The 72,089-nt window shown below is 39.3% G+C and overlaps 1 protein-coding gene and 1 non-coding gene across 2 annotated transcripts; one reads left to right on the forward strand and one right to left on the reverse strand.

The window, feature by feature from the left end:
- Window positions 1–36,624: 36,624 nt before the first annotated feature.
- On the forward strand, window positions 36,625–39,330 carry LOC133814727 (uncharacterized). Its single transcript, XM_062247651.1, has one exon. It carries the CDS (start codon window positions 36,625–36,627, stop codon window positions 39,328–39,330), a length of 2,706 nt encoding a protein of 901 aa, XP_062103635.1.
- Window positions 37,168–37,274, reverse strand: LOC133820098 (small nucleolar RNA R71). The gene has a single exon (XR_009886532.1). It is a non-coding gene; the product is annotated as a small nucleolar RNA R71 (small nucleolar RNA).
- Window positions 39,331–72,089: the final 32,759 nt, after the last annotated feature.

The following is a 72,089-nucleotide window of genomic DNA, read 5'->3' on the forward strand; positions in this document are numbered from 1 at the left end:
ATAGTCATAACGACGACATGTAACTGCTAACCTGTCGCCGCTAATATTTCGACGCTAATGTTGATTATTAGTGGTGACAAAAAATTCGCCCCTAATATATTGAATGTCGCTTCTAATAATCGTGATTATCAGATCATATTTCGCCCTAGATAATAAAAAGTAGTCCCTAATAATATAATATTAGCGGCGACCCACATATTATTAGCAACGACAAATGTTGCCCCTAATACTTTTATATAATTAAAAAAAATATTTAAATAATATTTTTTAATTCATAATATCAAAATAAATATGCATAAAAATAATAATATTAAAATTAAATATGGATAAAATTAATAATTTATTCAAATTACACAACTAATACAATATTATCCAAATTAAATATGCATACAATAATATATTAATTGAAAGTTATTGTTTAATACAATAATATATAAAATATCTCAACCCTCAGTGTCCTCTGTATTGTCCCCTTCTTCTGGTGCTTGTGGTGGCTGCAGTGCATGTGGTTTGTGTGAAGGCATCGACCATGGATACTGTGGAGGTAACGATGATCCTTTAGGTCCATACATGTATGGATAAGGATAGGGCGGAGGTTGAGACACCGGTCCACTCATATGAGGAGGCAGAGGTTGGGACGATGGTCCACTCATATGAGGATGATAAGCCTGAGGGTACGGAGGCATCGACCATTGATACATATATGGTTGGGTCGAAGGTTGGGATGGTTGGTGCATGCATGTTGGGATGGCTTGATGAAGGCTGAGAAGCTGAAGCTTGAGACATGTGCTGTGTTTGAGGTTCAAAAGACGAACCTACATACTTCTCGAAAAACCACTCACATGTATTATGCATCTCCACGTTTGTTGCTGAAAGTTTTTCAGGTGGAAGCTGCTGATACACGTACTAAAGTTGCTCATTCATGGTCTTCACAATATCAACCAATTCACGTATATCCTCAGTCGACTGGTGAGATGGTGCCTAAGACTGAGTGTTTTGAGAGGGACGGGTTAATGCTTTACCCTTTAATTTATAGTCAACCCCTCGCTGGTGGCCCTACCTTTCACCAAGAACTTAACTTAGTATCTTCATTTGATCGACCGAGGAAGAATCATCAGCACTAGATTCAACTGTCTGCTCAGTCTCAGCTTCAAGAGTTGTCTTCAACTTAACTTGTTTTTAAAATATATTAAAATAAAAAAGAAAAATATAATTGTTTGAATTGATAATAAATTTAAACTTATACAAACTCGTTCATCATCCTCGTTGACAATATTCTTGTTCTTTTTTGTCCACTGGTACTCTTTCCATTCCTCAATGAGGTTTGGGTTCAACTAATAAAGAAAATGAGAATGTTAGAGAACTTATAAATCCATACACCTTAACTAAGACAATATTTTCACTTACTTTTTCGTGACTAGTGGTCGCTAATGATTCTGTGCCTTGTGTTGTAAGGTACTTCATTTGGTCTTAGTTTATTTTGTTCTTCACTGAGCGCGCAATAAACTCTGGACTCCTGAAAACTCACAAATTTTTTTCCGCTCATCGGCGTTGACATCTTTGGGTGGATTCTTTAGGACATCGTCTCAATCATCTAGTGCTTTGTAGAACTTTTTGAAGTTGGTGTGTCGCTTAGTTTTCGTATCTCGGTATCCCTTAGCCATCTCAACATCAATACCGTCAATGAGAGTGGTATAATATGGCTGTCCATGTATTTCATATATGTGCTACAATCAAGAGAAAACATTTTAATCGTGCTGGAATTATAATACAATTATTATTAAAGTAAATTCTAAAAATTCTACCTTCACTCTACTAATGACATTGTCCTTATACCGTTTTGGGACACTTGTCCAATCCTTGTATTATCCTGGAACCCCTGATGTGACTTGGGTGCCCAAAAGGCGAACAAAAGCAGTATGTTCCGTTTCCACCACCTTGTACATGATAGAGTCAACCACTATGGGGAGTGGATGTCCAACTTCTCGCCTTCTGTCATCTAAATTTTTCTCAACGGTAGGCCCACGTCCTTTTCTCTTTGGTAGTGCGAGTGTATTATTTTAAATAAGTGCATCATATAATTTAGTATGTTGTATAATAATGTCTAATTAGAAATAGATAAAGAATAAATTTTAAAATACCTGACTCACAACTGGATGGGATCGCAGTAGGATCTGATGGATCTTTACCACCACCATCTCCGCCATGGTATGAAGCTACATCTGCTCACATCTTTAAACTAAATATGACCAAATTTGTTTGTTAGTATGAATATCATATATATATTATTTATGAATATATAGTTGTAATGACCACATCAAATTTAAAAACATCCACAACATAACATATCCATAAATCGTTCAACATTTTTTATATATAATTATTTAAATATAATGTTTTTCTTACACAGATACAAGAATTAAGTACAATAGTCACTGTCATCACTTATAAAATTAACATCTATTGGTGAAACATGATTGATGTTATCATCATCACTAAGGTCAACAAGTAAATCATCCTCGCCATCTGCTTTTTCTACGTCTTCAACTTCTTCTTCATCATCATTAATAAAATCATCGGTAATTTGAGCAATCGAATAAGGTCGAGCGACGGTGCCTATGAATGTTGCTGGTTAATTAGATTGTTGAACAACCAACTCCCCGAGCTCAACAGTCAATATGAAATTTGATGAGTTTGTGTCATGTACAACATCAATATCAGAAATCTAATCAAAACCTTCAAGAATATCCCAAGCTTGCCTATGATTCACTTCTTCAACAACTTTCCAAGTTCGACTTCTAAGTATATCATCGAGATAGAAAACATATTCAGCTTGGCTAGCAAGTATGTACAGTTCATCTTTATACCATTCACCGCTCACTTTTATACTTGTGACATTAATTTCAATAATTTTTTTCTTTTATCTTTGGGTCTGTGTTGAACCATTTACATTGAAACAATACCACTGAATATACACCAGTATAAGATACCTCCAATATATCTTCAAGTTGTCCATAATAGTTAAAACATTCTGTCCCCGCAACACAAACTCAACTATTTTGTGTAATACAATTTTGATCTTGATTGTGCGTAACATATCGAACCCCATTCACTATACATGCTTGATAGGAGTACACCAAAAGATCAGACCCATATGCTAAAGCTAGCAACTCATCCCCATTCTCTAATGACCCAAGCTAGTGCAAGTCATATATCTAAATATAGCAAAACATAATATAATAAGAAACTTATACTTCAATCTAACAACAAAGTGCTGGGAAACTTAAACATGATATTTATTTATTTTCATGTAGATCTAATATTAAACAAATTAATATGAGATAACCTAGAACATGTTTCTAAAATAGAATTCAAAGAGAAACAATGATAAGTATACTTACAGTATACGCAGCGGAATGAATGAGTCCTTCCTTTAGTTTCTCTAACCCTTGTATCATTTCTGTCGCAGAGTATAGCCAAGAAACTGAACCGATCTTCTATAATCTTCATAGTCTTCCAAAGTATCCTTAGAATCACCTAGACTAGAGTGGGAAATTCTCAACACATGGGATAGATACAGAGAGAAGAAGAGAAAATAACAAAGAGGCTTAGAAAAGGACTTGTGTTTAGAGAGAATCTAAAAACTATCAGAAAACCAGTGTTTGTCGTCTTGTGACTTATGTGACTTCTCTCACTTAGCACTCTTTTTATAGACTCAATTAGGACATTTAATTTAATTAAAAAATCAATAAAATAATAGCCAATTAGCAGCCCTAGGTCAAAATTATCATGGGCTTTAGGCTCGTGAAATTTCCCATTTGATTATAACCCCATTGGACTTAAAATCAAGGCTTGCATTATTTTCTATTGATTTAATTAATTAAATAATTATTTAAATCATTTATCAAATTAATTATTTATAATTTGAACCTTGATTTAAACTTATTTATTAATTTAGATACCAATTTATCTTAATTAATAAATCTGCCCTAATTTCTCTTTTCTTCACAAAAGTACATAACTCTGTGAAACTATCCAAAATTGACCTGGTCAACTTTGATAATTCTAATTGATAATTAAATTAATTAATTGAGACTATCTAGATGATTCTATCCAAGGTACAGTGGGGACCATGGGCCTATGAAATCAAGCTCCAATAATTTATCATAAATCTAACAAACAAATTTACTAACTTATTAATGCCTGATGACTCCACTAAAGACTTAGAATTGCACTCTTGAATTCATTAAACGCTCTATAACAAATATAGATACGCTATTAATTATCCATTGTTACAACAATAATTGTCACTCAATCCTCCATAGACAGTCCACAATGAGATGGGACAAAAATACCGTTTTACCCCTCATTGTATTTTATCCTTAAAACACTTAGTTCCTTGTAAATGATATTTGAGTAAACTAATATTAATTACTGAAATGATATCTCTATCATTTAGAACCTTGAACCAAACTAAAAGGAAACCATCATTTCACTTCTTCATCAGAAGCTATAGATGTTCATATCTATGATTAACACTCCCACTCAATTATACTACCAAGTTCCCAAGACGTAAGTATGGGCTAGTCCGCATGGTAAGTTTGTAACGAACAAGTCAAAGAAATCAAATAATACAATCAGTTAGAATAATAACCACTCAGAATTGAGATTGAATTGACCTATGGTCAACTATCTGATATGACTAGAATGGATAATAACGATATGTTTACTTATCCTATCAACTGTCAATATCGGTCCAGTCCAATGTAACAAATACATCCGATCTTATCTACTTTGCTAATGTTCTGGAAAGAACATAACACCACAATGTGTAAGTAGATCATATCGTAGATTGGTAAGTCAGTGTAATTCCTGTCATTGACTAATCTTAGGACTAACTTATTTTGAACATATAATCATATTTATATTCCACTGTGATTACGTCACTATAAATAAGTTTAACTATATGCTCGAGATTTAATAGAAGTTTATATTAAACAAATAATCATGAAAATAAAACATGTGAGAAAAGTGATTGACCAAGTCAAAAAAATAACTTCTATTCTTTTATTGATAATAAATGAGATTACAAAGAAATTGAGATTTAATTAGGGCATAAAACCTAACAAACTCCCACTTGCACTAATTGAAACTAATGCCTTAATTTTACTAATCCCATTTCCTTGATATGCTTATTAAATGTAGCTTCTGGTAGTGTCTTTGCAAACAGATCTGCAAGATTGTCTTCAGATACAATCTTCATAACCTTCACATCTCCTCTGGCCACATATTCTCGAATAATGTGATACTTCCTTTCTATATGCTTACTCCTCTTGTGACTACGAGGTTCTTTCGAGTTGGCTATCGCCCCTGTATTGTCACAAAACAACACAAGCGGTTTATCCATTTTTGGAATAACACCAAGATCCGAATAGAACTTCTTTAGCCAGACTATTTCCTTAGCTATTTCTGACGTGGCTATGTACTCAGCCTCCATGGTGGAATTTGAGATTGCAGACTGCTTTACACTTCTCCATATCACAGCTCCACCCCCAAGAGTAAACACCATTCCAGAAGTAGACTTCCTGTCATCGACATCAGTCTAAAAATCTGAATCAGTGTAGCCTATAGGGTTCAGAACACCACCATTGAAGACTAACATATAATCCCTAGTCCTCCTTAAATACTTCAGGATATGCTTAACTGCTATCCAATGTTCCGGTCCTGGGTTTGACTGATACTTGCTCACTACTCCCACTGCATAACAGATATCTGGTCTAGCACACAATAGGGCATACATCAGACTTCCAATTATAGATGCGTAAGGAACTTTTCTCATTTCATCTTTCTCTTCAGGAGTCTGGGGAGACTGCTTCTTTGAAAGATGAATTCCATGGCGGGACGGTAAGTGTCCTTTCTTGGAATTTTTCATTGAGAAACTTTCAAGCACTTTATCTATGTAAGCTGCTTGAGATAGAGCTAAGACTCTGTTTTTTTTTTATCCCTAACGATCTAGATACCTAGAACATAACTTGCTTCACCCAAATCCTTCATCTGGAATTGAGTGCTCACCCAATTCTTCACATCTGATAATTTCTTAACATTGTTTCCAATGAGTAAGATATCGTCTACATAAAGAACTAGGAATACCATTATTTGATTTGCCTTTAGTTGGTAAACACAAGGCTCATCAATATTTTTTTCAAAGCCATAGGTTTTGATTATTTCATAAAACCTAAGATTCCTGGAACAAGAAGCTTGCTTAAATCCATAAATAGACCTATTCAACTTGCAAACTTTTCCTTCTTGTCCAGCTACTTTAAATCCTTCTGGTTGATCCATATAAATTACTTCGTCAAGCTTTCCATTAAGAAAAGCTTTCTTGACATCCATTTGCCAGATCTCATAGTCGAGAGCGGCTACTATTGATAGAAGGATGCGAATGGACTTGAGCATGGCTACCAGACTAAAAGTTTCCTCATAGTCCACGCCTTCTCTTTGGGTATAACCCTTTGCCACTAATCGAGCTTTATAAGTCTCAATATTTCCATCAACACCTCGTTTCTTCTTGTAGATCCACTTGGACTCAATGGCCCTAAAGTCACTAGGTGCTTCCACAAGATCCCAGGCAGAATTTGAGTACATGGACTCCATTTCTTGTTTCATGGCTTCGAGCCATAGTTCCTTTTTCAGGGCTAGCCATTGCCTGCTTGAAAGACAACAGATCATAATCACTAGTGTCACCAACAACCATATTGGTTTCACCATCCATACCATAGCGAACTGGGTTCCAAGAAACCCTCCCACTATGACGAGGCTATGTGAGTGTTTGCTCAGGAACAATGGTACTTTCTTCATTTAAATCGACTTGCGTCAGTTGGACATGAAGAGTGGGAATTTCATCATCAACTCGCGTTGATGACGATGGAACATTGGTTGGAGTCAATTCTTTAACCATCTCCTCTAAAACTACTTTGTTGCGCGGTTTGAAGTTTTGGACATAGTCGTTTTCAAAAAAAGTAGCATTCGTAGAAGCAACACACTTTCTTTTCTGAATGACTATAGAAAATTCCACCCCGAGTACCTTTAGGATAGCCAACAAATATGCAAACTTCATTTCACGATTCTAGCTTTCCTTCCTTTTTCCTCAGGACGTGGGCGGGACACCCCAAGATTCTATAATTGCGTAAACTAGGTTCACGACCATTCCAGCGTTCTAAAGGTTGGGGATTGATTTAGATGGCATGACATTGAGAATGTCGTTCACGGATTCAATTGCATGTCCCCAGAATAAAGTTGGTAGAGTTGAGTAACTAAGCATGCATCTAACCATTTCCAATAAAGTTCTGTTCCGGTGTTCCACTACACCATTTTGTTGCAGAATACCTGGGGCAGTAAGTTGTGATAAAATCCTAAGTTCAGTTAAATGATCTTGGAACTGCATATCCAAATATTCTCCACCCCTACCAGATTGCAAGAAATTTAACATTTTACTTAATTTGTTCTGAGCCATCGCTAGGAATTCTTGAAACTTTGAAAATGTTTCTAATTTTCTATGCATTAGGTAAGGACATGAGTATCTAGAGTAATCGTCAATGAAAAAGACGAAATACTCAAAACCATCCCTGGCTTGTACATTCAAAGGTCCACAAACATCTGAATGAACAAGTCCAAGTGGTTCTTTGGCCCTATCACCCTTTGCAGAGAATGGACGCTTGGTCAGTTTGCCTTCTAGACAAGATTCACAGATAGGTAATTCACATAAGGTGAGTTCCCTCAAAGGCCCATCCTTTGTAAGTCTTTGAATTCTATCATAGCTAATGTGACCTAGTCTCAAGTGCCATAAATACGTTATATTATCGCTATTGGTCTTTTGACGTTTATTGATCCTAGGTTTAGCTACTTTGAATAAATCATTGTTAAGAGCGAGGGGTTCGTTAGGTCGTAGTATATAAAGCTTGTTTTCCAAACATGCAATACACAATTGTGATCCATTGAAAGAAATAGATATATTTGAACTTGTGAAAGTCATGACAAATTGTTCTAATTGCAACATGGAAACTGAAATTAAATTTCTACTAGTGTGATTCCATAGCATCTCTTCCGTTGTATGCCTTGAACTATACAATCTTTTTAATCAAGGAATCAACAGAAAATAACACATCACCTTAAGTGGAACATTTTTCCCTTTATTCTTCTCATTTATCCACCTGCTACTCCTGCACACTGGACATGAATGTTTAGATGCATGATTATTATAAAATAAGCAGCAATCATTTCTACACACATGTATTGATTGGTATCCCAACCCTAATTTACTCAGTTTTTTTAGCCTCGTAGTGGGATGCTGGAATTTTGTTTTCCTTTGGAAATGCAAACTTTAATAACTTCAACAATTCATCAAATGTGTTGTTCGGTATCTCCCCCCCCCCCCCCCACACACACACTTTCAAGTGCATCAACTTAGCTAAAAAGTTAAGCGATGATATCCAATCACAACCAGATACAACTTAGCTTCAATCTCATCGAATAACTCGTCATAGTACAGACCCATTCCACTATTAGCTTCTTCAGCATTGTTCGGTAAAAGGAAATCATAAACGACGTCTCGCATCTCATCTACAAGCTCATTCTCATCCACCCCTTCATCAACAACATCTTCCTTGACTTCCCCATGGTAAATCCAAAGTTTGCAATCTAAGATTCATGCATCTGACACATCGACATCTTATTCTCCCGTCACAATCTTTGTGTTGTGGCGCCATATTCATGAAATTTTGGAGACCATTCCAATAAGCATCACTGGCATAATTTCTCAATTTTGTCCAACTCTTATCAATCGCCATCTACGGTAAATATAAGAACATACAATTTTAAAGTATTTTTTATGCCAATTGGTTCACTAGTTCGGTGAGCATGTTTACCAATTTTATTTTCTTTTATAAAAAAAAAGTAAAAATGAAATAACCTAAAATTATCAACAAAATTATATCTAATACTCCTATCCCGACCTAGTGGATCCCTTGGAGATAGTAAGCAGACATCTAGTACTCCCCAATTTTTCAAGATATTTGAAGAAATGTATTGAAAAAATAAGGAATACTAGATGAATACATTGACTCATATTACTATCCCCAAGGCATCCACTAGGTCTATGTCTATGACTTTTTGTTATTAAAAATAATAACATTTTTTTTTGTTATTAGAAATAATAACCATCATATCCTATCCTGACACCGACCCCCGACCCTATAAAGACCCCATCTCGACTCCCAACCCTATAAAGACCATATCCCGAGCCCTGACCCTATAAGGACCATATCCCGACCCTACAAAGACCCTATCCTAACCCCCGACCCTATCCTGATCCTATGAACCCTATCCTAACCATATCCCGACCCTATAAGGACCCTATCTCGACCCCCACCCTATCCTGACCGTATGAACCCTATCCGACCCTATAAAGACCCTATCCCAACCCCGACCCTATAAAGACCATATCTTATCCCGACCCCCACCCTATCTCGACCCTATAAAGACCATATCTCGACCCCCGACCCTATAAGGACCCTATCCCAACCCCCAACCCTATAAAGACCCTTTCTCAACCCCTGACCTTATCCCGACCCTATGAACCCTATCTAGGCCCTATAAAGACCTTATCTTGACCCTCGACCATATCCCAACCCTATGAACCCTATCCAGATCCCTGACCCTATCCCGACCCTATGAACCCTATCCCAGCCCTATAAAGACCATATCCCGACCCCCGACCCTATTAGGACCCTATCCTGACCCTTGACACTATAAAGACCCTATCCTGACCCCCGACCCTATAAAGACCCTATCCTGACCCTAGACACTATAAAGACAATATCTGGACCCTCGATCCTATCCTAACCCTATAAAGACACTATCCCAACCCCGACCCTATCTTGACCCTATAAAGACACTATCCTGACCCTCGAACCCCGACCCTGTGAACCCTATCAAGACCATACCCCGACCCCCGACCCTATGAACCCTATCCCGACCCCCGACCCTATGAACCTTATACCGACCCTGTAAATACCTTATTCCGAGCCCCGACCCTATAAAGACTCTATCTCGACCCTCGACCCTATTTTGACCCTATAAATTTACAAAAAAATTGGGCAACATCTCCCCTATACTAATGACCTAGCCATTTATAAACAGTTAAAAAAACAATTCAAAAAACACACTATGAGTTTCTTCCTTATATCTCCGTAGCACACAAAAATTTCACAGAACCTACTTCACTAATACATGCAAGTTCATAACCACCCTTATCACCATAGCGGACAATGTGTATCTCTGAACCTACTTCACTATGGATTAATATTTAGGATATTCGAACTCATCTAACAATAGTAAATAATAATAATGATGATAATAATAATAATAATAATAAATCAAGAAATAAGAGACACATACAAATTAATAAAATGACCCAAAAGAAAAGGTTCAAAAAATTACACCAATTTATTTTTTCCTAAATAGAATACAAAGTTACTAAAACAAAAAAAAATTATAACACATATAAAATAAATACATAAAACATATATATATATATATACCCCACACACATATAAATATACACAACACACACCCACACACATGTATATCTATATACTTATATATACACACATACATATATATACACACATATATATAAACACACACATGCGCATACACACAGTCACACACACATATAGCCTATACATATATAGATAAGCATGCATTTACACATATACACACGATCACACATATATATAGTCTATACATACATATATATACACATAAATATAAATATACACATTTATATATATATAGTTATACACATATATATAACACAAAACTAAAATAACTAAAAACATAAAATAAAATAAAATCAGATTATAAAATTATACATATATACACATTCACTATACACATATATACACATTCACTATACACATATATACACACACACATATACATAGGGACACATATATATATAACTATAAACTAAAAAATAAAACATAAATCAAAACATAAAAAAAATACACATATATATATTTATATCTACCTATATATATAAATAATGGTGGTGGCATTGGCGTGGTGGAGGAGGAGATGGACCCAGCGAGAGAGAGAGGGACAGAGGCAGGGGGCGTGACTCTGGGAAGGGGCGGAGGGGCAGAGTCTGAAAGAGGAGAGAGAGAGAGAGAGAGGGGGGATGGGGGCGAAGGTGCACGAATCTGAGGAGGATGGAGTCCCGACGAGAGAGAGAGAGACGCTGGCGGAGGAGTGCAACTCAGTGGAGGGGCGCAGTTCTGGAGCGGGGCGACTCCGAGGAGGGGCGCAGTTCTAGAGCAGGGCGGAGGGGCAGACGGTGGGCTCGGGAAGAAGGTGGGTGGGCTCGGGGAGAGGAAACGGATGGCTGGGGAGATAGAAAGGGGATGGCTTGGAGAAAAATTCAAAATGGGGGAGGGGGGAGAAGTTGAGGTAGGGGCTGATATCATGGTCACTATTAGTGGTGACACGTGTCACCGCTAATAATCACCGGTGGTATTAGTTTAATTGACGGGGTGACTATTAGTGGCAACACGTGTCCCCACTAATAGTCTTATATATTCAATATTTTATAATTTTCGTCGCTAATATTAGAAATGTCACCGCTAATGATATTTTTAATTAAAATAATTTATCCGAGGTGATATCAGTGGCGAAAATGCTTTGTCTCCACTAATAATGTTATTATTAGCAGAGACGTGACGTTGCCACTAATATTGTCGCCACTAAAAATTATTTTTCGTGTAGTGATTATACAATCCCCCATGATTGAAGACGACATCATCACAGTCTACGATACCAATGCCATTATCGATTCTGAGAAGAACACCTACTTTCCATTAAGGTCGAATCAGCTCTAATGCTTGGCGGTGGAGTAATTCTCGAAGTCACCCCAACATCGACCAAGCTAAGCTCACCGAAGATACTGCTGCAAACTCAATTATTGTATCAGAACTAGTCGTCCACTAAGGCATTTCCCAAAGGGCCAACTCGTCTCTTCTTAAGGAGATTAATTGAGTTCTGTCGATCCCTGCTATGGTGAGATCAAAAGTTGGGCATTTCATGAAAGCCCATATATTAGAAGCCATCGACGTCGATTACATCGACAATAGCGAAGCCTTGACTTTGGCATACGAAGAGAATTTCATTAACAAAAACATTTTTCAAATCTTGTTTCTATGTGGGTGTTGAAATCTCGGGGAGGCAAGGGTGAGGGAAGGCACTGCTATGGTAAGGACTGAAGGGGACTCCACCGTAAAAAAGAAGAAAAAAAAATTGACGCAGTATAAATTAAAAAAAAAAATCTGCCTCACCATAAAAATGAAATAATTTGTGGAAAAATAGTGTTTCGTGTAAATTTCCCTTAAATAATAGACATGTTTTTTATATTTCTTCTATATAAAAGGAGTGTAGATAACGAAAATTCTTGGTTTTAACGGGTTGTTTTGTTAACATTAATGGAATATTCTAAATATTTAACAGAATATTCCTTTAAAACTAACTAAAATATATATTTATCAATTATATTAATATAAATCCAAATTTTATAAAATATCATTATTATAATAATATTTAATATAAGTCTACATATATAATAATTACATTAATATAAATTCAAATTCTATAAAATATCATTATTATAGTAATATATTGCTGACTGCCTTTTTTGTTGTCAACTTAATTTGAGAGATTAAAGAAAGAATAAGGATAGAACACGGGGTTTTACGTGGTTCAAGCTATAAAAGATCCCTAGTCCACGAGTCTCTATTATTTAGTGAGTTTAAAGCTTGTAGTGGCAAGCTTTTATGGTGATTCTGAGATAGCGTATATATTGCACTGAGTACAGAGTTTCTCTCGCTAAAAAATGAACCCCTTACAAGGAGATATCCCAGCCTTATTTATAGGGGCTGGGGTCATTAATAATAATCATGTCTTATTAATCTCAGGGTATTAATGTTTAGTTAATACACAAAGGGTTTTTGTTAAATAAAGACTGTGGCCCACACGGATTCTACGGGGGCCATTGTAGAAAGTCACACCCCAACTTTATGGGGAACATATCTGCGACAACCAGGGTGTGAGGCACGTTCGCCTATGTCAGGCAGTGTTGTGAGAAATGCCAATTGTCGAGTATACGAGCTCGACACCACTAATCGAGGATTTCCAAAAGTGATCAAATGATTCTCTTGAGGGCCACACCTGTAGTGATTGGCACCAGGCATCAATTTCAGGCCTAAGTACCAGAGGCCTAGACTTGGAGAATGGCCAAGTGAGAGGGCCCCTCGGGGCGCGACCTCACCCGGAGACATCCTCTCCCCAAGGGGATGACCTCGGGGCATGGCCTCACTTGGAGGTATCCTTGCTTCGGAAACTGGCTCGGAACGTGGTCTCACTTGGAGGCATCCTCACCTGAGAAAAGACCTCGGGGTGTGCCCTCACCAGGAGACATCTTCGACTCGGCCGGAATGGACTACATGGAGAAACTAGCACCCCGAGGACTTCATGGCCTGTCGCTAATTACTCCTAATTGCCACATGTCGGATGACCAAAACACGAACAATTTATATGATACAAGACTAGATATTTAATAATTATATTAATATAAATTTAAATGTTATAAAATATTATTATGATAATAATATATAATCCTAATTTTTTTACTAATTATAATAATATGAATTCAAATATTATAAATTATTATTATAATAATATTTAACACAAGACTATATATATTTAATACTTATATTAATATAAATTTAAATATTATAAAAAATTATCATGTATGTTTAAAAAGGTTATCATTTATATATATTTAAAAATAAATCATAAACAATGTTTTGGTTTAATTTTTTATTTTATATATTTATGTCATTCTTTTTAAATATAATATTGTTTATTTATGAAATTTATACGACAATGATACAAATTTAATAAATATAATTAAAAAATTCTATAAATAAAACTAAGCAAAGAACTTACCTATAGTATATAGTAGAATATATATATACATGTTTACCCAAAAAAATACTTAGTTACTGACGTGGCAAAATTAGTACGCACGTGAGTTGGATGTGACTACGTAGTGATTACATCCAAGTTGACCAGCGACCAGAAGAGACATTGCTCAATGAATTTAAGAAAGATGCTGAACAATACAGCAGAAAATGTGCTGACATATGCGACCAGTTCTGGTCGTGGTAACGAAGCCAGAGTTCAAATGCAGTTGTAAGTCAGATATTTCTAAGATATATGACCCTATTTTTATGTAAAGATTATGATTTCTATTATTAGTTTAATATGCTTGAATCAAAATGTAGATACGGACCATTGGCCCATATGTGTATCCTTGAGTCTATAAATAGGACTCAAGGGACTCATTGAAAGGGGGAATAATTTGTATTCAGAGAGAATCGGTGTTTTCTATACACAAACTTTTGTATCCTTTTTTTGGTGCTTGTGAAACTCAGTATACCCCAGTTTGTTGATCGCAGGTTTCATAATACATCAATAAAAACACTAAGTGGAAGTAGGTTATTACCAATATCTGGGGTCGAACCACTATAAATCCTGGTGTCGTTTAGTTCTTACATTCAGCTTACAAATCTTTATCATTTTGGTGACTCTATGTCGTTGGCTAAATCATCAGTCAACATTTTGGTGCTTTCATTGAGAGCTGAACTCAAGACCTTCAAGAAAATCAAAGGCGAAAACAACCAGGAAAGTGGGGCAGACTTCTGGAAATATGCCAAATCAACCTCCTTCAAAAGATGTAGCGAAGGATGAGCCACACGTGGAACTGGAAGAGGAGGAGATGGATGCTGAAACCTTGCGAACAAATTTGATTGTATCTTAAGAGGAATCAGCAAATATGAGAGCTAATCAAGAGAATGTGGCTGAGACAATGGTGATGCAGCAAAGGGAGATTGACCAGCAGCAACAAGCTGACATGGATCACCGACAGAGAAATGCCACTGTGGCCTTAGAAGCAGCCATTCAATTGGCACGAGGACAACCTGCACCTGCCGCCCAACCGGATCAGCCACCCAACACTCACCTTTAACAAAATCCACATTCAGAGCATCCCAGTATCACCACAATCCACCACAACCAAGGAATCCTCAAGGACCAAAGCAACATCCCGCTACTCAATAGGAGGAACCAGTCCAAAATCCTGAGCAACAACCACCCTCTCGAGCTGGTCGAGATAACGCTCAGCAACAAAGGCAGAATAGGGCCGAGTAGCATCCCAGAAGCCCTAGACGCCAAACAGCTGGGGACCAAAATCCTCCTAGCAGGGGACAACGTCCCTCAGGAGACAGAAGATAGGTGGATTCAGGCTCTGCAATCAGAGGTCCCCCATGACATAGTAATGTCAGAGGACCTACCGACCAAAGCAGGCCTCCCCCTGTCTATCGAGACATACCAATAAGGAAAGAGGGAAACAGTGCGAACAACAAGTCGCACACTCATAGGTCACAATTCAGAGATGGCCATGATTATAATGAGGCGGACTCTGGCAGGAGGAACATTGGATGACAGCAGGAAGAGAGGGGCGAACGACAAAATCCTTTGCCAATGGAGAACCGACCGATAAGCCAAACCACTGGGGGCAGTCTAAACAGCCCAATTTCTTTGACCGAATAGGTCCAAGTGAGCAAAGGCGAAGGAATGTACTCAATAATCGAAGGGAAAGGCACGATGAGTACTTCCCCCCAGCTCTGGTCGCTCCAGCAATACCAGATGTAGTACAAGCCCAAATAGATGCCTTGAATCAGACCATGCATCAACTGGTTGGGAACAAAGCATCCCATATAGAATTTGATAGGAGAAAGGGCACCCCATTTTTTCATAGAATTGTTGTGGCAGAGACTCGAAGCAAATTCAAGATGCCAAGTTTACCAAACTTCACAGAGGGAGAAGATCATGTATCTCACGTTAGCAAGTTTGAGATACAAATGGACATCCAAAAGGTGTCGGATGATGCTCGATGCAGGATTTTTCCTGCCACTTTATCTGAATATGCTCAGGAGTTATATTTCAAGTTCCCTCCAGCTAGTATAGTTTCCAGGGAGATGTTCGTGAAGGAATTTTATGGACAATTCTATGCTGGTCGAATACACCCAACAGAGGCCAATCATCTAGTCGAGATTCGACAGAAGGAGGGAGAAATGTGGTAGTGGTAGTGGTAGTAATAGTAGTGGAAGTGGTAGTGTTAGTTGGAAACTCATAGAAATAGTTATGAATTTTATAATTTTAACCTATAGTTTAGAAATATTAATGATAACATAAGGTTTGATTAATATTGCTGGTCCTAGAAATATTATTTATTATAACCTAAGGTTTAGATAGAATTAATAAGAAAGTGACACTTGTCACAAGCATGTTTATTTAAGGATTTAAGCATTTTAGATGAATAAATTAATAAAAGATAGATCTAGAAGCTCTAGAACCTTCCAGTAGCTGTTAGGATCACATTTTACTCAGTCAAAGTGGTTTTAACAAACTTCAAGTGTGCTGAAAAAGTGCAAAAATATGTTTGATATATCAACGTATGCCGATATATCGCAGCTATAGGGGCCGATATGTCGCCTACGGAAGATACGGAAAACACGTCGATTTCGGACGAACGAAACCACGGAAGCTCAGGGCATAGGTAGGGGCGATATATCGGCTCCTGGAGCCATTTTTGAATCTTTGTGGATTTAAACTAGAAACAGTCTCAATCACTTGGACTTGCTCTTGAACGTTTTTTACCAAGTTCTGGGCATCTGTTGAAACAAAAATTCAAATTTTTTCAATTATTATTCATTATTTATTCATTTTAGAAGAGGTTAGTTTCACTCCTTGAACTCTATAATTAGGACCTAGTACTCAGCCATTTCACTCATCATTCAAGCATTCTTCAGAGCTTCCAAGCTGCTAAGATTACTCTAGAGAGAAAACACTTGGGTTTTGGGTTAAAAGCATTTCCATTCTAATCTTTTCTAAACACTTGGGAAGTAAGATAGAGTGTTGTTTCAGTATTGAGGTGTAGATCAAAATCATAGTCCATTCAAGGTATTCTTATCCTTAGGTTTAATCCATCATAGTTCTTTTATTTTCTTCCATTTTTCTTTCAGATCCTAACTTATTGTTATGGCTTTTTGGTTAGGTGTTTAAGTTTCTTGAAACTTAATTTTTTTGGTAAGTTTATACTTTGATGGTTTAGTTCTCTTTTTCATCTCCTTTTCCTTAGAAACTCATGGTTTTTACTATTGGTTTTAGGAGTGTTCCAATCCCATTCCTGTCTCCAATATCCCAATTTTTGGTAAGGAAAATAGGTTAGATGTATGTGTTATGATATGTTTATGTGATATGATATGTTATACGTATGAATATGTTTTGTAGTCACTTATGGCTTATAGTAGCTTAGACAGCATACCCCAAGGTTTTTATCATTATTGTGGAGTAGAGTTATGATTTACACTACCTCCATTAGTAAACAGAGGACCTAGATGGGTTATCATATACTATTTTGTGATCTAACTACCTCGATTAGTAGACTGAGGACCTAGATGGTTTTATCACATACCACGGTAATGAGTTAATGGCCATTAATATTGTAGTCCTATATGATATACATTTTTACGTCATATGTTTTATAGTATATGTTATATGATATAGTCTTATGATTTATGATATATATTTTTAGTAGATTTTCCTTGTTGGGCATTAGGCTCATTCCTTTTATTTTAGATGGTGCAGGAAATTGAACTTGGAAGGCGGGACGGATTCGTGGCAGCTTGGCATGTGTATTGGGGATGGATGGATTGAATGGACTGCGGGAAGATCGAGGATGACATTGTTTAAAGTCTTTTAATTTATGTTTTATGTATTTTCGCACTTAGTATTTAAACAATTGATTAAAGTTTATGTTTTATGTACTAAACAATGGGTACTCATACCTTATTTTGTATTTCGTACTATATTTTGGATTTTGTAATAAAGTTCTAATATTTTATGTATGTATGTATTCCAAAATAGTAGATATGTTTAGTAGTTTTTCATTGTCCGAGGTCTAGAATTAGTCGGGGCATTACAGTTGGTATCAGAGCCACAGTTCATATGCATGAAGTTCTCCTTGATACACACGCACAAGCTCCAGATCTAACCGCCAATGTAAGTGTTTATGTTATGATTATTATGTTTATGTTAATAGCTAATGTTTTAGCCATTATGTTTTCAGTTAAAATGGATGGAGCCTTAACCTATCATGATATCTGAACCATTAAGGCATTGAAAAGAATTAGAGAGCCAAGGAATACAATAAGAGTGTTAGAAAGAATCACTCAAAGATTGATCCTATTTCACAAGGCGATAGTTCACCTTCAAACTACTAAGCAAATTATAATGAGAGCTATGGAACAATATCCCCTAGTAATTAGGTTTTTTAAAGATTTTCCTTCTGTAATTTAAACATTAGAAGAATTATGGGAGACTATAGATGATGGGGATGATTTATCGGTAGCCGTGAGATATTATTTTCTTATACTAAGGTTCACCTCTAAGTTTGAATTTCAATTCCCAAATGAACAAAAGCATAATATCTTGCATTACAAGTCATAAAAAAGCGTGAGCTCTTCCTTCTCTCTGCCATGGCGCGGCGTAGAAGGGCGGTGCAGAAGCTCGTTCAGACTGATTCTAGACAGGAACTCCCTTCAACCAACGTTATCTCGCCAATTGCTCCAGAGGCTGAATTGATTAGCGAGGAAATAGCAGATGAGTATGTGCCCTCGGATGTAAATGTGATCCCAGATTTCGTGGAAACTTCTCCTTCTCCGACTATTCTATCAACGATGAAGGTTGGGTCTGCATCGTGGGCGGAAGAGGTAGAGAGCCAATCATTCCAAGATGCTGCGAAGGCTAACTGGTCTCGGTTCAAGGATTCCCTTCCTTTTCAGGGGGGTTCGAAACTGGAATTTAAAGAGCCCCTTCAGATGGATGGTCAGAAGATAGCCCAGCTAGATATTGATGAAATTGAAGTTGAAGCTTCATACTGGAAATCTGCTTTGATATGTGTTGTTATTGGAGCTAATCCTCCTTTACCAGTGTTCGAAGGATTTATCAATCAGATTTGGGGGAAACTTGGGATTCTTCGGGTAGCAAGGATGAATTCTGGCTTTACGATGGTAACATTCAGAGATGAGGCTACACGAGATTTGGTTCTTGAAGCAGGGGTAGTTCATTTCGATAGAAAACCTGTTATACTCAGACCTTGGAAAACTGATATTGAGTCTTTGAAAACGATCAAATCAGTTCCGGTTTGGATCCGCCTTCCTGACCTTGGTCTGCAATATTGGGGTACAAACTGTCTGAGTGCATTGGTTAGCACTATTGGGAAGCCAATAATGATTGACAAAATCACTAAAGACAGGACAATGATAAAGTTTGCTCGAGTTCTCGTTGAAATGGAGATTTCAGATGCTCTTCCAAAGTCTATTAGCTATCTTAACGAGAGAGGTCAGATTATGAATCAGATGGTTGACTATGAGTAGCTGCCTACCAAATGCTCCAATTGCAAAAAACTCGGACACACAGCCTCTGCTTGCAAGTTTGGGGAGAGCTTAGTCTGGAGAAAGAAGGAGGTTCCAGTAGCCCCTACTGATACAAACGTTAATCAAGAAGCTTCAGATGATTTGATTAAACAAGGAAGGGTGGGTTCATCACGGTTATCTAAAGAGAAAGATCTGAAAGCTCAGACTGAGGATATGCCTAAGGAGCATGGTTGGGCTACTCCGAAAAAACCAGGTTCAAAGAAGTCCATAGCCCTTGTCACTGATCAGATTTCAAAGAATGCTTTCAGTGTTCTCCAGGAACAGAAGCAATATCTCAAAGATCATTCAGACTTACTGAATTTGAATGGACAGTTTCAATATCATGAGTTGGAATGTTAGAGGGTTAAATAAAAGGAATAAGCAGATATCAGTTGTGGATGTTTGCAAGATAAATAAGATAGGTTTAGGGGCTCTCTTAGAAACCAAAATAAAAGGTGACCGTGTTAAAGAGGTTATGAACTCTAGTTTTTAGGGATGGGATTATTACAGTAGCAAGAGTTTGGAAGGGAGAATTCTGCTTATTTGGAAGGCCAGTTGGGTAAAGGTTGAAGTCCTGGTTGATAATGCCCAGTTTATTCTGTGTACAGTCCAACTTTGGGCTTCAGGTCAGGCTTTCTGTTTAACTGTGGTTTATGGGGCTAATCAGATGGAGATCAGGAGAGACATGTGGTCTGAGTTGTCTGCATTGTCCCTCCCTATCAAACTGTGGTTGATTTTAGGCGACTTTAACTCTGTGTTTGAACCAACTGACCGTGTGGGAGGCAAGGCAATTACTCCTAAAGAATTTGAGGACTCTCGTAGATGGCTTGATCTTGGGCTAGTGGAAGAATTGAAGCTGCTGGGCTCTTATTATACGTGGTCTAACAATCAAGAAGGGAACAACCGCATCTTTTCCAAGCTTGATAGAGTGTTTATTAATGAGGATTGGCATGATTCTTTCCCCAATGTCAATGCTATAGCTAAATGGGAGGTCATATCTGATCACTGTGCTGTAATCCTGAAGCATATAACTGTTCAAAAGTCTGGCTTAGCTCCTTTCCGTTTTTTCAATATGTGGACAACTCATCCTCAATTCAAAGCTACAGTCATGTCTAGCTGGAATGCCCCTGTAGCAATAGAGAGTTATGGTTTACAGAAGATCATGAGGAAATTACATCGGCTTAAGTCTATCTTGAAGAGATTCAATTGGAGGATTGTTGGGAATATAGTTAAGAACTATGAGGACAGTAAATTGAGATACCAGCAAGCAAAAAGTAATCTGTTTTCCAATCCGAATGATGAGATTTTAAGAGATATTGAGCGAACTTATCATATGGAATTCAAAGCTCAAGAGGTAGCTTATGCGAGTTATCTTTATCAGAAGAGTAAGGTTGATTGGATTCGGTTTGGTGATGAGAACTCCTCCATGTTCTATGCCATTATGAAGAGACGGAAGACTGTTAATAGAATCGTTTCTTATGTTGATGATCAAGGCAGAGTTGAGGTGGATTACTCAAAGGTAATCAGTCATCTTACTCAACATTTCCAGTCTTTCTTAGGAGGAATTAGTGAAGCTTCTGGTTTTATAGAGCATTCTGTGGTTCAGACAGGTTATACTCTTAGCCTTGATGACCAATCTTATCTTATAAAACCTTTCTCCTACCAAGAAGTAAAAAAAGCCATGTTTAGCATTAAGGCTGTTAAGAGTCCTGGTCCGGACGGTTTTGGTGCTGGTTTTTATAAGAGTATGTGGGCTGGTATAGGCAAAGAAGTGGCTACAGCTGTGATTGATTTTTTTGACAGAGGTTGCATTCCGAAGGCTCTGAATAGTACAATTCTAGCCCTCATTCCTAAAGTTAGTCATCCTTCTATGGCCTCTGACTATCGTCCCATAGCTTGTTGCAATACCCTCTATAAATGTATTTCAAAAATGCTCTGTAATAGGCTGAACTCAATTCTTCCTAAGTTGACCAATCAAAACCAAGGAGCTTTTGTTAAGAATAGAACTTTAGCTCATAATGTTCTTATTCTTCAAGACCTTCTTAAAGGTTATAATAGGAAGCGAATTTCTCCTCGTTGCTTAATGAAAATAGACCTTAGCAAGGCCTACGATTCTATTGATTGGGACTTTCTTGAGAATCTGCTGAATGCTTTCAAGTTCCTGGGCCGTTTCATGAAATGGATAATGGTTTGTTTGAGAGGCTCTTCGTATTGTATTCAAATAAATGGCCAGCTGTATGGTAACTTTAAAGGAGGTAAGGGTCTGAGGCAAGGGAACCTCATTTCCCCCCTTCTTTTTGTTCTTGTTATGGAGTACCTCACTCGAGCATTACATGGGGCTGTTTTGGATAAAAATTTCAGGTTTCACCCGCTTTGTAAGTCTTTGAATATCGTTAATCTTTGTTTTGCGGATGACTTACTTCTAGTTTGTAAAGCTCAAGAAAAATCCATTCAGATTTTACATCAGACTTTCAAGACTTTTTCAATTGCTTCAGGGCTGAGTATAAATCAAGCCAAGTCCCGCATGTACTTTGGCGGAATTTCTCCAGCTGAGAAGGAGATTTTGCTGAATATTACTAATATGACAGAAAGGAGTTTTCCCTTAATGTACCTTGGTATTCCTCTTCGACCTACAAAATGGAAAGCTATGGACTGTGATCTCATAATATCGAAAATTAGGCAAAGGCTTCACAGTTGGGCCAGCCGCAATTTGTCTTATGCGGGGCGTGTTCAACTTATTCAGTCTACTTTGTTGGGGATTCGAAACTTTTGGATGAGCATTTTTCTTCTACCTCAAAAAGTTATCAGAGAAATTGACTTATTGTGCATAAATTACTTATGGGGTGGAAATGGCATGAGAAGGAAGTTTCACCTTGCTTCTTGGGATTTGGTGTGTAGACCTAAGAGCTATGGAGGTTTAGGTTTTAAAGAGGGTGTCCTGTGGAATAAGATCAATCTAGCAAAGTACATTTGGGCTATCTCTTCTAAACAAGATAGCCTTTGGGTAAAATGGGTCAATTGCATTTATATGAAAGGTGTTCGGTTTTGGGATTACAAGTTGCAACATGATACCAGTTGGTATTGGAAAAAGCTTGTTAAGTTGAGTAAGAATTTGTCTGATGTTATCTTGGACGCTGCTGTCTGTAAGGGGAAACTAAAACTGAGTTCTCTGTATCTCCATTTCACCACTGATGTCCCTTTTGCTGGTATGCAGATAGTTTGGTGCAAGCTTTCTCAGCCCAAGCATCGCTTCATTCTTTGGATGGCTGTCCAACAGAAGCTCCTCACTAGAGACCTACTTCACCACTGTCAAATCCCTGTCGTCTCCCTTCTCTGCCCAGTTTGTGAGTCAGCCTCGGAGAGTCATGCTCATCTATACTTTGAGTGTTGGTTTTCAAGGAAGGTTCTCAAGATGGTTTCCAACTGGCTGGGTACATTAGTTTGGCCTGAGGAGTATCAGAAATGGTGTAGCTGGCTAAATGATCCCAGGAAAGATATCTTGTCCAAGGTTGTTTCAGCTTCTCTAGCTGCCTGTGTGTACTTCATATGGATTAATAGGAACAAGTGCTGGCTGGAGAGTAGTTGTTATACTGTGGTTTTTGTTGCTGATCTCATAAGAGATTCAATTAAGGCTAGAGTTCATAATTTTAGCCATAGATGTACTAATTTGACTTTAAGGGAGAAAATGATGCTTCAATTTTTTCTCTAGTTTGTTGTTGAGGGGGAGTTGATTTCTCCTGCCTTTGTTTGTATTGTTGGTTTGATCAATATAATTTTCATTTCTTGATCAAAAAAAAAAAAAAAAGCATAATATCTTGATGAATATTCCCCAAGGTAGTTTTGAGGCTCAAGATAATGATGATTATGAAGAATAGATGATAATGATGATGATATGCTAGATGAAGGGTCAGATGTAGAAGATCCTGAATTTTAGATTTACCCTAGTTATTTTTTTAGTTTAGTTATTTCTTTATTTATTTTTGCATTTATGATTGCACTTAGTGAAAACCTTTTTTCCAAATGAATAAATTGTTATTTTTGAATGACATGTATGAGTTTGATTTTTGTTTTACAATCATAATAAATAATAAATTCAATAAATAATGACTAATTTCAGTGAGGGTGGATACAAATCAATGGACCGGGTTCTGTATTGAGAGTTTAGGGGGCCATAGTAGTGGGAACGATTTTACTGATCCCATCCCTCCCTCAATATGGTTAACCTTGGAACAGCGACGAGTTTTGAGCTTGAGAATTTAATAATATATGATGATTGGAAACTGACTTAGAAAAGAATAAAGATGGTTAATTTTCTAAGTAAGCAATCATAACTAATAGACCCGAGTTATGTTTGCTTAGACTAAGTTTTGTCTTAGAACCTATTAGGGTAAGTTCTAACATGTTTTTCTCGACTATTAGAATTTCGCTGAAGATGTTGCTCAGAAGGTATGCACGCACAGCCGGCAATGGCTCCAGCGCCACCAACGAGACTAACGAAGCCCCTCCAGTTCGAAGAAGTGGAACGCGTGCTACCAATGCTGCTTCCAACAGAAATGCACCGCCTCCGGTTGACAACACCGCTGAGATTGTCAGGCTACGTCAACAAGTGGAAGAATTGCTACAGCAACAATGACAATAGACTCAGCCGCATCCTTAGACTCAGCCCCAGCCTCAGCCAGCGGCTCAAGCGCCCCAGCAAATAAGTCCATATGAGGGATGGTTGATGGCAAACTATGCACCCTATCCAGCTCAGTACATAGAGCCAGTCTACGAGCGTTTCTATAAGTAGCATGCTCTAAACTTCGAAGGGACAACAGACCCCTTCGAGGAAGAAGAATGGCTCAGGAATGTAGAGCCGATCCTAGCAAATATGAACTTCGGCAACGCAGACCGCATATCTTGCATTTCGTCTCTTTTGAAGAAGGATGCCAGAATCTGGTGGGATTTAGTACAGCAAACTCACGACATCACCACCATGACATGGACTAGATTTGTGGAGCTCTTTCACAAGAATTAATACAACTCGACAGTCATTGCTACGAGGGTAGAAGAGTTCTCCAGTCTAAAGCAGGGCAACTTAACAGTAGTCGAGTATGCTCGATAGTTCTATCGTCTAGGCAAGTTCGCACTAGAGTTGGTCCTAACCTATTTCTTGAGGGTTACCAAGTTCACCAGGGGACTCAGACCAAAGATTGAGCTAGGAGTCAAGCTAGCAAATCCTGGAACCACTTATTACGTCGATGCTTTAGAAACAGCTATAGAAGTGGAGAGGCTTTAGGCAAACGTTCGTAAGGAGGAGGCCAGCAAGTCTGAACCTAAGCAATAGAATAAGACGCAATATGGTCAGAAGCACAACAACAACAACCAGCACAACAATAATGGCCAGAAGAGGAAGCATCCTAATAGTAAGCAGAATGATGGTGACAAAAGAGCACGGAATAACAATGGTAATAAGAGATCGGGTTATGTAGAATACCCACAGTGCTCCAAATGCTAGAAAAGATATCCTGGGGAGTGTCGTGCAAACACCAAGGGTTGTTACAATTGTGGCCAGGAAGGTCATCGAAAGAAGGAATGTCCACAGATCAAAAACAGAAGAAAAGAGGGACAATGATTAGTGTTCAAAAGTATTATTTTATTAGTCTTTAAGTTTAAAATTAATCAAGTTTTAATTAATATGTTCATGTATTTATTATCATATATTTTAAAATATCAATTATAATTTAATTTGTGGTTAATTTTTCAGGAAATAAAATGTATTTTGACACATAGAAAAAGAAAGAAGAAAGAAAGAATTAAAATTGAAATAATCATGAAGAAAATGCCATTTTTGACAAAATTAGGCCCAAAACGGCCCAGGCCCAAAGTCTTCAGCTACCAACCGAGCCCAACCAAGCCAAGCCCAGCCGGAGGCGCCTACCACGACGCCTGACGCGCGCTCTAACGTTGCTGCCACCCGCCTAACGCGCCATCTTGCCGAGCCAACAAGCTGCTGCCATGCGTCCCACGCCGGCTGACCACCTGCAGCTGCTCCCCACGCGCCCAACCACTCCGCCTGCCACCTCGCCACTTAGCCTGCCACGTTCTGACCATGTCCCCCACTCCACCTGTAGCCTTTTTTCCAAAGCCAATCCAAGGCCGACACGTGTCCCACTTGTCCCATTTTGCATCAGATTTTGAAGCCACTTTCTCCACTTTCTAATGCACGAAAATACCCACTTTGCAGCAAAAGTTTCTCTATAAATAGAAAACCAAAACTAGTGTAAAAAACATCATATTTTAGAGTGGAAAAAGACACTTTGTTATTTTGTTTCTTTTCTTATTTCTAGTTTAATTTTGCTTGTTTTAGGTGACAAAAATGAGTGAATTATTTTAGAAATATTGGTGAGGTTTGAGTGTAGTTGTTGTACTTCTCATTCTCAATAGTGATATTGATTCTTCTTATGCTTCATTTCCATATCTCATTAATTATTTTGTTTCTCATCTTCCAATTTCTTTTCTAAAATTATTTAGCATCTTTTACATAAGTTCAGTCATGCTTTTCTTATGTAACTTATATTTGTTATATTGTATGTCTTTTACTGCATTCTGCCAATGGTTTTTTGTCGCTCTTAGATATATAATATGATATGCTATGAAATTAGGAGTTAGATTCAATTTAATCTAGATTATTTAATTTGTGCTTTTAACATATACATCTTCTAGTTGCAATTAATGGTGTAGAATTGCAAATGTGTTTTGAATTAATATCAATATTAGAATATGTTTTACAGCACTGCATCTCTACCTTGCCATGCTCTTTATCTGATCACTTTCCCTAATCTATCATTTTACATTCACAAAATCCATTTCTTCAATTCTACTTTATTTTTATCTTTTATATACTAATCCTTAGTAATTTTTATTTTTAGTTTCTTATTTTTATTTATTAATTTTTTTAATTGTTTTATTTTATTTGTTTATTTTGCTTTTAGGTTTATAATATTTTTATTTTTAGTTTGTTTATTTGTTTTTAATTTTTTTTGGGCTCATTTTAGTTATTTAGTTATTTATTTTATTCTTTTTTATTTTATTTATTTATTTTACTTTTACTTCTAGGTTTAGGCTTAGGATTTTATTTTTTTAGATTTAATTTTTTTTTTCAAAAAAATAATAAAAATAAAATAAAATTTTGTATCAAAACAAAGTATTTAGAACATTTGTGTAATTTTTGAAATCAGTAAAAACCAAACTTGTTCTGTCTTAGAAAAATTGGTTCTTCAATAAGGTCTGTGTTAGCGTTACCCTCCAACCTTTTCTAAGAACCTCGGGGAGTTCTAGAAAAGCTCTTGGGCCTAAAGTGGTACCTTGGCAGCCTTCCCAATTGGCCTGGGAACATTTTTGGTGTATACTTATTACACTATTACACATTTGCACTTATAACACTTACAATATATATATAAAAAGCAAATGAATGAAGAAGATCATCGATGTTTTGAGTACTATTATCCAATATATCTCTCTTCACTTCAAAACAATCCAAAATCTAGTGCTAATGAGGGTACTAGCAATTTTAGAGGTGCCCACCAACTTTGCGAAAGAGAGTACCTTAAATCTGAAGTAGAATTCTTGACTAGAGAATTCGAAAACTTGAAAGCTAGGTATGGTCGAGAAAGTAACGAGGTCATAAGGGTAGAGTATGATGAACCATATTTTGACTGTGAAAGAGTCGATCACTTTGCCCAAGATTACTCAACTCTTAGAGAAAGGGGGGAAGATTTTCAATATTATTCTTACTACAAGAACAGTAATCTTAGCTGGAAAAATCCCATTGCTTCAAGTTGGAAGTCTAAGTACAACTAGCGTGCACTGATTGGCTGGCTGGGAATTGGCACCATCTAGTAGGAATGTTGAGCATGATTTTTCTAACTCTTACCATGAACCTCCACATAATGTCTGGACTAGTACGAATTCCTTAGAAAAAGCATTATACACATGTATGGAGGAACAAATAAACTTTAATGAACACATAAGAAACATTACTAAACACATGATGGAGGAACTTAGAGAAATTCGGACTAAATTTTCACAATTAACTGACAAAGTTAATTCACATTGTTTTAGCCAATTCCAAACAATGGAACCAATCTCTAATCCCATTTCCTACAAATTTGATGAGGATGATGTCATTACTATTCAGAGTGAAAATATTCCTCATGCTAAAATTCTTCCAACAACTTCGAATGAAAACAAGTGTTATCATACTGATGTGATAGACCTTATTGTGGAGGAAATTCGAGAAATTTTCTCAAAGAATCAATCACACAATTTCCTCCACGATACTGAAAATGAGCATTTTGTTTATCCTGAGAATGTTACTAATACTTCCATTTTTGAGACACGGGATAAAAGAAAATTCATTTTTGATACTGGATAGTCAAGAATATTGAGTTAGTGAACCAACTTGAGGAGACTTTTCTCCTCTTTGCCAAGACTAATTAGGTTCTATCTTTCCTTGCTTTCTTTATTTCTCGTATGTTTTATTTTTGTTATTTGTTTTGTTTTTCCTTTTTATTTTATTATGATAGTTTGTCTTGTCATTTATTTTTCTTTTTCTAAGAATCAATATCATATCATTTTGCATTAGCTCACTCTCTACATGTTCTCATTTCATGCTTTTCGTGTATATATTTTTAAACAATGAGGACATTGTCTGATTTTGGTTGAGGGTGGTGAGCATATTCATGCACGTTCATGTTGATTTTTGTCACACTAATATTTTCATGGTCAAATTTTTTTAAAATTACTTATTTATTCTTGCAAAATGTTACTTTTGAGTCAATTTTCGTTATCTATATTACTAAGAGTTTATCTAGAGTTACCTAATGCACATGCCAAACATTGTGGTAAGATGGTTGTTAGCACTTATTTGCTTAAAAAAAATTCCATGTTTAAGTAATTCATTCTTTTGTGTGAGAGATGAGACTTGAGAAAACAACTTTTAATTTTTTTTATTGATTCATAGAAATGGTTATAATTATTTGGGCAAGGTATTGTGGTATGAATGGATGATGTTTTAGGGATAATATTTTCTATAGACAAATCTTATTAGAGAGCCTTTTATTATGTTCTTCATTAAAGAAAAAGACAAAAAAAAAGAGAGAAAAAGAAAAAAGAAAAAAAAAAGAGAGATGCAAGAGCAATAGTTCTATTATTTTCAATTATGTTGTCCCTTGTGTCCAAGAAAAAAAAATGTGTTTATTAATTTCATGTTTTATTTTATGACTCTTAGAATAAAGATTGTCTATTTAACCTAAAAATCCCAAAAAACTGGTTTTGTGGTACTCTTTATGGTGGTTGTCCAAATAGTTTATTTCCTATCTTCGTTTCAAAAATTATTTAAGAGTTTGTCCTAAATATATACCCATTTGATGAGTGCTTACTTCTTTTCCAACTCCATGAGCGAAACCCTTAAAATTTAAATATACCCATTTGATGAGTTCTTACTTCTTTTCCAACTCCATGAGCGAAACCCTTAAAATTTAAATATTTTCAATTACATGAGAGGTTAATGGAGTTGAGACTTTTACTTGGCATACTTTTGAGGGCTTTATGTGCTATTGTTTGAGGTAAGAAGGTTCAAATTTGGTGCACATACTAACAACTCTAGATTTATTCGAAGTAGTGTTAATAACTCTTGTTGACTTGTTATTAACGTTTTGTGTTAATACTTAAGTTTTATAATTTTTTACCTGAAATATATCATGTTGACATTTCTAATTGCGAAAATTTTAAGTACGCTCCCAATTTAGATTTAGACTTCTTCATGCCAGAGAGTGAGTGTAACACTAGTAAAGTATATAATGTAGCGCCCAGTAATGATAGCTCGGGTATTTTACTTACGATTTTCTTTGTTTCATTCCCTGACATAACATACTCAGTCGTTTGTACTATCTCACTGTTCGTGCACTTTCTTTCTTGCAGACATGGAATTCGAAAATGTGTTCGACATGTACTGTGCTCCCAAGGCCCCTGAAGCTCCTGCGAGCAAGAAGAAAGCGAGCAGGTGGCATCAAGGGGAAAGCAGCAAAGCGCCTCCGGCCAAGAAATCCCACATTGCATACTCTCCAGCTGGCGTACCTTCAACAAATGCAACACCACCTCCTTCTCCCCTCGAGCGGCAATCTCCGCCTGCTCCAGTCGGGTTGAAACCTTCCCCACCAGCACCAACCGACCATACTCAGTAGGTTGCCCCTGCTTCCACAAGGGGTGATATATCGAGTTGTGCCCTAAGATCAGCCAAGGATAGGATGGAAATTTTTTTGAAGCACGAGCACTGCCGAGAAGCGATGACTGGGACAGAGACGATGGACGTCGACCAAATCTTAACCCGCGCTCTAATCGAGCTCACAAGTGTAAGTTGTCTTCTTTTGTGGAGACTAAATCCTTTTATTTTTTTTAGTCAATTTAATTTTCGTGCTAATCGCAGGCAATGCTAATCGTGACTGTCGGCCGTCTCCGCTTGGGAGCCATCATCGAACAGTCCAAGACTTCCGAGCAACGGCACGCTGAAAAACTTAAAGCTGCCGAAGCAAAATATGCTGAACAGCTCAAGGTGGCTTAGAAGACAAACGCAGCATTGCTCGAGGAGAAGAACAAGCTGGCTGAGGAGTTAAGGGAGAAACAGACTACTCTAGACAAGGCCGTCGAGCAAAGAGACCAGTTCAAGGAGTCTAACCGCATTAACTACCGCGAGGCTAAAAAACTCAAGGAGGACCTGATTGCGAGCAGACAGGAGACTACAAAGCTAGAAGGCCCGATCAAGGAGCTTGAAAAAGCCAATGCCAGCAATTTGGAGAGGTACAGGAATGCCACGGTTAAGTGTTTCCACGACTTCTGGAAACACAACCAGGAGGACAACTTCAGTTATCTTCCCGAGCGCACGAGGCATGCTGAGATAGCCTACTACGCTGCTCGTCTGGCGGAAGAAGAGAGAGCAAGGATACCTGCCTCGCCCGAAATCTCTTTGGCCACTGGCGTGGACGGGGCGGACAATGAAGCTACACAACTGTCGTCGACCAGGACACCCCTCAAGATCCTTCTGCTTCGTAGTCTGATATTTTTCTTTTATCCTTTTATCTTTTAAATACACGACCTATGGGTCATGATGTAAAGACAATATAATTTTTATGGCTGCGCGGGCAGCTACTTTTTTCTTTTAACAAACAATTACATCTGAGCAGTGTAAAGGGATTCCTTTTGATATTATAATATTTTCCATTTATTATAACATCTGTTCGCATGACCAAACTTAGCATAGTACTTTGGTTTGATTTGACAAAATACAAAATTTTGAAAAATACTCTAAGTACACTAGCATGCTTTCACTTATTTTTCTCATGTGTTTACATACCTCTCGATATGCCTAGCTTACTAGATGCCTTATATGCCCCCTAAGTGATTGAGGAGCTTTAGGTCCTTAGTCACTTGCCTTGACCAAAACTTGTTCGAACATTACTGCTCGGAGCAAATAATTAAAACGATAATACAACAAAACAACACACGTGATGATCAAATACTTGTAATAAATACAATAATTGGCAAGAATGATTGGTTGCGCACAGTCCTTTATATTTCTCGTAATAAATGGAAAAAATGTGTATGTACGAGTGATCAATAAGATCTTACACTTATAAGCGATTAGTCACATAAAATGACCAACCTTTTTTCATAACTTGTAAAAAGTAAAATTAATACAAGAAACTCTTTAATAAGAATTGTTTATTGATAGTACTTGCGCAGGTGTTCTCCATTCCAATAGCGAGGAAGGAGATCTCCATTTAAGCGAGCAAGTTTGTAGGTGCCTGGATGGAGGACTTCTTCAATTTGGTATGGTCCTTCCTAATTAGGTCTGAGTACTCCAGCAGCCCGGTCGCGGGTATTTAGGAAAACCCTTCGAAGTACTAAATCTCTGATGCTGAACTTTCTTTCACGTACTTTAGAGTTGAAATACCGGGTGACTTTTTGCTGGTACGCAGTTACTCGGAGTTGGGCTTGTTCACGTTTCTCATCAATCAAGTCCAGGGATTCCATCAATAGTTGGCTGTTAGAGCCTTGATCGTACGTTACCCTGCGATGGGAGGGTGGATCTAACTCAACAGGCAACATAGCCTTATACCCATAAGCCAAAGAGAATGGAGTATGGCCTGTTACTGTCCGGTGGGAAGTTCTGTACGACCAAAGAACTTCAAGCAATTGCTCTGGCCATGCACCCTTAGCTTCTTCCAAACTTTTCTTCAGGGTATCCTTTAGCATTTTATTGACTGCTTCAACTTGTCCATTTGCTTGGGGATGAGCGACTGAAGAAAATCTCTTGATAATCCCATGTCGTTCGCAAAATTCCATGAATAAATTACTATCAAACTGTGTGTTGTTATCTGAGACGATTTTCCTTGGAAATCCATAGCGACAAACGATGTTTTTGACCACAAAATCTAGCACCTTCTTGGTCGTTATGGTTGCGAGTGGCTCAGCTTCGGCCCATTTGGTGAAGTAATCAACGGTAACCACAACATATTTGACGCCGCCCTTTCCTGTGGGTAAAGATCCGATTAAGTCTATCCCCCACACTGCAAACGGCCACGGACTTTGCATCTGTTTCAGTTCATTAGGGGCTGGCTGCGGGATTTTTTAGAATCTCTGGCACTTGTCACACCTTCGTACGAATTCGATCGAGTCTTCATTCATTGTTGGCCAGAAATACCCTTGCCACAAGATCTTTTTAGACAAACTTTGCCCCCCAGCGTTGTCCTCGCAAAAGCCTTCTTGTACTTCTTTCATCAATTCTTTGGCCTTCTATTTCGAAACACATCTGAGGAGTGGCATTGAGTATCCCCTTCGGTACAAGATTCCATCGACTAGGATGTACCTAGCAGCCTGTCACTGAAGGGTCCTAGCTTTGTTTCTGTCCATTGGTAACACGCCTTGCGTCAGATACTCTACGTATGGTGCCATCCATGTATCTGCCACCTGGATCACCAGAGTGGCCTCCTCTGCTTGGATGCTTGGTACAGATAGTCATTCAACTGGCACTATGTTCAGAGTATCAGAATCTTTTGCACTTTCTAGCTTGGCCAAAGCATCAGAGTTTGAATTCTGGTCACGAGGTACTTGTTGAAGGGTGTATCTGTCAAACTGTGCTAATAGATCCCTTGTTTTGTTTAAGTAGGCAACCATATTTATACCTCAGGCTTGGTACTCTCCCATGAATTGATTTACTACCAGCTAAGAGTCACTGTAGATGTCAAGTATCTTTATATTCATGTCCCTGGCTAATTATAACCCAACGAGCAACGCTTCATACTCAGCCTCGTTGTTGGAAGCAGTAAAGTCAAACCTAATTGCACAATGAAAACGATGCCCTTCAGGTGTAATCAGGATCACCCCTGCCCCTGCATGATGCTCATTGGAAGAGCCGTCTATAAATAACTTCCATGAGGGAGATTGATTTTGAAACTCAGGCTCTTCGGTCTGCTCGCTAGCTGTAAGTTCAGTGAACTCTGTAATGAAGTAAGCCAGGGCTTGCCCTTTTATCACTGCTCACGGTAAGTAAGAGATGTTGAACTGCCCAAGTTAGACTGCCCATTTCAACAATCTTCTCGCAGCCTCTGGCTTTTGCAGAACTTTCCGCAGAGGCTGGTCGGTCAAAACGGTGATTGGGTGTGCTTGAAAGTAAGGCCGCAATTTCCTTGAGGACAAAATTAAGCAATAGGCTAGCTTTTCAATGGGCGGGTAATGCTGCTCCGCTCAAATTAGCCTTTTGCTTACATAGTAAACGACCTTTTGTACGCCTTCTTCTTCTCTTACTAAAACAGCACTAGCAGCGTACTCTTTAATCGCCAAATAGACAAACAAAGTTTCTTCATCGACCGGCTTTGATAGGATGGGTGGTTGCGCCATGTGAGTCTTTAATGCTTGGAAAGCCTACTCGCATTCCTCCATCCATTCAAACTTTTTGTTGCCTCTAAGTAGATTAAAAAATGGAACGCATCTGTCTGTTGATTTCAAAATAAATCTACTGAGAACGGCAATTCTTCTGGTCAAACTTTGAACATCCTTAATCTTTGCTGGCGATTTCATATTGATCAGGGCTTTGATCTTCTCAGGATTGGCTTCAATTCCTCTCAAATTAACTATAAATCCCAAGAACTTCCCTGATCCTACTCCGAAGGAGAATTTGAGGAGATTCAGCTTTATCTGATATTTGTTCAGTATGTTGAAGCACTCCTGCAAATCCTCTATATGCCCTTCTTCCTTCTTCGACTTAACCAACATGTCGTCGACATATACCTCCATGTTTGTCCCGATCAGCTCCTTAAACATGTGGTTGACTAGTCGCTGATAAGTTGCACCAGCATTTTCAAACCGAAGGGCTACTTTGTAATAGTAAAGCCCTGTATTAGTCTGAAAGCTAGTGTGATCCTCATCAGGAGGATGCATACTAAATTGATTATACCCGGAGTATGCATCCATGAATGAGAGAATCTCGTGCCCTGAAGTGGCATCGACCAATTGGTCGATTCTTGGGAGTGGGAAACAATCTTTGGGGCAGGCTTTATTAAGGTCTGTGAAATCCATGCATGTTCGCCATTTTCCATTCGGCTTGGGAACTAGTACGGGATTAGAGACCCACGATGGATAAAAAGCCACCCTAATGAACCCATTCTCCTTTAACTTCTCGACTTCTTCTCTTAAGGCCTTTGATCTATCTTTGTCGAGCAGCCTTCTTTTCTGTTGCACTGATGGAAAACTCTTGTCGATGTTTAGGACATGGCTGATGACTTAGGGGTCTATTCCAACCATGTCTTTGTGTGACCAGGCAAAGACTTCCTGGTTCCTCCACAAAAACTCCACCAGTGCTTGTTTTGTTGTTGTCTCTAAATTTTTACCGACTTTCACAACCCTGGTAAGATTTTTTTCATCTAGTTGGACCTCCTCAAGATCCTCGATGGGTCCTACTCCTTCCTCAAAATCCCCAAAGCGAGGATCCAAGTCTCTATCCTCACTTTGGGCAATGCCTTATTTGGTGACATTATCACCTGACTGGGCCTGAGGATCGATCACCATTTGCAACTCTTTTCCAAGAACATCTCTCGATACATTTTTCTTTGCTTTGGAAATCAAGGCGTTGTAGCACTCCCTTGCCTCCCACTAATTTCCCAATACGCATCCTACCCCTGCGTCCATTGGGAATTTCATGGCAAGATGCCATATTGAAGTGATGTCTCGTAGGTCGACCAGAATTGGCCTCCCAATTACAGCATTGTATGACAAAGGACAATCAACTACTATGAAAGTAGTCAGTAATGTCCTGTTAACAGGTGCAGTACTGATAACTCTAGGATTTAGAGTTATTTTTTATAATCTTTGAACTTGCTTTTCAAAATTAAAAAGAGTAATGAACCCTTATTTCTTATAATTTTGTCAGTTTTAGTGTGTTATTCTAGGTAGTGAGTTTGGGTAAAAGTTAGGTTTGTATTGTAATATTTTTTTTAGTGTTTTTATGTAAATTACAGTGTTGTGTTAATCAGGAAGGGAAGCTTACAAAACAGGAGCTGAGGGAGCTGTAAATCAGAGGGAAATGTTGCTGAAAAGGGGAGGATGCTAACTCAACAATGCTGTAGCAGTCAGTCTTAGCAATTAAACTGAAGCTAGAGAAAAAGGACTTCGTGAAAACAATGCTCCAGCTGGATTAAATGAAGTAGAAAGGTGGCAAGTGTACTGAGTACTGAGTCAGCTGAGTATGTGGGACAAAGTACATGTAGGCAAATGATCTGGATTGTCCAATTAGGGTAAAGGAAAGTACCCTAGAATTAAAGGAAGGGCGGTATTATTCTGGAATTGGACCATTTTAGAAAGAGAGAGAACTTCTGGCTAAGTACAGAGGAGGTTTCAGGGAGAAGATTTGAGAAGAGTACGACCAAAAGAGAAGAAAGAAGGCTGATGCCATAAGGGGGATTTGAGCTCACAACTCATTCGTCCTACACCATCTCTTTCTTTTTGTATTAATTTCATCTAATTTCTGCAAACTCCATGGATTACTTCTGTATTATTTTCATGTTTAAGTTTGCAACTATGAACTAATTTCTTAAGGGTTAGGGTGATTATGAACCCTCAAGTGTGAACTCAATATACAAATGCAATGGCTAAGTGATTATGTCTTTGTTCAATTGAATGTGCTTTACTGTTATTGAATGTTAATTATTGGCCATTTTTAGCATGTGCTAAGCTAGATCTAACTTGGAAGAGGGAAGTCTAGCTGAACCCATTCAATTGATGCAAGAGATTCATCTAGCTTTAGGTGATTGTGAGTAGTAGAATAGGAATGTTTTGCTACCTTGCATAACGTCAGATTTGATGCTTAATTGAATGTTTATAATCTGGTTTCATGCAGGAATGTATAGAAGGGGAGTATAGACATTAGATTGCACGTTTTGGGAAAAACTTGCTGGGTTTTACGAAATTTGTTAACACTGTCATAATTGCTAACCCATTGCTGTAACAACTGGAACGAACCGAGGGGAATTAATCACCCGAACCCATTTTTCTTATATCTGAAAACCACCCAGTATTTTGTCATTTTAATCTCTGATTTTTGGTTTAATTCCTTTGTTTGTCTAAAATTATTTTCAGAGTTAATTACCCACTCTTTCCTTTGTTTTGGTTACTATTTTATAAGTTGTTTTTGGTTGATTTTACATTAATTTAGTTGAAAAGTCCCTGTGGAGACGAACTTTGATACATTATCACTGTATTACTTGTTGTCGATTGTGTATACTTGCGCATATTTTAATCGTTAGAAAATTCACAACAAGTTTTTGGCGCCGTTGCCGGGGACTTTAAAATTAAATTCTGTTTTATCAACTATTTGACAATTTATTTTCATTGTTTTTAACCTTGTTGGTTCGGGTTGTGAAATCTCAGGTACCTACAGTGTATGAACCAGCAAGAGGACAGTGAACTTGCTCCTATTGACCCCGAGATCGAACGCACTTTCAGAAAAAGGAGAAAAGATCAAAAGGCTAAAAGTCGAGGCACTATGGCTGAACGTGTTGAAGATGAGGGGGATGGCCAGCAAGTTACTAATCCCATTGTTTTGGCGGATGACAGAGCCAGAGCAATACGGGAATACGCTGCCCCCATGTTTAATGAGTTAAATCCAGGCATTGTGAGGCCGGAAATACAAGCAGCTCAATTCGAGCTCAAGCCGGTCATGTTTCAAATGCTCCAAACCGTGGGGCAGTTCAGCGGGATTCCAACGGAGGATCCTCACCTTCACCTTCGTTCATTCTTGGAGGTGAGCGATTCTTTTAAGCTTCAAGGAGTGAGTGAAGAAGCATTAAGGATGAAGCTATTTCCATTCTCATTAAGAGACCGAGCTAGATCATGGCTCAACACTTTGCCTCCTGATTCCGTCACAAATTGGAATGATCTTGCTGAAAAGTTTCTGCGCAAATATTTCCCTCCCACCAGAAATGCAAAGTTTAGAAGTGAGATTATGTCATTTCAGCAGCTGGAAGATGAGTCCACTAGTGACGCGTGGGAAAGATTCAAAGAGCTTTTAAGAAAATGTCCACACCACGGTATCCCACACTGTATACAGATGGAGACCTTCTATAATGGCCTCAATGCAGCTTCTAGAATGGTATTGGACGCTTCAGCCAATGGAGCCATTCTTTCCAAGTCTTACAACGAAGCATTTGAGATTTTGGAAAGGATTGCAAGTAATAACTATCAATGGTCAAACACTAGAGCTCCTACAAGTAGGAAGGTGGCGGGAGTTCTTGAAGTAGATGCACTAACGGCTCTAACAGCTCAAATGGCCTCAATGACCAACATCTTGAAGAATATGAGTTTGGGAGGAAGTATTCAGCCAGCTGCTGCCATTCAAAGTGCAGAAGTGTCATGCGTGTACTGTGGGGACGGGCATACTTTTGAGAATTGCCCTTCAAATCCAGCCTCAGTTTGTTATGTGGGAAATCAGAATTTCAACCGCAACAACAACCCATATTCGAACACTTACAATCCAGCATGGAAGAATCATCCTAATCTGTCATGGGGGGGTCAAGGAGCAAGTTCAAGCACATCACCAGCACAAGGAAGACAAGCATATCCACCAGGTTTTTCACAGCAGCCAAGACCTTCACAACATGTTCAAAACTCCCAGCCGAACTCTTTGGAGAATCTAATGAGGGAGTATATGGCTAAGAATGATGCAGTAATACAGAGCCAAGCAGCTTCTCTTCGTAATCTTGAGATGCAGCTCGGCCAGCTAGCCAATGAAATGAAAACTAGGCCGCAAGGATCTTTGCCTAGTGATACAGAAAATCCAAGGAGAGATGGGAAAGAACACTGTAAAGCTATTCAGCTGCGGAATGGTAAAAATCTGGGAAATTCTGAGGAAATACAGGGTAGTGGAGAGCCCACTTCAATCCAAAGTGAAGGAGAAACAAGTAACAAAACTGCCCAGGAAATTGCTGAAACTGGCCCAGTTGCTACAGCAAGGGGTCAGCAAACTGCTCCAGTAAATTCTGGTCCTAAACCGCCCCTTCCATTTCCGCAGCGATTTCGCAAACAACAACAGGATGGTCAGTTCAGAAAGTTTTTGGATGTACTGAAACAGTTGCACATTAATATCCCCTTGGTCGAAGCATTGGAGCAAATGCCGAATTATGTCAAGTTCTTAAAGGATATTTTGACAAAGAAAAGGCGATTGGGGGAGTTTGAAACTGTGGCTCTCACAGAAGGATGTAGCGCGATGTTGAAAAGCAAGATCCCTCCTAAGTTAAAAGATCCTGGCAGTTTCACGATTCCGTGTTCTATTGGAGGTAGAGATGTTGGAAGAGCATTATGCGATTTGGGCGCTAGCATCAACCTTATGCCTATGTCAATCTTCAAAAAGTTGGGTATTGGTGAAGCACGACCCACTACCGTTACATTACAGCTTGCGGACAGATCTATGGCTCATCCCGAGGGCAAGATTGAAGATGTGTTAGTTCAAGTGGATAAATTTATATTTCCGGCGGATTTCATCATTTTAGACTATGAAGCGGATAGAGAGGTGCCTATAATCTTGGGTAGGCCTTTTCTTGCTACAGGGCGTACTCTTATTGACGTGCAAAATGGTGAACTTACCATGAGGGTGAATGACCAACAAATCACCTTTAGTGTGTTTAAAGCTATGAAATTCCCGGATGAAGTGGAAGAATGCTCTAGAGTTGACGTTGTTGATACTTTGGTAGCTGAGAAGTTCAATAAAAGGGTGGAAAAAGCTGCTATGGGAACCCAGATTTTTGGAGATGAGGAGGAGTATAGCAGTGAAGAAGAAGAGATGCTTACATGGGTAGATTCTTGCCAACCAACCAAGAAATTTAGTAAGGTGTTTGAAACTCTAAATCTGCCAGAAAAGCACTTTCAGGCCCCTAAACCATCTGTTGAAGAACCACCCCAGCTGGAGTTAAAGCCACTGCCAAGTCATTTAAAGTATGTGTACTTGGGCGACAATGATACTTTACCTGTGATAATATCTAGTTGTCTGGAGTCTGTTGCTGAAGAGGCATTGCTGAAACTGCTGAAGCAGCATAAAAGGGCGGTATTATTCTGGAATTGGACCATTTTAGAAAGAGAGAGAACTTCTGGCTAAGTACAGAGGAGGTTTCAGGGAGAAGATTTGAGAAGAGTACGACCAAAAGAGAAGAAAGAAGGCTGATGCCATAAGGGGGATTTGAGCTCACAACTCATTCGTCCTACACCATCTCTTTCTTTTTGTATTAATTTCATCTAATTTCTGCAAACTCCATGGATTACTTCTGTATTATTTTCATGTTTAAGTTTGCAACTATGAACTAATTTCTTAAGGGTTAGGGTGATTATGAACCCTCAAGTGTGAACTCAATATACAAATGCAATGGCTAAGTGATTATGTCTTTGTTCAATTGAATGTGCTTTACTGTTATTGAATGTTAATTATTGGCCATTTTTAGCATGTGCTAAGCTAGATCTAACTTGGAAGAGGGAAGTCTAGCTGAACCCATTCAATTGATGCAAGAGATTCATCTAGTTTTAGGTGATTGTGAGTAGTAGAATAGGAATGTTTTGCTACCTTGCATAACGTCAGATTTGATGCTTAATTGAATGTTTATAATCTGGTTTCATGCAGGAATGTATAGAAGGGGAGTATAGACATTAGATTGCACGTTTTGGGAAAAACTTGCTGGGTTTTACGAAATTTGTTAACACTGTCATAATTGCTAACCCATTGCTGTAACAACTGGAACGAACCGAGGGGAATTAATCACCCGAACCCATTTTTCTTATATCTGAAAACCACCCAGTATTTTGTCATTTTAATCTCTGATTTTTGGTTTAATTCCTTTGTTTGTCTAAAATTATTTTCAGAGTTAATTACCCACTCTTTCCTTTGTTTTGGTTACTATTTTATAAGTTGTTTTTGGTTGATTTTACATTAATTTAGTTGAAAAGTCCCTGTGGAGACGAACTTTGATACATTATCACTGTATTACTTGTTGTCGATTGTGTATACTTGCGCATATTTTAATCGTTAGAAAATTCAATATGGCAAGATGCCATATTGAAGTGATGTCTCGTAGGTCGACCAGAATTGGCCTCCCAATTACAGCATTGTATGACAAAGGACAATCAACTACTATGAAAGTAGTCAGTAATGTCCTGTTAACAGGTGCAGTACCTACTGTAACTGGAAGCCTAATCAACCCAATTGGGCCAAGCCCTTCGCTGGAAAAACCATAGATGGTTTGGTTGCATGGCTCCAGGTCCTTGACAGACAGCTTTATTCTCTCCAGTGAAGACTTGTATAAGATGTTGACCGAGCTTCCTACGTCAACCAACACCCTCTTCACCATCATGTTGGAAATTTTCACGTCCACGACCAGCGGATCGGAGTGCAGGAATCGTACATGCTGGGCATCGTCTTCAGAGAAGGTTATTAATTCCTCCTCTGTTCGAGCCTTCTTTGGTGCTCGATCCGCCACACTCATCATCTCGATGTCCTAGTCGTGGCGTAGGGTTTGAGCGTATCATTCCCTTGCCTTCCCACTATCCCCTGCAAGGTGTGGGCCTCCACAGATGGTGAGTAAGTGCCTGCCACAGGATCTGGCTGTAGGGGTGGCGAGCGTTGGCGTGCAGGCGCCTGCTCATTGCCACTCTGAGCCTCTCACTGGGATCCTCCTGCTGCTCGCACATATCTCCTGAGATGTCCCTGCTTAATCAGGAACTCAATCTCGTCTTTCAACTGGTTACATTCATTGGTGTCGTGCCCGTAGTCATTGTGAAAATGACAGAACTTCGTCATATCTCTCTTGGAGATATCTTTCCTTATAGGTGCGGGTCGTTTGTAGGGCACGTTGGAGTTGGTTGCCTGGTAGACTTCTGCTCGGCTTTCGACAAGGGTCGTGTAGTTGGTGAATCTCGGCTCGTATCGACTGCCTTTGGGGCGTTTATTCTCAGAAGCTGAGGGTTCATTGTTCGCCCGCTTTCCACCGTTCCTACCATTGCCATTCCCGTTGCCCTTGTCGTTGCCATTGGGTTTCTTTGACCCGTTGGCGGCTTTGGCGGGTTCTTCCTTCGGCCCCTTGACTTTTGTTGGTGATTTTCCTTCATTGGCAATCGCGTCCTCGAGCTTGATATATCGATCAGCCCGATCCAAAAACTCCTGGGTACCTTTTACCCCATTCTTTCTGAGGTTACTCTAGAGGGGTGAAAGGAGCCTAACCCCAGCAGTTAGATCCATCATCTTACCTTCATCGCCCATTATCTTGGCTCCAGCTGCTGCTCGCATGAAGCATTGGACATATTCTTTTAAGGGCTCTCCCTCCTTCTAGTGTATCGCGACCAGCTGGTTGGCCTATGTGGGGTGTACACAACCCGCGTAGAATTGTCCGTAAAATTCTTTTACGAACATCTCCCAAGATACTATACTAGCAGAAGGGAACTTAAAGAACCACTCATAGGCAGTGTCAGACAGTGTTTCTGGGAAGATCCGGTAGCGGGCATCTTCCGACACTTTCTATATATCCATTTGTATCTCAAACTTATTAATGTGAGATACTGGGTCTCTGTACCCATCAAAGTTCAACAATGTTGGCATCTTGAACTTACTGGGGTTTTCAGCCGCAGTAATCCTCTGTACAAAGGGAGTGCCCCTCCTCCTATCGTACTCAATATGGGACGTTCGTCCCTCGACCAGCTATTGTACCACCTGGTTCAGAGCATCAATCTGAGCCTGAATAGCTTCTGGGACTACTGGGGCAACTGGTTCCGGGGGAGCGTACTCGTCGTGCCTCTCATGGTGGTCGTTAAGTACGTCCCTTAAATCATTATCCCTACGTCTCTGCTCGCTAACTCCTAGCTGACTAAAGATGTTCTGCTACCTGGGTTGCCCCCCAGCGTTATGGCTAGCTGGCCTATTTTCTCTAGGTGGGGGGATTCTGCCTCCATCTCTTTCTTCATTTCTCCGACCAACATTTCCTCTGCCAGAATTGGCTTCATTATAGTCATGGCCATCTCTAAATTGTGGCTGACTATGGCGTGACTGGCTGTTCGCACTATTTCCTCCTTAGGTTGGCATCTCCCTAGCGTTAGGGGGAGGCCTGCGCTAGTCGTTGGGTCCCCGTGCATTGCTATGTTGTGGGGGACCCCTGACTCGATGTTCCTTCTGTTGGCGGAAGGACGTTGTCCCCTGCTTGGTAGATTCAGCTCTTCATCCCTTGGGTGTCTAGAGCTGCAAGGCAGTTGCTCGGCGCTATTCTGCCTCTGGCACTGGGGATTGCCTCGACCAACCTGAGATGGAGGTTGCTGCTCAGGATCCCTAGGTGGGACATCATCTTGAGCCACAGGCGGCTGCTCCGGCCTTTGAGTGCTTGCTGGCTTGAGCGAAGGACTAGGATTGGGACCTCTTTGAGGTGGCACACTCGGCGGCTGATCTGGCTGGGAGGCTGGCGCAGCCTGACTCCGAGCCAATTGGATGGCTCCTTCAAGAGCGGCCATGGCATCCCTCTACCGACAATCCATGTCCACATGCCGCTTACTCAGCTCCTGGCGCTAGCATTCTATTTCTCTTTGCTGCAGCGCCATTGTCTCCGCAACATTCTCCTGATTGGCCCTCAGATTATCCAACTCATCCTGCAACACCCCCAGCGTTGCCCTCAGCGTTTCGGAATCTAACTCCTCCTCTTCAAAATCCAAATGTGGTTCATTCTTAGCCACATTTGGGGGAGGAGGTTGGGATGGTGCAACGCCAGCAGCCTGTCCAGTCTTCTTGGATGTTTTCACCATTATATTTTCTTACATTTTTTTATCAAACTCTCAATGAATGCACCAGAATGTTAACCCTCGATTTGAGCAACAACACGGAGTCAAATATGCAACAAAAGATAAGATGACAATTAAGAGTTTAACCTAATGGTAAAGAAGAAAACACCAAGGATTTATAGTGGTTCGGCCCCAAAGAATGGTAATGACCTACGTCCACTTAGTGCTATTATTAATATTGAATCTCAAAGTCGTGATCAAAGAACTAGGGTTCTTGAGTTTCACAAACCTTGGGATAATTACAATAAAATGATGGATAATCACACTATATCTTTCTCACTCAATACTCAGGAAAAAGATTCAGAGATCAAAATTCCTTTCCTTGAGCTATTTCATGCATATTTATAGGCTCAAGGAGGGTTACCTGGGCCAATGGACCTTATCTTTCCTAAATAACTGCATATCAAGGTAATAAAGAGGAAATATTCAATACAATTATTATAGGATTAAAATCTTAAAAGTAAATACATCAAATTATACGACCAACCTGGTCATACCTAATAGTTAAGCTTGATGAAGTGATGTGCCTCTGGTCGATAGTCGAACAACACTTCCACCATGTGTAGGCCACGTGTGACAAATCCTTGCCACGTCATCAACAGCCGTTTTTTGGGTAAACACTATGAAATTAGGAGTTAGATTCAATTTAATCTAGATTATTTAATTTGTGCTTTTAACACATTCATCTTCCAGTTGCAATTAATGGTGTAGAATTGCAACTGTGTTTTGAATTAATATCAATATTAGCATATGTTTTATAGCATTGCATCTCTACCTTGCCATGCTCTTTATCTAATCACTTTCCCTAATCTATCATTTTACTTTCACAAAATCCATTTCTTCTATTCTACTTTATTTTTATCTTTTATTTACTAATCAAATCTTTAGTTGTGTTTGCCTCTCTGTGGATACAACATAGCTCGATTACTACTGCGACTGCTTGGGAGTTTATTGGTCGATATTGATGGTTCCAGCCAAAGTCTTTGCCTTAACCCAGGGAGAAGCTGAAGCTAGTAACAAAGTGGTCACAGGTCAAATTCCTATCCTCGATAATATATGTTCAATATTGTTTGATTCGGGTGCAACACACTCGTATATCTCGTTAGGATTGATAGAGAAATTAGACAAACCTTGTGAAAGATTTAGAACTAGGTTTGTGATAGAATTCCCTTCGGGTTAAGTAGTCCTATCATCACGAATAGTACATGGTGTATCGATCAAAATTGAGGGCACAGAACTAGAAGGAGACCTGATAGAACTAGAAATCACAGACTTCGACGTAATACTAGGCATGGATTGGCTGGCAAGGCATGGCGCAACCAACGACTGTAGATGTAAGCAAGTGACGTTTAAAACTCATGACGGTCAGAAACTATGTTTTATGGGAAAGGTTTCAGGACTACGGACACCACTTATCTCATCTCTCAAAGCTCAAAGGATGATAGAGAAAGGATGTCGCACATTCTTAGCAAGCGTCATGGATGTGGCACAGGAAACACCATTAAAGGTTGGAGACGTCCGCATTATAAAGGAATTTTCAGAGATATTTCCTAGTGACTTACCAGGGTTACCCCCTACTTGGGAAATTGACTTCACAATCGAACTAGTACCGGGAACCGAGCCTATCTTAAAGGCACCATGCCGGATGACACCAACCAAACTCAAGGAGTTAAAGACATAATTCCAAGAACTCCTAGACTTGGGTTTCATCAAACCAATCCATTCTCCATGGGGAGCACCAGTTCTATTTGTGAAGAAGAAGGATGGAAGCATGCAAATGTGTATAGATTACCGTGAGCTGAACAAGGTGACGATTAAGAACAAGTACTCGCTACCACGAATCGACGACTTATTTGATCAACTCCGAGGAGCGACCATGTTTTCTAAGATTGATTTACAGTCCGGTTATCACCAGCTCAAGGTGCGGGAAGAGGATATACCAAAGACATCTTTTAGAACTCGATATGTACATTTGGTCTTACCAACGCTCTAACTGCATTTATGGACTTAATGAATCAGGTCTTCAAGGATTACTTGGAAAAAAATTTCGTAGTGTTCATTGATGATATTTTGGTGTACTCCAAGGACGAAGTCGAGCACGAGGAACATTTAAGATTGACAATCTTGCGACTGAAGGAGCATCAACTTTATGCCAAGTTCAATAAGTGCGAATTCTGGCTTTCGCAAGTAGCGTTCCTCGGCCATATAGTATCCAATGATGGAGTTGTTGTAGACCCAACTAAGGTAGAGGCTATGAAGGATTGGCCAAGACCTAAGAATGCGTCAGAAGTTAGAAGTTTTCTTGGGCTAGCAGGCTATTATCGGAGATTTGTAGAAGGCTTTTCTAAGATAGCCACTCCGCTTACCAACCTGACCTAGAAACAACAAAAGTTCAGCTGGACGGATAGATGTGAAGAGAACTTCTAGTTGCTCAAGGATAAGCTATGCTCAACACCAGTACTTTGTGTACCGACACCCAACAAAAAGTTTGTAGTATACTGTGATGCGTCGAAGCAAGGTTTGGGTTGTGTGCTAATGCAAAATGATAAAGTGATAGCCTATGCCTCAAGGCAGCTAAAGGAATACGAGCAACACTACCCAATGCACGATATGGATTTGACAGCGGTGGTCTTCGCATTGAAAATCTGGCGCCACTATCTTTATGGAGAATGGTGTGAGATTTATACGGACCACAAGAGCTTAAAATATTTCTTCACACAGAAGGAGCTCAATATGAGGCAGCGTAGGTGGTTAGAACTAGTAAAGGATTATGACTGCAAAATCCTATACCACCCAGGAAAGGCGAACGTAGTTGCAGATGCGCTAAGTTGGAAGAGTTATGGAAAACTAGCAACATTATCAAGAATAGAAAAACTGCTACAATAAGAGCTGATTAATGTCGAAATAGAAGTAGTCATTGGTTAACTAGCTAACTTGTCCATCTAGTCAAATCTATTAGAAGATATACGGATCGGGCAAGGGCATGATGATACATTAGTAACACATATGGCTGCAGTCAAAGAAGGCAAGGCCACAGATTTCTCTATATCAGGATAGGGGTTCTTGAGATATAAGGGTCGGGTATGCGTGCTGAATGACCATGGAATTAAGATGAAGATTTTAGAAAAGGCACACCTTACCCCATACTTAGTTCACCCGGGGTCGACCCAGATGACTCATGACCTTAAGGCACTATATTGGTGGCCGTGAATGAAGAAAGACGTAGCAGAATCTCATGACCTTAAGGCACACCTTATATGCCAGCAAGTAAAAGCAGAACATTAGCGACCTGCAAGCTTATTGCAACCGCATAGTGTCCAGAATGGAAGTGGGAAGACATAGCCATGGATTTCGTGACAGGATTACCACGAACAAATAAACAACACGACTCAGCTTGGGTAGTGGTAGATAGACTAACCAAGTCAGCTCACTTACTGCCTATCAAGACTATGTACACTGTTGACCAGTACGCAGACATTTATGTTCAAGAAATTGTACGACTGCATGGAATCCCTAAGACCGTAGTATCAGATAAAGGATAGGTGTTTACATCAAGATTTTGGGGATGCTTGCAGCAAGCCATGGGTACCAAGCTAAGTCTTAGTAGGAAATTTCATCCTCAGACTGACAGTCAGTCCAAGCGTACCATACAGATTTTAGAAGATATGTTGCGCACTTGTGTACTAGACTTCGAAGGATCGTGGAGTAAGTATTTGCCACTTATAGAGTTCTCCTACAACAATAGCTACCAGTCAACGATTGATATGACACTGTATGAGTTACTCTATGGAAGGAAGTACTGATCGTCGTTACATTGGGACGAGGTAGGAGAAAGACAACTTCTTGGACTCGAAGCTGTTAGAGAGGCTCAAGATGTAGTGGCGCTGATTAGAAAGCGTTTGCTCGCTGCTCAGAGCCAATAGAAAAGTTATGCGGATGCCAAGCAGCGAGATGTGGAATTCAAAGTCGGAGATCTAGTCTTCTTAAATACATCTTCTATGAAAGGAGTGAAGCGGTTTGGGAAGAAAGGCAAACTAAGTCCCCAGTTTATAGGTCCTTTTGAGATATTGGACAAGGTGGGAACAATTGCATATAGATTAGCCCTACCGCCAGCTCTAGCAGATAGCCACAATGTGTTTCACATCTCGATACTACGTAGATATGTGTCAAACCCATCTCACATCCTCAAGTACGATACGATAGCACTCCAAAATGACTTGATCTACGAGGAACGACCAGTTAGCATCCTAGAGAAGGGGATGAAGGAATTACGGCTATAATGACCAGTTAGCATCCTAGAGAACGATCGGTCCTTTGATCCCTTAGCGGTCACCTAGTCATAACCAAATATGAAATCCCATTAATAAAATAAATGATAAAAGGTTCATGATCTAAAACCCCGCTCCCAGGACCACTCCCAAGCTCTCGGAACTTCCAAACCACCCAAACGGGGTGGTGGAACCATCCCCCGAGTCCCCAAAGTCCTCCCAAGCTCTAAAATTGGGTCTTGCTGAAAGTGACATAGCGCTGGGGCACTCCTGGGTAGCGTTGGGGCGCTGCCCCAAGTTAGAGAGCACCCTTGCTCTCCTCTGCCTAGCAGTTGGGCGCCAGCTGACACACTAGATTCTTTCTGGTTTTCTCCCTTGCATTTTCCCCTGAATACCAAGCTTCAAAACCAACTCAAACATCAACCAAACTTCTAATTTAACCCCAAAACTTCATATATACCTCAACCTCATCAAAACCCAAGCAAACTTTCCCAAAAACCTAATTGAATTCCCAACTATTCAATCCAAGATTTCAACTAAAACTAGCTGAAAAACAGGGCAAGAAACCAGAATACTTGAACTGAAATTCTTACCTCAAACTCGAGATTGAATCCCCCTCAATGGGTGAACATAATCCTAAACCCCCAAGCTTTGATTCCCTAACTTGAATCCTCAATTGGAGCTTCAAAATTTCAAAGGAAAAAGAAGAAAAGGATGATCGGGAGGAAGAGGAAGATGAGCTCTATTTTTGGTTAAGTTTAATTCTTCCACAGCCTTCTAGTTCACATATAACCTAAGGTCTAATGACCGAAATTTCCCTAGGTTAAATAATTTCTATTCAAGGCTAGCTAGGTTAAAATCATCCTTTCCCATCTATCTGGTTAATTATAATTAGCGTCCTCCGATTCCCATTATTTCCAATATCCTCAAATAATAATTAAATCATATCCCATTACCCTTTAATTCCCGATAATGAAATAAGCATCAAATTACCCCAAGACTCACCCCGAGCCCGGTACAAACCGCTAACTTGCATTCTAAGATCGTCTCATGCCGAATAGCTCGAACAAATCCACATTATGTATGACTTAATAGTCACTTATCTGATTGGGTTGCAAGCCCCAACATGATTATCAGACTCTTTATTGATATTCACTTATCTAATTTGGGCTACTAGCCCCAGTATGATTATCATAATCATCTATTGATATTGAATACATGCAGTAATAAGTTTTCTTGTTGAGCCTTGGCTCACGGGTGCTATGTGGTGCAGGTAAAGGGAAAGAAAAGCTCACCCAACCTTGAGTGGAGAGCTTAGGTGGCGATGTGTATATATGCAGCCGCTTGACCACCACGGCCAAGGTGTTTCTCAGGGGAACTAAGAGTTAACCCCATATTTTGCCGATTAGGTCGGAGGGCTGTAATTTTTACATTGTAATGACCATTTTGGATTGTAAATAATTTGTAAACGCTTTTATGGGTCCATGTATAGTTTTATGTTTTAAATAAAATATATCCATTCCTTTTAATATAAACTTTTTCACCCTGGCCTATTAATAACACCTAGATGCACGTTTATAACCTAATGACTCGTTTAGCGAGTTAAGCATTGTTTAAAGTTCACAGTAATAGTCTTGGAGTAACCAGGGCATTACAACTTGGTATGAGAGCGCGCCAAGGTTTAGGGTTCCTGTAGACTGGCTGGGCATGTACACTGGCCACCGAAGACAAGTTCGACTCACGGTTTGTTAATTATTTATGTGGTTATGTGTTTAACTACTTAAATATAATATAAATGCTTTACCTGCCTACATGGGATATATTAATATGGCTGGGCCATGACTACTGCATCATAAGCAAGAATGTGCTTATTAGTACTGATATTGCTAGAACATACTTATTAGTATTGTTCATTGTGAATTATTAACTAATACGTGTTAAATGTTAAATGCTATGTTCATGTATCCATTTGTATATCTGTGTAATTATGGAATATGGGTGATTATCTACTGGTCTTGGACCGTGAGGTGGCAAGAGGTTTAGTAATCACTACCTAACTAGCCGCATTGACTATTGCAGCAAGGTTTAACTTATAAGAATGATTCCAAGATAGACAGATTCACCAGCTAGCCAGGAAGATCAGGGCCAGAATAACAGACAGGGTCAAGAGAATGACCAAAATCAGATTCCACAGTCAGTTCCTGAAAACTGGCAACAGTTGTTTGTTGACTTGCAGGCCAGAGTATTGAGGCAGGAAGAAGAAATCTGCCTCTTGAGACAACAACAGGTTCTTGTAGGGAACATTTTACCTGAGGCACCACCGGCAGTGGTGCCAACATTTGAGCCTTTGCCAGAGGCTGGAAGCAAATGCGAACCTCTTTATGAAAGGTTCAGGAAACAGAAACCTCCAGTTTTTGAAGGTAGTGCAGATCCAGCTAAAGCGGAGCAAGGAATGAGCATGATTACCACCATCCCTGACTTTATGAGGGTGTCTGGTAATGAGAGGGTGGCCTGTGCCACATACATGTTTCGAGAGGATGCCCGAATTTAGTGGGAGGTTATATCTCAGACTATAAATGTTAATGCCTTGAGTTGGGAAGAGTTTCAGACTCAGTTCAACAAAAAGTATTACAATGATGCCATTAGGGCTACAAAAGTTGAGGAGTTCATCAGATTACCTCAGGGGAGTCTATTACTGACTGAATATGCTCTGAAGTTTGATAGATTGGCAAAGTTTGCCATGGAGCTGGTGCCCACTGATGGGACTAGAAGGGAGAGGTTTCTCTAGGGGCTACAGCGTATATTAGCCTAGGATGTTTGTATCACCATTGCTGCTGGAGTTACTACTTATGTACAGGTGGTTGAAATGGCACTCACAGCTGAGAGTGCAGAGAACAAGATCTGGTAGGACAATGCAGCCAGAAGAAATTTTAGGAGGGCAGGACCTCCATTTGTGGGTTCAGGTAGGGGCGGAGGTCCCAGTGATCAAAAGAGGAAGGTTCCTGACGCCTTCTGAGCTCTATGCCCAGACAGGCAACCACGTGATATTTCAATTGGCCGCCAGGGTGGCAGTGAGCCCTGGAAGACTTATCCTGAGTGCCCTAGGTGCAAGAGGCACCATTTGGGGGAGTGTAGGGCGAAGGCTTTCTTCTTATGTGGAGCAGTGGGACGATTCAAGAAAGATTGCCCAAAAGAAAGAAAGGAAGAACCAAGAAAGGCAGACAGCTCGGCCCCAGCTCAAGTGTTTACATTGACTCAAGCAGAAGTTGAGGCTTCACCCTCAGTAGTTACAGGTCAGCTTCTTAGTTCTGGAACCCCTTATGCTGTTTTGATTGATTCTGGTGCTACACATTCTTTTGTTTCTAGTAGAATTATTGATAGACTCTGTAGACCATGTGATTATTAAGTTGTGGGGTTCGGGACCTTATTACCCACTGGGTAGTTAGTAGTATCCGGGAGATGGGTCAGATCTTTTCCAGTGAGAGTGGAGGGCAGAGAGTTGTTAGTGGATTTAATAGAGTTAGTTATGACTGACTTTGACACGATTCTAGGTATGGACTGGTTAGTGAAGTATGGGGCCACCATAGATTGCAGAAGGAAGATGGTCACCTTTGAGCGTAAAGGTGAGGATCCTTTTGTGTTTGTTGGTATTGTGCATGGACCTCGCATACCTATGATATCTGTTTTGAGGGCTAGAGATCTATTTCAAGGAGATTGCATAGGATTCTTAGCCAGTGTGATTGACAACACTCAGGTCATGCCAGTGAGACCAAAGGAGACCAGACTAGTTTGTGAGTTTCTGGATATGTTTCCAACAAATTTACCATGGTCGCCACCACACAGAGAGATTAACTTTTTGATAGAACTGGCACCAATGACGGCGCCAGTGTCTAGAGCACCTTACAGAATGGCCCCAGCAGAGTTAAAAGAATTGAAAGTACAGTTTCAAGAGCTGTTAGATTTGGGTTTTATTAGACCTAGTTTCTTACCTTGGGGTGCACCAGTTCTGTTTGTGAAGAAGAAATATGGTTCTCTAAGGATGTGCATTGATTACAAAGAACTGAATAAGTTAACAATTAAGAACAAGTATCCTCTGCGAAGAATATATGATCTGTTTGATCAGTTGCAAGGTAAAGGGTATTTTCAAAGATAAACCTTCATTCTGGTTATCATCAGTTGAGGGTCAAGGAGAGAGACATACTGTAAACTGCCTTTCGCACTAGATATGGGCATTATGAGTTCTTAGTCATGTCTTTTGGATTGACTAATGCCCCAGCTACTTTTATGGATTTGATGAACAGAGTGTTCAAGGATTATCTAGAGCATTTTGTGATCATCTTTATCGATGATATCCTGGTTCATTCTCAGTCAGAGTCAGAACATGAGCAACATCGGAGGTTGGTTCTACAGAGACTGAGGGAACACAGACTGTTTGCAAAGTTCAACAAGTGTGAGTTCTGGTTATCTCAGGTAACTTTCCTTGTGCACATTATCAGTAAGGAGGGGATTAAAGTGGATCTAGCTAAGATAGAGGCAGTCAGAGATTGGACAAGGCCAAAGAATGCTTCAGAAGTTAGAAGTTTCCTTAGGTTGGCAGGTTATCACAGAAATTTCGTGGAAGGGTTCTCTAAGATTGCCACTTCATTGACTGAGCTGACATGCAAGAATTAGAAGTTTGAATGGTCAAACAGGTGTGAGAATAGCTTCCAGGAACTAAAGCAGAGGTTGATTACAGCTCTAGTTCTGAGTCTTCCAACAAATCAGGAGAAGTTTGTGATATACTTTGATGCCTCACATTAGTCAGGCAAGGTGATTGGTTATGCATCATGTCAGTTGAAGGAGTATGAACAAAGATACCCACCCCATGATTTAGAGTTGGCGGCTGTGGTATTTTCATTGAAGGTATAGAGGCATTACCTTTATGGGGAGAAGTGTGAGATCTACACTGACCATAAGAGCCTGAAGTACTTCTTCACGTAGAAAGACTTGAATATGAGACAAAGGCATTGGCTAGAGTTAGTAAAAGATTATGACTGTGAGATCTTGTATCATCCAGAAAATGCCAACATGGTAGCTGATGCTTTAAGCCGGAAGGGTCCGGGCTAGATTTACAGTGCGAGACTGATATCCAGAAAGTTAGCAGAGGATATGACCAGAGTTGGCATAGAGTTACTAGAGGGCACTTGGCCAACATTACGTTACATTCTACGTTGTTGGAAAGAATCAAGGAGGGTCAGTTGGGTGATCCACAACTGATCAAGATAAGAGAAGATGTTTTAGTTGGAGAGTCTAGAGATTACATAGTGTCTGGGATGGGTTTGTTGAGATACAAAGGTCAGATGTGTGTTCCGTTAGACACTGCTATAAGGCGAAAGATTCTGGATGAATCTCATACTACTCCTTACTCTTTGCATCCAGGCACCACGAAGATATACCAGGGTGTGAAATCATTGTATTGGTAGCCTGGGATCAAGAGGGATATATTAAAGTATGTGGCTAAGTGCTTGACATGTCAACAGGTTAAGGCTGAGCATCAGAGGCAAACAGGGTTATTGCAGCCTCTAGACATCCCAGAGTGGAAATGGGAGAACATCACGATGGATTTCGTGGTGGGATTACCCAGGACTGTGGGTCAACATGATTCAGTATGGGTTATTGTAGATTGCTACACCAAGTCAGCTCACTTCTTACCAGTGAGGACTACTTATACAGTTGACCAGTATGCAGATCTCTATGTGAGAGAGATTGTGCGCCTCCACGGAGCATTGAGGTTGATCGTGTCAAATCAAGACCCCACATTCACTTCCAAGTTCTAGGGGAGTTTACAGAAGGCCATGGGAACACAGTTGAAGTTTAGTACTATTTATCATCCTCCGACAGATGGACAATCTGAGAGGATGATCCAGATATTAGAGGACATGCTACAAGCATGTGTGCTGGACTTTGGTGGATCCTGGAGTAAGTATCTACCTTTGATAGAGTTTTCCTACAACAACAGCCATCAGTCGACCATTAGAGTGGCACCTTATGAGATGTTGTATGGTAGGAAATGCAGATCTCCCATTCATTGGGATGAGACAGGAGAAAGGAGATACTTGGGTCCTGAGGTAGTTCAGAGGACCAATGAGGCTATTGAGAAGATTAGAGCTCGGATGCTCGCTTGTCAAAGTAGACAGAAAAGATATGCAGATCCCAAACGCAGGAACATGGAGTTCCAAGTGGGAGACTATGACTTCCTTATAGTCTCGCCATGGAAAAGGGTGAGAAGATTTGGGAAGAAGGGCAAGTTGAGCCCTAGATTTGTAGGTCCATACCACTGGCATTGTAGGGCGTGCATAATGTGTTTCATATCTCAGATCTTCAGAGGTATGTATCTGATGTGACTCATGTCTTCAGTTACGAAGATCTGGAGCTTGAGGCAGATCTCTCCTATGAGGAACAGCCAGTCCAGATATTAGACAGAAAGGACAAGGTCCTCAAAAATAGAACGATACCTTTGGTTAAGGTATTATGGAGGAACAACAAGGTCGAGGAAGCGACCTGGGAGCTGGAGTTAGATATGCAGAATCAGTATCCCGAGTTGTTCAGGAAATTTCGAGGAAGAAATTTCTGTAATGAGGGGATAGTTGTAACGCCCCAAATTCCCTAATGTGGCTTAGAGCCTGGATTAGGGGGCCATGAGGGCTATAATTGATTTATTATGCAATTAAATGATTATATGCAAGATTATGTGAATTATATTATTATATGATGATAAATGCATGCATGTGGGTCCACTTTTCATTATAAGGGTATTTTGGTAATTTTCTCATTGAGGGCATATTTGTATATTTTCATGCATGTTGGTGAATTATGAATGAGGCCACATTATTATGTGCATATGTTCGAGCTATTCGGCATGAGACGATCTTCGAATGTAAGTTAGCGGTTTGATCATAACGGGGTTAATTATCGGGCTCGAGGTGAGTCCAGGGGTAATTTAATGATTAGTACATTACCGGGAATTTAAGGGTAATGGGATATGATTTATTAATTATTTGAGAACATTGGGAATAATGAGAATTGGAGAACGTTAATTATGATTAACGGGATTAGAGGAGAAATGACACTTTTGCCCTTGGTTACTGTTAAGGAAATAATTAGGCATGGAGGGCATTTTGGTCATTTGACCTTTGGTTATATTTAAACTTCAAGGAAGGTTGTAGAAGAATAAAGCAAAAACAAAGGAGCTCCTTTTACCTCACGGTCATCACTTTTCTCTCTTTTCTTTTGAATTTTGAAGCTGAGATTGAGGGTTCAAGCTAGGAGATTAAGGCTGGAGGTTCTAGGCTTTTGTTTATCCATTGAAGGGGATGAAAACTTGAGTTTAAGGTGAGGTTTCAACTTGAATTTTTCTGGTTTTGCTCTGTTTTGAAGTTAGTTTTTGAGCTAGAACTTTTGATTATAGAAGTGGTTATTTGAGGTGATTTTAATTGGTTTAAAGCTTAGGTTTTGGGGTTAAAATAGTGGATATAATGTGTTGATGGTTGGTTTTGATTTTGGGTTGGTTTAATGGAGGTTTGATTAAGGTTATTGGCTGGTTTTAATGGAGAAGATGGCAAGGGGGCTTTGTTCGTGGGGTCAAGTTGCGACTTGGCCAGGCAAGTCGCGACCCGCCCTAGTGCCCAGGCTCATCATGCTCTCTGACTTGGGGCGCGCCGCGACTTGCTAGGCCAAGTCACAATGTTCCCCTTCCTTTTGTGCCAGGGGGGAGTTTTCAAGGGCTTAAGCTTGGGGATTAATTCCTAAGTCTCAGGATTGAATCTACTAACCGTCTTAGTACAATTCGAGGTCCCAGAAGCGAGGTTTTAGACCATGAACCTTTTATTGAGTTATTTTATTAATGGAATTCCATATTTGGTTATGAATAGGTGACCGCTAAGGGACCAAAGGAATTATCTTTCTCAAGGATTGTTCTTTTACTATTTCACGCTTGAACCAGAGGTAAGAAAACTGCACCCAATATGTGACATGCATGGTTATTGATGAGGCATGTTGAGTGCTCTATATGTGGACATTGATTGCATTGTAAAAGCATAGCAGCCTTGCTTATCTGTGAATGGTACTGACTTATTAGTCAGAATCAACAATGGTGTCAGTATTTACTGTGAAGCTGTGACTTATTAGTCAAGTTCGGCAGTAGTACTGAGCACTAGTCATATAGGATTGACCTATGATTCAAGAACGGTTTTAGCGTGTTTAATGTAAGAAGAAAATATTAGATCTAATTGACATAAGCATTATCAACATAAGCATAAAATGCTTGACCGACCTTAAGTTCGATGAAAACAAAAGCGCTTGTCTAGTCTAAAGGCTAGTTACTTAGAGCCAGAGCCAAAAGGCTAAGGTGACCGACATGTCACATGGCTTAGGGAGCAGATCCCCGGAGATGGACTTCTTAGCCATCTATTTTAGGATCAGAACCCTAGAGATGGACTTAATAGTCATCTATACAAGGAACAGATCCTTAGAGGTTAACTTATTAGACACCTGCACAGTGTGTGACTCAATAGTCACTTATTTTGTTAGGGTGCAGAGCCCTAGAGATAGACTTATTAGTCATCTATTCACTTATCTGATTTGGGCTACAAGCCCCAGTATGATTATCATAATCATCTATTGATATTGAATACATGCAGTAATAAGTTTTCTTGCTGAGCCCTGGCTCACGGGTGCTATATGGTGCAGGTAAAGGGAAAGAAAAGCTCACCAAGCCTTGAGTGGAGAGCTTAGGTGGCGATGTGTGCATATGCGGCCGCTTGACCACCACAGCCAAGGTGCTTCTCAGGGGAACTAGGGGTAAACCCATATTTTTCTGATTAGGTCGGTGAGTTGTAATATTTACACTGTAATGACCATTTTGGATTCTAAATAACTTGTAAATGGTTTTATGGGCCCATGTACAGTTTTATGTTTTAAATCAAATATATCCATTCCTTTTAATAGAAAATTTTCACCATGGCCTATTAATAACACCTAGATGCATGATTATAACCTAATGACTCGTTTAGCAAGTTAAGAACTGTTTAAAGTTCACAGTAATGATCTTAGAGTAAATAGGGCGATACATATACGGGGTCTATGCACAGTGCCAACAAATACAAAAGGATCCTCACCTTCAGGCTCAAAGGTTATCGTCTTCCTTCTGCAATCTATGGTTTCCCCATACTTCACTTACCAATCCATACCCAAAATCATGTCAAAGTCAGTCATAACTAACTCTATCAAATTAACTGAAAACTCTTTGCCCTCCATTGTCACTGGCGAAGATCTGACCCATCTCCTGGATACTACTAACTCTCCAGTCGGTAACAAGGTCCCAAACCCCACAGCATAATAATCACATGGTCTACACATTCTATCAGTAATTCTACTAGCAACAAAAGAATGTGTAGCACCAGAATCAATCAAAACAGTATAAGGGGTTCCAGCACTAAGAAGCTGACCTATAACTAATGAGGGTGAAACCTTAGCTTATGCTTGAGTCAATGCGAACACTCGAGCTAGGGCCGAGTTGTTCGCCTTCCTAAGTTCTTCCTTTCTTGCTTTTGGGCAATCTTTCTTGAAATGACCCACTGCTCCACATAAGAAGCAAGCATTTTCCCTACACTCCCCCATATGGCGCCTCTTACACCTAGGGCACTCAAGATAAGTCTTCTAGGCCTCACTACCACCCTGGCGGCCAATAAAATTACCACGTGGTTGCCTGTCAGAACCTGGAGCTAGGAAGGTGTCAAGAACCTTCCTCTTCTGATCACTGGGGCCTACGCCCCTATTCGAACCCACAAATGGAGGTCCTTCCCTCCTCAACTCTCTTTTAGCTACATTGTCCCACCAGATCTTGTTCTCTGTGCTCTCAACTGTGATCGCCTTCTCCACCACCTGTGCATAAGTAGTAACTCCAGCCACAATGGTGATACGAACATGCTGAACTAATCTAGGTTGTAGCCCCCGGAGAAACCTCTCCCTTCTGGTCGCATCAGTGGGCACCAGCTCCATGGAAAACTTTGCCAATCTATCAAACTTCAGAGCATATTCAGTCACTGATAGACTCCCCTGAAGCAATCTAATGAACTCTTCAGCTTTAACATCCCTGATGACATCATTATAATACTTTTCGTTAAACAGAGTCTGAAACTCTTCCCAACTCAGGGCATTAACATTTCTAGTCTGGGATATAACCTCCCACCAAATTCAGGCATCCTCTCAAAACATGTATGTGGCACAAGCCACCCTCTCATTACTAGACACCCTCATAAAGTCAAGGATGGTGGTAATCATGCTCATCCGTTGCTCATCTTTAGCTAGATCTACACTACCTTCAAAAACTAGAGGTTTTTGTTTCCTGAACCTTTCATAAAGAGATTCTCATTTACTTCCAGCCTCTGACTGCTGCTCAACTGTTTGCACCACTACAGGTGGTGCCTCTGGAAAAATGTTCCCTGGAAGAACCTGTTGTTGTCTCAGGAGGCAGATGTCTTATTCTTTCTTCAAAACACTGGCTTGTAAGTCAACAAACAACTGTTGCCAGTTTTCAGGATGCTGATTGTGTAATTTGACTTTGGTCATTCTCTTAACCCTGTCTGTCATTCTGGCCCTGATCTTCCTGGCCAACTGATGAATATGTCTGTCTTGGAATCATAACTACAGCTTATACTGTGCTAAAACAATCAATGCGGCCAGTTAGGTAGTGATAACTAAACCTCTTGCTGCCTCATGGTCCAAGAACAAGCAAATAATCATCCATATTCCACAATCATACAAATAAACAAATTCATACATGATCATAGCATTTTAACATTTAATACTTATCAGTTAACAATTCAACAATGAACAATACTAATAAGCATGTTCTAGCAATATCAGTACTAATAAGCACGTTCATGCTTATGATGTAGTAGTCAAGGCCCAGCCTTATTAATATATCTCATGTAGGTAGGTAAAGCATTTATGTTATATTTAAGCAGTTAAACACATGACCACATAAATAATTACCAAACCATAAGTCGAGATTGTCTTCAGTGGCGAGTGTACATGCCCAGCCTGTCTAAAGGAATCCTAAACCTTGGCACGCTCTAATACCAAGTTGTAACACCGTGGTTACTCCAAGACTGTTACTGTGAACTTTGAACAGTGCTTAACTCGCTAAACGAGTCATTAGGATATAAAGTGCATCTAGGTGTTATTAATAGGCTAAGGTGAAAAATATCAATCAAAAGGAATGAATATATTTTATTTAAAACGTAAAACTGTACATGGGCCCACAAAAATGTTTACAAGTTATTTACAATCCAAAATGGTCATTACAGTGTAAAAGTTAAAACCTGCCGACCTAAGCGGAAAAAATAGGGTTAACCCCTAGCTCCTCTGAGAAACACCTTGGCCGTGGTGGTCAAGCGGCCGCATATGTACACATCACCACCTAAGTTCTCCACTCAAGGATGGGTGAGCTTTTCTTTCCCTTTACTTGCAACACATAGCACCCGTGAACCAAGGCTCAGCAAGAAAACTCATTACTGCATGTGTACAATATCAATGAACGATTATGATAATCATACTGGGGCTTGTAGCCCGAATCAGATAAGTGAAGATGACCAAATGATTATGGTAATCATTCTGGGGCTTGCCTCCCAATCAGATGAGTGATTAATGAATCACACGTTACTTAAGTGACTAATGAGTCACACATTTGATAAGTGACTAATAAGTCTACCTCAAGGATATGTCCCCTGTATAGATGACTAATAAGTCTGTCTCTAGGGTTTTGCTCCTTAAATAGATAGCTAATAAGTCCATCTCTGGGGATCCGCTTCCTAAGCTATGTGATGTGTCAGTCACCTTAGCCTTTTGGCTCTTGCTCTAAGTAACTAGCCTTTAGACTAGACAAATGCTTTTGTTTTCATCGAACTTAAGGTCGATCAAGCATTTCATACTTATGTTGATAATTCTTATGTTGATTAGATCTAATCTTTTTGGCTTGCGTTAAACACGCTAATACCGTTCTTGACTCATAGGTCAATTCCATATGACCAGTGCTCAGTACTACTGCCGAACTTGACTAATAAGTCACAGCTTCACAGTAAATACTGACACCATTGCCAATTCTCACTAATAAGTTTGTACAACTCACAAGTAAGCAAGACTGCTAAGCATTTAATATGCAATCAATGTCCACATATAGAGCACTAAACATGCCTCATCAATACCATGCATGTCACATACGAGGTGTAGTTTTCTTACCTCTGGTTCGAGCGAGAAATAATAAAAGAACGACCTTTGAGAATGATCGGTCCTTTGATCCTTACCAATCACCTAGTCATAACCAAATATGAAATCACATTAATAAAATAAATGATAAAAGGTTCATGATCTAAAACCCCACTCCCGGGACCACTCCCGAGCTCTCGAAACTTCCAAACCACCCAAACGGATTGGTGGAACCATTCCCCAAGCCCCCAAAGACCTCCCAAGCCCTAAAATTGGGGTCTTGCTGAAAGTGACATAGCTCTAGGGCGCTCCTGGGTAGCCCTGGGGCGCTGCCCCAAGTCAGAGAGCACCCTTGCTCTCCTCTGCCTAGCGCTGGGGCGCCATCTGTCAGACTAGATTCTTTCTGGTTTTCTCCCCTGCGTTTTTCCCTGGATACCAAGCTTCAAAACCACCTCAAACACCAACCAAACTTCTAATTTAACCCCAAAACTTCATCTATACCTCAACCTCATCAAAACCCAAGCAAACTTTCCCAAAAACCTCATTGAATTCCCAACTATTCAATCCAAGATTTCAACTAAAACCAGCTGAAAAACAGGGTAAGAAACCAGAAAACTTGAACTGAAATTCTTACCTCAAACTCGAGATTGAATCCCCCTTAATGGGTGAACATAATCCTAAACCCCCAAGCTTTGATTCCTTAGCTTGAATCCTCAATTGGAGCTTCAAAATTTCAAAGGAAAAAGAAGAAAAGGATGATCGGGAGGAAGAGGAAGATGAGTTATGTTTTTGGTTAATTCTAATTCTTCCACAACCTTCTAGTTCACATATAACCTAAGGTCTAATGACCAAAATGCCCCTAGGTTAAATAATTTCCTTTTAAGGCTAGCAAGGGAAAAGTCATCCTTTCCTGTCCATCTTGTTAATTATAATTAACGTCCTCCAATTCCCGTTATTTCCAATATTCTCAAATAATAATTCAATCATATCCCATTATCCTTTAATTCCCAATAATGTACTAAGCATCAAATTACCCTGAGACTCACCCCGAGCCCGGTACTTAATCTCGTTAAAACCAAACCGCTAACTTGCATTCTAAGATCGTCGCATGCCGAATAGCTCGAAAAAATCCACATTATAATGTGGTCTCATCCATAAGTCACCAACATGCATGAAAATATACAAATATGCCCTCAATGGGACAAATTACCAAAATATCCTTACAATGAAAAGTGGACCCACATGCATGTATTTATCATCATATAATAATATAATTCACATAAACATGCATATAATCATTTAATTGCATAATAAATCAATTATGGCCCTCCCAGCCCCCTAATGCAGGCAATAAGCCACATTAGGGAATTCGGGGCATTACAATTATAGTCTAAGAGTATTCCAATAGTCAAGGTCCTATGGAGTAATAGTTTAGAACAAAAGGCAATGTGGGAGTTGGAGGAAGACATCTTAGCACAGTATCCGGAATTGTTTGGTAAGTAAATTTCAGGAATGAAATTCTTTTAAGTAGGGGAGAATTGTAGTGTCTCAGAATTTTACTTAGCCAGTAGTAGTAGTAGTAGTAGCAGCAGCAGCAGCAGCAGTAGCAGTAGCAGTAGTAACAGTAGCAGGAGTGCAGTAGTAGTAGCAGTAGTAGTAGGAGCAGTAGTAGTAGCAGAAGCAGTAGTAGCAGAAGTAGCAGTAGTAGCAGTAGTAGCAGTAGCAGCAGCAGTAGCAGTACAGCAGCAGTAGCAGGAGTAGTAGTAGCAGCAATAGCAGTAGCTGGAGTAGCAGGAGTAATAGCAGTAGCCGGAGTAGTAGCAGTAGCCGGAGTAGTAGCAGTAGCCGGAGTAGCAGTAGTAGTAGTAGTAGTAGTAGTAGTAGCAGCAGCAGCAGCAGTAGTAGTAGTAGCAGCAGCAGTTGCAGTAGCAGCAAGAGCAGGAGTAGTAGTAGCAGCAATAGCAGTAGCCAGAGTAGCAGGAGTAATAGCAGGAGTAGCAGGAGTAATAGCAGGAGTAGTAGTAGTTGCACTAGTAGTAGTAGTAGTAGTAGTAGTAGTAGTAGTAGTAGTAGTAGCAAGAGTAGTAGTAATTGCAGTAGTTCAGTAGCAGTAGCAGTAGTAGTAGTAGCAGCAGTAGCAGTAGTAGGAGCAGTAGTAGTAGTAGTAGTAGTAGTAGTAGTAGTAGTAGTAGTAGTAGTAGTAGTAGTAGTAGTAGTAGTTGTAGTAGTAGTAGTAGTAGTAGTAGTAGTAGTAGTAGTAGTAGTAGCAGCAGTAGGAGTAGCAGCAGTAGTAGTAGTAGCAGTAGTAGTAGTAGTAGTAGTAGTAGCAGCAGCAGCAGCAGCAGTAGTAGTAGTAGTAGTAGTAGTAGTAGTGGTGGTGGTAGTCGTAGTAGTAGTGGTAGTCGTAGTAGTAGCAGTAGCAGTAGCAGTAGCGTAGTAGTAGCAGTTAGTAGTAGCAGTTAGTAGTAGTAGTAGTAGTAGTAGTAGTAGTAGCAGTAGCAGTAGCAGTAGCAGTAGCAGTAGCAGTAGCAGTAGCAGTAGCAGTAGCAGTAGCAGTAGCAGTAGCAATAGCAGTAGCAGTAGTAGCAGTAGCAGTAGTAGAGTAGTAGTAGTAGTAGTAGTAGCAGCAGTAGTAGCAGTAGTAGCAGCAATAGCAGCAGTAGTAGCAGTAGTAGTAGTAGCAGTAGTAGCAGTAGTAGCAGTAGCAGTAGTAGCAGTAGTAGCAGTAGTAGCAGTAGTAGCAGTAGTAGCAGTAGTAGTAGTAGTAGTAGTAGTAGTAGTAGTAGTAGCAGTAGTAGCAGTAGTAGTAGTAGTAGCAGTAGTAGTAGTAGTAGCAGTAGTAGCAGTAGTAGCAGTAGTAGCAGTAGTAGCAGTAGTAGTAGTAGTAGTAGTAGTAGTAGTAGTAGTAGTAGTAGTAGTAGTAGTAGTAGTAGTAGTAGTAGTAGTAGTAGTAGTAGTAGTAGTAGTAGTAGTAGTAGTAGTAGTAGTAGTAGTAGTAGCAGTAGTAGTAGTAGTAGTCGTAGTAGTAGTCGTAGTAGCAGTAGCAGTAGTGGTGGTGGTAGTCGTAGTAGTGGTAGCAGTAGCAGTAGCTGTTGGGTTTTATGCCCTTAATAAAACCATATTTCTTATGTAACACGTTATTATTATCAATAAAAGAAGTAGAAATCATTTTGTTTATTCAATTGCATTGTTCGCTTGTTTTATTACATGTTTATTCAATTAATACAAGCATTCATAAGATCCTGAACATATGGATAGTTACAATTATGGTGATTAGGTCACAGTGGATTATAGTTGTAATTATATGTTCAAAAGAACGAGTCCTAGATTAGATCAGTGCATTGGATTTTCACTGATTAGGAAATCTACGATATGATCTACTTACACATTAGGAGTGTGATGCCTTGTCCAAGGCATTGACCAAGTAGATATGATCGGATGTATTTGGTTACATCGGACTAGGACCAATATTGATTATTGATTGATAAATAAGTATCGTTGTTATCGAATCTAATCAATATCACAATGTTGACCATAGGTTAAGTCGATCTTAATTCTGAGTGATAATATTCTGCTAATTATATTATTTAAATCTTTTGACTTGTTCGTTACCAGCTTACCCTACGGTCTAGCCCATACTTACATCTTGGAGATTTAGTAATGAAATTGAGTGGGAGTATTATTCATAGATATGAAATCTATAACTTCTGTATGAGAAGTGAAAAGATGATTTCCTTAATTTCTTTGTTCAAAAGGTTAAATGATTGAGATCTCATTTCTGTGATTAAGTTCACGGAAATATCATTTATAAGGAACTTAGTGGGAGTTAAGGATAAAATACTGATGAGGGGTAAAACGGTAATTTTCACCCAGCTTGTTAGTAAGTCATCGATAGAGGATTGACTAACTATAATGGTTATAACAATGGATAACGTATTTATGGTTTGGAAAATACGTTCTATGAATTCAAGAGTTCAATTCCAAGTCTATAGTAGAGTCACAAGGAATTAATAAGGTAGTGAAATTATTCGTAAATAAATTCACGGTAACTTATTGGAGCTTGATTTCATGGATCCATGGTCCCCGCATCACCTTTGAGTAAATCATCTAGAATGTCTCAATTAATTGATTTAATTATCAATTAGGATTTTTTTAAAGTTGACTAGGTTAATTTTGGAAAATTTATAGAGATATGAGATTTAGAGAATAAAAGAGAATCTTTGGGTAAATTTATTAATATTGATAAATTGGTGTCAATATAAATAAATAAAAATTAAACCAAGTTTCAAATTATAATTAGTTAATTTGAATAAGGATTTAGTTAATTAATTAAAATAAATAAATAAATAAAAGGTTTTGAATTTAGGCCCAATTGGGATTTAAATTCAAAATAAAAGTATTGGGCCCAAGTCCATTTGTGGAAGCCCAAGGCTTTTATCTTTTTTTTTATTATTTTAATTAATTCAAAATTTGAATTTAAATTTAAATTTAAATAAAGCCCATTAAGTTGTCTATATAAGGAATATGATATCTAGGGTTTTCATAAGTCAGTCTCAGTTGATTCATTGGGTAAGTGAAAACCTAGACACTCTAATCCTTTCTTAGCCACTTTCTCTTCTTCTTTTCTAGATCTCTATCTCATGTGTTGAGAACCAGCCCACACTAGTTCTAGATTGATCAAAGGATTGGTGAGGAAGACTGTGTTGCTGATCTAGTTCGATCTCTTGATAATACTCTGCTACAGAAAGGAATCAAGAGTTAGAGAGATTGAAGGAAAGAGTTGTTCCAGTTCCGCTGCGTATTCGTAAGTTTCTACATCATTGTGTTTATGTTAATTTACGAATCTAATGTTGATATGTATGTCGTGTTATTCTATGTTTCTATTATGTGTTTGGAAAAATAATAGGAAGCATGCATCTAGATTTAAATTTCAAGATCCTACAGTAGCAGTAGCAGTAGCAGTAGTGGTGGTGGTAGTGGTAGTGGTAGTAGTAGTAGTAGTAGTAGTAGCAGTAGCAGTAGCAGTAGTAGTCGTAGTAGTAGTAGTAGTAGTAGCAGTAGTAGTAGTAGCAGTAGTTGCAGTAGTAGTCGTAGTAGTAGTAGTAGTAGTAGTAGTAGCAGTAGCAGTAGCAATAGCAGTAGCAGTAGCAGTAGCAGTAGCAGTAGCAGTAGCAGTAGTAGTCGTAGTAGTAGTAGCAGTAGTAGTAGTAGTAGCAGTAGCAGTAGTGGTGGTGGTAGTCGTAGTAGTGGTAGTAGTAGTAGTAGTAGTAGTAGGAGTAGCAGTAGCAGTAGCAGTAGCAGTAGCAGTAGCAGTAGCAGTAGCAGTAGCAGTAGCAGTAGCAGTAGCAGTAGCAGTAGCAGTAGCAGTAGCAGTAGCAGTAGCAGTAGCAGTAGCAGTAGCAGTAGCAGTAGCAGTAGCAGTAGCAGTAGCAGTAGTAGTAGCAGTAGCAGCAGCAGTAGCAGTAGCAGCAGCAGTAGTAGTAGTAGCAGTAGGAGTAGCAGTAGCAGCAGTAGCAGTAGTAGCAGTAGCAGTAGCAGTAGTAGCAGCAGTAGCAGAAGTAGTAGTAGCAGCAATAGCAGTAGCCGGAGTAGCAGGAGTAGTAGTAGTTGCAGTAGTAGTAGTAGTAGTAGGAGTAGCAGTAGCAGTAGCAATAGCAGTAGCAGTAGCAGTAGCAGTAGCAGTAGCAGTAGCAGCAGCAGCAGCAGCAGCAGCAGCAGCAGTAGCAGTAGCAGTAGCAGTAGCAGTAGCAGTAGCAGCAGTAGCAGTAGCAGTAGCAGTAGTAGTAGCATTAGCAGTAGCAGTAGTAGTAGCAGTAGCAGTAGCAGTAGTAGTAGTAGCAGCAGTAGTAGTAGTAGTAGTAGTAGTAGTAGTAGTAGTAGCAGCAGTAGTAGCAGTAGTAGTAGCAATAGTAATAGCAGCAGCAGTAGTAGTAGTAGTAGTAGTAGTATAGTAATAGCTTGTAGTATTTTAGTTTTCATGGTTATTTGTTCAAGTCGGGATTTAGTTGGAAACTCGTAGAAATAGTTGTGGATTTTATAAATTTAACCTATAGTTTAGAAATATTAATTATAACATAAGGTTTGATTAATATAGCTGGTCCTAGAAATATTATTTATTATAACCTAAGGTTTAGATAGAATTAATAAGACCGTGACACTTGTCACAAGCATGTTTATTTAAGGATTTAAGCATTTTAGATGAATAAATTAATAAAATATAGATCTAGAAGCTCTAGAATCTTCCAACATTTGTTAGGATCATGTTTTACTCAGCCAAAGTTGTTTTAACAAACTTCAAGTGTGCTAAAAAAGTACAAAAATGTGTTTGATATATCAACGTATGTCAATATATCGCAACTATAGGGGTCGATATGTCGCTTGCGGAAGATACGGAAAACACGGCAATTTCGCACGAACAAAACCACGGAAGCTTGAGGCATAGGTAGGGGTGATATATCGCCTAGGGTAGGCGATATATCGACTCCTGGAGCCATTTTTGAATCTTTGTGGATTTAAACTAGAAACAGCCACAACCACTTGGACTTGCTCTTAAACATTTTTGACCGAGTTCTGGGCATCTATTGAAACAAAAATTTAAATCTTTTCAATTATTATTCATTTATTTATTCATTTTAAAAGGGGTTAGTTTCACTCCTTGAACTCTATAAATAGGACCTAGTACTCAGCCATTTCACTCATCATTCAAGAATTCTTCAAAGCTTCTAAGCTGCTAAGATTACTCTAGAGAGGAAAACACTTGGGTTTTGGGTTAAAAGCTTTTCCAATCTAAGCTTTTCTAAACACTTGGGAAGTAAGATAGAGTGTTGTTTCGGTATCGAGGTATAGATCAAAGTCATAGTCCATTCAAGGTATTCTTATCCTCAGGTTTAATCCATCATAGAACTTTTATTTTCTTCCATTTTTCTTTCAGATCCTAACTTACTGTTATGGCTTTTTGGTTAGGTGTTTATGTTTCTTAAAACTTAAGGTTTTCGGTAAGTTTCTACTTTGATGGTTTAGTTCTCATTTTCATCTCCTTTTCTTTATAAACTCGTGGTTTTTACTGTTAGTTTTAGGAGTGTTCCAATCCCGTTCTTGTCTCCAATATCCTGGTTTTTGGTAAGGAAAATAGGTTAGATATATGTGTTATGATATGTTTATGTGATATGATATGTTATATGTATGAATATGTTTTGTAGTCATTTGGAGCTTATAGTTGCTTAGATAGCAAACCCCATGGTTTTTATCATTATCGTGGAGTAGAGTTATGTTTTACCCTACCTCGATTAGTACACAGAGGACCTAGATGGGTTATCATATACTATTTAGTGATCTAACCTTCCTCGATTAGTAGACTAAGGACCTAGATGGTTTTATCACATACCACGGTAATGAGTTAATGGCCACTAATATTGTAGTGATATATGATATATGATATACATTTTTACATCATATGTTTTATAGTATATGTTTTATGATATAGTCTTATGATTTATGAAATATGTTTTTAGTAGATATTCCTTGCTAGGCATTAGGCTCATTCCTTTTATTTTAGATGGTGTAGGAAAATGAACTTGGAAGGAGGGACGGATTCGTGGCAGCTTGGCATGTGTATTGGGGATGGATGGATTGAATGGACTGCGGGAAGATCAAGGATGACGTTGTTTAAAGTCTTTTAATTTATGATTTATATATTTTCGCACTTATTATTTAAACAATTGATTAAATTCTATGTTTTTATATTTTATATACTAAACAATGGGTACCCATACCTTATTTTGTATTTCGTAGCGTATTTTGGATTTTTAATAAAGTTCTAATATTTTATGTATGTATGTATTCCAAAATAGTAGTTATGTTTAGTAGTTTTTAATGGTCCGGGGTCTAGAATTAGTCGAGGCATTATAGTTGGTATCAGAGCTACAGTTCATATGCATGAAGTTTTCCTTGATACACATGCACAAGCTCCGAATCTAACCGCCAATGTAAGTTTTATGTTATGATTATTATGTTTATGTTAATAGCTAACGTTTTAGCCATTATGTTTTCAGTTAAAACGGATGGAGCCTTAACCTATCATGATATTCGAGCCATTAAGGCATTGAAAAGGATTTGAGAGCCAAGGAATACAATAGGAGTGTTAGAAAGAATCACTCAAAGATGGATCCTATTTCACAAGGCGATAGTTCACCTTCAAATTACTAAGCAAAATATGATGAGAGCTATGGAACAATATGTCCTAGTAATTAGGCTTTTTAAATATTTTCCTTCTGTAATTTCAACATTAGAATAATTATGGGAGACTATAAATGATGAGGATGATTTACCGATAGCCATGAGATATTATTTTCTTATACTAAGGTTCACCTCTAAGTTTGAATTTCAATTCACAAATGAACAAAAGCATAATATCTTGACGAATATTCCTCGAGGTAGTTTTGAGGCTCAAGATAATGACGATTATGAAGAAATAGATGTTGATATGCTAGATGAAGGGTCAGATGTAGAAGATCCTGATTTTTAGATTTACCCTATTTATTTTTTTTAGTTTAGTTATTTCTTTATTTATTTTTGCATTTATGATTGTACTTAGTGAAAAAAAAAATTCCAAATGAATAAATTGTTATTTTCGAATGACCTGTATGAGTTTGATTTTTTTTTTACAATCATAATAAATAATAAATTCAATAAATAATGACTAAGTTCAGTGAGGGTGGATACAAATCAATGGACTAGGTTCTGTATTGGGAGTTTAGGGGCCATAGTAGTGGGAACGATTCTACTAATCCCAGTCCTCCCTCAATATGGTTAACTTTGGAACAACGACGAGTTTCGAGCCTGAGAATTTAGTCATATAAGATGATTAGAAACAGACTTAGAAAATAATAAAGATGGCTATAAAAAGTGTGATAAGTGCCAAAGATTTTCCAAAATACCACGAACAACCCCAAATAAGCTTAAACAAATGCAAAGCCCATGGCCATTCACATTCTAGGGAATTGACCTGATCGGGTCTTTGCCTACCGGAAAAGGGAATGTCAAGTATGCAGTAGTTGATGTTGACTACTTTACTAAGTGGGCCGAAGCTGAGCCACTCGCAACAATCACAACCAAGAAAGTATTGGATTTTGTCGTCAAAAACATTATATGTCGATTTAGGTTGCTAAAAAAGATTGTCTCAGATAATGGCACACAATTTGACAGCGACCTTTTCACTGGTTTCTGTGAACGACATGGTATTATGAAGAGTTTTTCGTCAGTTGCCCAACCACAAGCCAACAGACAAGTTGAAGCTGTTAACAAAACTATAAAGGACACACTGAAGAAAAGGCTCGAAGAAACAAAGGGGGCATGGCCAGAAATATTGCCAGAAATACTTTGGTCGTATAGAACATCTCACCGAACAGCAACAAGCCATACACCATTTTCCTTGGCATATGGGTATGAAGCCATGTTACCGGTTGAGCTAGATCCACCATCGCATAGAAGGCTAACATACGACCATAGCACAAATAACCAATTATTAATGGAGTCTTTGGACTTGGTCAAAGAAAGACGCGAGCAGGCTCAACTTGGAGTTGCAACTTACCAGCAAAAGGTCGCTCTATATTTTAACTCTAAAGTACACGAAAGAAAGTTTGACGTGGGAGATTTGGTACTTAGAAGAGTTTTTCTCAACACTTGTGACCATAATGCTGGAGTACTTGGTCCGAATTGGGAAGGTCCATATCAAATTGAAGAAACCCTTCAACCAAGCACATATAAACTTGCTCGCTTAAATGGAGATCTCGTTCCTTGCTATTATTATGGAGAACACATGCGCAAGTATTATCAATGAACAATTCTTTTTAAAGAGTTGGCTTGTATTAATTTTACTTTTTACAAGTTTGTGAACAAGGGTTGGTCAGATAATGATTGGTCGCTTATAAGTGTAAGATCAATTTTTTATCACTCGTACAGACACGATTTTATCCATTTACTATGAGAAATAAAAGGAACTATGTGCAGCCAATTATTGTATTTATTACAAGTACTTGCTCATTACGTGTGTTGTTTTGCTATATTATCATTAATTGTTTATAAAGTACCCGAGACGTAAGGTTCGAACAGGACTTGGTCATGGCAAGTGACCGAGAATCTTAAGCTCCTCGATCACTTAGGGGGCATATAAAGGTAGTTCCTCAGAACCTCTCCAGGTTTTGGGAACTTGTCTCCTCGAGCAGCTTAACTCGTTCCTCCAGACCAGTAGCCTCCTTCATGTTGGCCTCCAGATCTTCTTGAAGCTTGGCTGCTTCCTTATAGTTAGTCTTTGAAGCTTCTTTAAACTTCTCCTTGGAAGCAACAGCTTTGGCCAGCTCTTCTTGGCTCCTCTTCAACTCCTCGGTTAAACTGGTGACTTTGTCTTCAGTCGCCTTAACCTTCTCGTTGCAGGCTTTGATCTCCTTGACATGTTTTGCATCAACCTCCTCTGTGCGACGCCAGCCATTGTTCATGGTTAGGATACCCTGCAAATAGTATAAGAACGAATTTTTTAGAGCTAATTAAAGGAAGTGTTGTTCGACTAAAACAAGATACAAAAGAAACTTACACTAAGTAGTTCGTTGAACCCACGAGCAAGGACCTGGCTGGGTTTCAATGCAGGAAGACAAGCAAAGGCCTCCTGGCTGCGACTGTGCTTAGACAATCTCTGCGGCTTGTCATTTGTTGAGCTATAAGCATTGCTCAATAAATATATGGCCAAAGATCTTTCTGCCTTGTTGATGGAAGGAGCAGTGCGAAGAGGAGGAGGAGGCGTAGTTGATTTAGAAGGAGCAGGAGCTAAAGGGTCTTCTAGTCGATCTCTTTTTCTGGAGGGCTCTTCACTGCCTTCTCCAGGGTGTTATCTGCTCAACTTCTTCCTGCTTGGAGGAGCGTTTGCAGAGGCATACATGTCGAAAGCATCATCAGATGCCTAACTGCAAAACAAAAATAAACGAGTAGATATGTTACGAAATAGTTTGGCGCAATAAAGGAAAAACATAAAGAGAAATTCTATGTAGTATACCCGAACTATTATTACTGGTCGTTACATTATCTAAAGAACTACTGCTACACTCACTATCTGCCTCGAAGAAGTCCAAGCTAAAACTACTGTTTGTAAATTTAAAGTTGTCATTCCTATCGAATAAATGACAAGGGATGGGCAAATTATCTAGGAGTGAGAAATCTATAACGTTCTTGTCTAAAGATTCAAGTATAGGGCCGGTGTATTCAAGTAGTTTTTGTTTTCCCCTCCCATGTTGGGTAGGGGTATTAGTAGCTCAAGTGCTAGGAGTTGGTTCTTGGATGGTCACTCCCTTCGGTCGCTGCCTCTGGGGTTGTGACACATTTTGTTGCTGCTTAGGGATGTCTTTTCCGTCAGTGACCTCTCCAGTGGCACTCCTCGCGGTGGATTCCCTCATATCCTGGTGAGGTGCTAAAAGGTCGACCAGCCTTAAATTGCTCTTCGTGACCAGCTCTTGGATGCTTTTTTCTATATTGGTCATGCTGGCCAAGGCTGCGACTATTATCTCCATCTCTGGAGTGGGGTCTGGTCATTACCATGAACCTAGATGTAGCACAAGACAACTAAGGACAAGGAAAGACGAAAAAAATGACTAGTTAAAGGTCGATCAGAGATTAAAAGTCTACCTCCTCATGTGAAGGCCAGGTTGTCAGCATAAAGTCGGTTGTAAGGAAGTATTCTTGGATGTACCTTCCTACATTATACTCGTAGGTAATATCACTCAAGAATGTGCGAGCAAATTCTTGGTTGAAAAAGTGGAAGAACCTCGTGTTATTCTAGTTGGGGTTGGATTTGAGATAGAACAGATAGTTGATCTCATGTAGAGTAGGCACAGACCATTTTTTGTGGTTGTATAGGATATAGAGTGCTGAAAGTACTCTATATATGTTGGGTGTTATTCGGAAAGGGGCTACCTCGAAATAATTGGCCACCCTTCGGACAAAATCGTGCAAGGGTAAGATTGCCCCTGCTTTGATGTGATACCTCGACAAGGCGCTGTAGGCACCTCCAAGTACGTTTGCCCTCCGGTCGGGTGTTGGTTTGTACATGGTAATCCTAGAAATCCCATACTTTTTGGGGTATTTTGCCACCATCTTGGTCGATATGACACTAGGAGGGGAAATGTACCAGTCTACCTCTGCTCGAAGGCCATCGCAAGGACGAGCTTTGGGCTGAATTTCTGGTGGTGAAAAGTTTAAAGGTTGAGGGTTGTTTGAAGGACCCTCGGCATTGGTTTCTGGCTGGTTAGAAGGAGAATCTGTTGTTTTCTTTTTCCTACGAGCAGTGTATTTGACACGACCCATGTTCGATTGGTTGTGTCGAGGACTTGTCGTAGGGTTTGATTGTGAAGTCGATGGCCCAAGAAAAGGAAATGAAGGTTTTTCTTGATCCTCAAACAACAAAGCAAGAAGGTCATCGTCTATTGGTCTCTCACCTCCTTAGGGATCATCCATGAATATCTGAGAATAACAAAGGGGAAGTGAGAATCTATGA

This window comes from Humulus lupulus, chromosome 2 (genome assembly GCF_963169125.1).
Source record: "Humulus lupulus chromosome 2, drHumLupu1.1, whole genome shotgun sequence".
Lineage (NCBI taxonomy): Eukaryota > Viridiplantae > Streptophyta > Magnoliopsida > Rosales > Cannabaceae > Humulus > Humulus lupulus.

Excerpts from the sequence above, each read along its gene's own strand:
- LOC133814727 (XM_062247651.1), top strand. The coding sequence starts at position 36,625 with ATGAACCAGCAAGAGGACAGTGAACTTGCTCCTATTGACCCCGAGATC.